This window comes from Tauraco erythrolophus, chromosome 1 (genome assembly GCF_009769465.1).
Source record: "Tauraco erythrolophus isolate bTauEry1 chromosome 1, bTauEry1.pri, whole genome shotgun sequence".
Lineage (NCBI taxonomy): Eukaryota > Metazoa > Chordata > Aves > Musophagiformes > Musophagidae > Tauraco > Tauraco erythrolophus.
Genome location: NC_141465.1, coordinates 122005147 through 122066094, shown reverse-complemented (window position 1 = coordinate 122066094; position 60948 = coordinate 122005147). Strand labels below are relative to the sequence as shown.

Genomic DNA, 60948 nt, shown 5'->3' with positions numbered 1-60948 from the left:
TGCAGTGACATCTACTTAATCCTGGACAGCTGACTTTGAAAGGATACTTCTGTGAGGCAGATTAGTCAATAAAAAGTGAAATATTCATGAGAAAACGTGGGCAATATTTATTTAAATGCCTCCAAAATCTTGTATTACGCACATGCCCACATGTACCCATGCACACAACGTACTGAAGTAAAAACTTTACACCAGGTTATATCAGAAATTTGACAGCGTGTAATATGTAAGAAAATGTGTAACTGTTGTTAGAAATCTGAAAACTCTATTCATTGTCATTCTTAGGCATATCTAAAAAGCAATCTAGCCAAGTTTACAAAACATTTCTTATGACTGTTGTGATTTTTGCAGTTAAGGAATCAGGAACTCACAATATGTACATCAAGCTTAAATGGCTTGTGTATGTTACAAGTATAAAGCAGTAGGCAGGGTAAGTATGACAAATATACTGAAGTCCTGACATTGCAAAATCTTGACCAAAATAAACAAACAAAAAATGACCCAGAAATCATCTCTATGATAAGAGAAAAGACATTTCACTTTTTGTGAAAGAGAAGAGGTTTCACCATCCCTGCCAGAATCTTGGGTAGCTGGGCAGCAATCACCTCTGACATCATCTCGGGGAATTCAACACTCAGTGCACGGGACTGAAGAAATGTGTTCAGACAGAAGAGATGGAGCTGTTTCACTAGCTGGATTTAATAAAATACAAACATGATAAATCAGGCTAACAGTAATGCAGCCAGATAAACATGCTGTCAATCACTTATCTCACGCATCCGTCACCTGACATCATTATACACCTTCCTCTGTCATTCCTTAAATCAATAATGTGAGTATTTGTCATTCCCTATTAAAATATCCTCCCATGGCAAAAATTCATAAATATAGCTAAATGGTATGTTACGTGAAAACAGTGCCTCACTAATATTATACAGTGTTATCATCCTCATTCATGGCATGTACCATGAACAATGGCAATTACTAAACAAGTATTCAATCTTTCATTCTTATCCTCATGTTTACCACTTGTCCCCATGCCTTGTTTACTGTACGTTATTCCAACACTGTTCTGAGGGACAGCATTTACTATTTCCTTGTGAGCTTTTCCATGGTTCTGATTATGATCATATCTGTGTAAGCTGCAAATGCTGAACTCCATAGGTCCGGTCCCTTGAAATAAACTGCTCAATATATGTGACTCTTTCACCTCTTCTATCTTCTCTGAGAAGTTCCAGTTTTCTATAAGTTTTTCTTAAAGACTTGTGGCCTTTATCTTGTCAAATGTCATACTATTTCTGCTACTCCAGGCTTTAACAACACACAAGTCTCTCCTGTGTGACTGTCTTTTCCTTGTATCTCCCATCACTTTATCAGCCTAAGCTGAAATAGGGACTTGAAGGAAGATACTCTACAGACCAAACACTACCCTAACCATCACCTTGCTGGGTATTTTGCAGCAAGCCTCACTCGATCACTTCCACTAAGACTATTTCACTTTAAGTATTTGAAATTAAGAGATAACTCTACAGCCCAGTACTCGAAAGAGTTATCCTCTGGATGCTGCGACACCCAAATTGCAAATTATTACTATTGGTAAGGCTGGAAGACCTTTTATCCCAAGCAAGACTGATCCAAATACAGGTTCCTTGAGCACAGGGCTACCATGAGTAGTATACTGGCCAGGATTTGTTTCTGGAAGTAAGGGGTGACTGAACTCCAGGAAAGGGTTTAGCACTGACAGTCCTAAGTAACGACTGCAGTCTGACTACCAATAAATACTTGAAGTTAAGCTCCATATCCTCCCTTCAGAACTTTCTGTTGTCTGCTTTCACCTGTAAGGATGCTTTTCATAGTTGTCTCATTCTCCTTTTGGTGGTATCTGAGATTATATAATAGCGAAATGATGAACGTGAGTTCAGTGAATAGCGGAGGCTGATGGAGAGGTTTGTGCAGTGGATCAAAAGACCAGACCACCTGGTGAACCACATAATTATCAATATTGTTACCTCTCTTATGAATGGGATCCTCAAAGGGTTTTTTTTTTCCCCATCAGAAGGGAGAATTAGTGACAATGCAAAGTTCCAGATGAATAAATGAATTTATTCATGGACAATTAAAATAAAATGAAGATTTGATGAGTGCAGAAGAATACTAATATGCGAAGATCCCATCCTTCCCTGAACTCCCTGCGAGCTTCTCACAACTAGCACTGAACTCAAAAGCGCTTTCCTAAACAATCTTAGTGTCCCTTCCCCAGCGCTTGCTAAACCCATCAGGTATGGCCCTGTACCTCCGCTTTTTGCCTCTCTTGCAGAGGTACACAAGTCATTACAAAAGAATACCGACGTGGGCAAAGGTTTATACAAAATGTCACTCCTCATTTTTAATGGATGCTAAGCCAATAGGATACATGCTGGATTCTCAGAGATGTGGAAAGGATTCAGTTGCATCTTTTAAGACATTTCTGAATCTCTACGATATCACCACTAGAGTTCTCAAAGATTACTCAGTTCCCAGATATAGACAGGTACTGAAAAAATGGCAGAGAATATGCACATGAAAGTAGTTGAATTAAGGCTGCAAAACCAATCTTGGTTGTCTTCCTCTAATTCTTAGTAAACTGACTTTGCAACTTGAATTGCCTATTCTTTGCATTATTTAAATACTTCCATAACCATGTACACACACACATATACATGTGCACACCGCTTCCTACCAAAAACCCACAACTGTACCAGCTATGTTGCAGAAATAATGAACCAAATGGTAGCATTTGAATGTATGTTTCTCAAACACTTAAATCTTGTATACCATATAATATAATATGCATACAATATATATCGATGCTGAATATATAGCTATCTGATTACACAAACATACACACTAAAGGAAAAATGTAGGGGTTTTTTTGTTGTTGTTTAGAAGTGTTGACTAGCCACTTTCCATAAAATTCCTTTAAGAAATACTAGTTCCTTTTTACATAAAAAGCAAAACACATTAACAAGTAAACTTACATCATGCATGGAATCCATCAGTTTTGTAAGCTGATAGAAACGTTGCGAGTTGGCCACAACGCCTTTCTGGCGCAAACCAATTGCCTTCACCAGTTCTCTAATGTAACTTGTTCTCATCTCGTCAAATTGGCTTTGACTTCTTAGACCTTCCAAAGGAACTAAAAAGAAAGAAACACTTGTGTTGCAAATTATTCTGAAGGCAATGAGAGAAAATTAAAGTATAGGAACAATTTCTAGTATTTCACACTGTGCAATTCATTATTATATGCCGGACACTTCTTCCCGTTCCACAGTTACTCCAGAAACAGTGACACAATTAGTTAAAAGGATATACCAGCAGCAATCAGCCAATTGTGCTAATTGCTGATGTCTAGTAATAGCCTTAAACTTCAGCTATACCTGTCTGCTGAAATGATGATGGCCAAAAGAACCACTCTCGTCCTTGAGGAAAGATGTTATGGACTGGCTCATGTTTACAGTGCTGAGGGTCGGCCCTCTTCATAGCAGATTTATGTTAGAGAGACTCAATTGGAGTGCTTCAAAATGGAGTCAAGGAATGAACTAACAACTCTTAAGTAGCATAGACAGCAAAGCATCCAGAGCTCAGGCCTCCTGTTTGGATCTCTTTCACTTAACAGAATAGATGCACCATCAGAATCTTAAATGTGAACAGCTTTTAGAGAAATTAGCAAGGAGATGCAAGTGGCTGAACTCACTCTTCTCTTAATGATCAGCCGTGAAAATCAAAATGAGGACACGGAAAGGACACTGAGAAATGAACCTATAAGTGACTGCTAGTGATCAGATCATATTTGATCACTGATGATAAGTGTTGGTAGCACTGTAAGGAAACAGGTGTAAGCTCTAGACTACTTTCCTTGATGTGGCAGAGTGTAACACACAAGTCTTACAATTTATGTTGTCAAAGGCAAATAAGAAATTAAAAACTTGAAGAAATGAAATTTGAAAAAATATTCCCATCTTGCAATCAAATCTAAATCCTTGCTTCGCTATAATAATATGGTCTTGTTTAAAATACGGTCTTGTTTCAATCATACTGTTCTTGAAAGAGCTGTTAAATTTCTTCCCTTTTCCTTTCTCTCTTGCCAATGACATTTCACACTGCAACGTCACATTTAACATGTCATATTCTGACAGCAAGTACGAAGGGAAGGATTCACCTCACCAAACATAAGACATTTTACAGTATAGGCATCTCCATCTGGGCAAGTTGCCACAGCTTGCTGTACTTTTACTGGGAAAACTCAGGCAAGCCTTGGGCACAAGGCATGTTCACTGTTTTAGAAGTAGCTTTAGGAAGAGATTAATTATACTGTAGAGATGCTTATTTTTCTCCATAGATTCTAAAAGAATATCATGGGGACTAGCTCACATAAATTAATTGCATGCTAGTTATCTAGGTATCTAATATGTCTTCCATCTGGTGTCAGACCAAAACTAGTATCAGGCCACAACAGATTTCATCTGTGTTTCTTTAAAAAAAAAAAAAAAAAAAAGCTTGGTTCATAATGACATTGACTTACTCAACACTGTAACACCTAACTTCCAGGTGATTTGTCGCTTTCTGGAATTAAAAAACAAATGTAAGTGTGTGCTGACTCTCTGTACAGTGCACTGTATTGTTAGATATGTAAGAACAGAATTCTTAAAACAGAAGCCACCTAACACACAGACGGCTGCATAGTGGTTGGTCCTGAACCCAGTTCCTGAAAGAGAATTAGGTAGCAAACCCTGCACTGAGAGAAGCACTGCTCTCCATTCGGAAATCATAAACCCTATTCTGAAGTCAATTGCCTCGTTTCCTAGAAGAAGGTAAGGGGGTAGGAGACACTTTTAGGTAAACGAATTAAAATTAAGTGTCTCTCACTTCCAGCCCAGAATGAGATAACAAAGCAGATGTTCAAATCTCTACTCGAGTAAAGCAGAAGTCTCCTGTTTTGTAGGAGACTGCCCAAGAGAGTTTGCCAAGGACGTCTCTTGCTCTGTGTCTCTTCAGACAAGTGAATGTCTGGGGAAGGAGGGAGACACATACAGAAAACAGCAAGTTTACTTTAAAAAGACAAGTGTCTAAGCACTGACATGGCTATGGAAGTCAGGATCTGACTCCTAACTAAACCAGAATTCAAATAAAAATAAAGTTGAGAATAAAAATAGTGACTGCCTCCACAGAAAGCATGTTTATAACACCATATTTAATAATAGTCCAGCTTTTAGGGATGCCATGTTAGATTTCTTTTGGCATCTGGTGGAGATGAAATGTTGGATAAGGTGGACCCTTGGTTTGACTCAGTATCGCCTCTCAAGTCCAGACAAAGGAGGTAAGGGCAAATCCTGCCTGACTGATTTGGTGGGCTACTGTGATGAGGTTACAGCACTGGTGGATAAGGGAAGAGCAACTGACATCGTCTACCTGGACTTGTCCAAAGCGTTTGATACTGTCCCACATGACATCTTTGTCTCTAAATTGGAAAGACATGGATTTGATGGATGGACCACTTGCTGGATAAGCAATTGGCTGAATGGTTGCCTAATGAGAGAACCTAATGAAGTTCAACAAGGCCAAGTGCAAGATCCTGCACATGGGTCAGGGCAATCCCAAACACAAGTACAGGCTGGGCAGAGAATGGATTGAGAGCAGCCCTGAGGAAAAGGACTTGGGAGTGCTGGTGGACGAGAAGCTCAACATGAGCCGGCAATGTGCACTGGCAGCCCAGAAAGCCAACCATGTCCTGGGCTGCATCCAAAGAAGCGTGGCCAGCAGGTTGAGGGAAGTGATTCTGCCCCTCTGCTCAGCTCTCGTTAGACCCCACCTGGAACACTGCATTCAGCTCTGGAGTCCCCAGCACAAGAAGGACATGGAGCTGCTGGAGCGAGTCCAGAGGAGGGCAATGAAGATGATCCGAGAGCTGGAACACCTCTGCTATGAAGACAGGTTGAGAGAGTTGGGGCTGTTCAGCCTGGAGAAGAGAAGGCTCCAGTGCAATCTTATTGCAGCCTTCCAGTACTTAAAGGGGCCTACAGGAAAGCTGGAGAGGGACTTTTTACAAGGGCGCGTAGTCATAGGACAAGGGGCAATGGATTTAAACTGAAAGAGGGCAGATTTAAATTAGATCTAAGGAAGAAATTTTTCACTCTGAGGGTGGTGAGGCACTGGAACAGGTTGCCCAGAGAAGTTGTGGATGCCCCATCCCTGGAAGTGTTCAAGGCCAGGCTGGATGAGGCTTTGGGCAACCTGGTGTAGTAGAGGGTGTCCCTGCCCATGGCAGGGGGGTTGGAACTACATGATCCTTGAGGTCCCTTCCAACCCAAACCATTCTATGATTCTATGATTCTATGATTCTATGATTCTATGCCTGTCACATCTGTGTCAAGAGTCTGAATGAAGGGAAGAGTTCTGTTTTGTGGAAAATGCAATGTGTTTAGGAGTAATACAGGCAGGAATGCTCACAGTGAGGAAAAGTTATGACATGGAAAAAGAATAGCTTAATTCCCAAAGCCCAGATACTTCTGGGTATGTCTAACAGCAGAATTACAGACACTTATGAAATCTTTTTCATATAAAGTGACATTCTGAAGGAATTTAGGGTTAGGCGGATGCTTTCTTTGACTTGTATCTCTAAAACAGCAGTTAAGTCCTTACATTTCCCTTGTGATTTAAGTTAAAAGATCTCTTCCAGCAATTTATGGCCTGTTTCCTAGAATTCTGCAAAAGCACAGTCACATTCTTGTCTAATCACAAAAGTTCCACTAAGCTATTTATCCGAGTGAAGAATTACAATGTCTTACATGCACAAATGCAATTTAAACACAGGTAGCTCAAATACTCTTTGGCCCTGAACATATGTAAAGAATGCGGACGCTTTTATTCAGAGGCAAGAACCCAGTCAAAATCTTATGCAACGAGATTTTGCAATTGCTATAAATCAAATGTCTGGAAAATGTAAGAGCTAGAACTGAACTTGCTATATGCTTATTTCATTCTTTCTTGGCATAGCTCTACTTTCTTAAATCATAGTCTTCCTGAACAATTCACAGTTTCTAGACATATGTGGCCTCTACAAGACGGTGCCCTATTTGGGACTTTCAGAGCACCACTACCACACAGCGTATTATATATAGCAAATAAGGACCTGTAAAACAATTGCACAAAATAAAAATGTTGGTCCACTTTTTGCAAAGACTAATTCTGCTTTCAAGACAGCTTTAAAACTGCCACAAGTACAAAATAAAGAAAATGTGTAAGCCACAGTAAACTCAATGGAAAAACTGTAAAATCAAAAATAATGTTAAAACTTAAGCTGGGGTTTCGATTCAGAGTTAGAAATGTATCGAGACTGACATTTAGTTACGTTTAATACAAATTACTGTTTCTTCAAAATAATATAAAAAGTAAAAACCAGTTCATCTAAATAATAACTCAAACAGAAGACAGAATGAGAGACTAAAAGTTCGGACTTGATTTACTGTTAGTATATGAAAGCTTGAAATGGCCATAGTTTCACATTTGAAGAGGATTAAGATGAATACCATGACTAAAATAAAAGTAGTCTTAAAAAACACTTTATAGCAACAATGAGGTTATATGGGTTTTTGAAAATAGGTTTGTGGAATTATATTTATACAGTACCAAACGTTTACTAAATGTCTCAGCAACAACGGTTAGGTGTGTTCCTTTTCCCAAAGATCTGACAAATTGTTTTTTCCTATAAGACAATAAGTGCAGGAGAGAACAAAAGCAAAACTCATCAGCACAGGTAGAAATACTTTTTTTTTTTTAGATTTATTTCTAGCATACATATGAACATACCATCATAAAGATTAGTTTCTGGGGCCAATGCCATTGATACAGAGTGGTAATTTGATGAATACTGTTAAATTGATGCATTCATACATGAGAGGGATTGGACCATTGCAAAGCCTTTTTTTAATTTGATTTGAACTTTGTGGGACAGAAATGGAGAGCTGGACTATCAAAAATGTATCTAAATTTCATGGAAACTTAAAACTTCCCACTAAGGTTCAGACAGACAAGGGAGTTCATTTCAAGATGAAAACAAGGTGGAAAACATTTAAAATAGGAATATATTCAAATTCCAACAAAGCAACTGGAGTTGTATCAGAGAGAGATTTTTGTCCACATTATTTTTATTGCTTTAGCAGAGTGTATAGTATTTTGCTATTACTTTAGTAATTTTAATGTTCATGTCAGCTAAATTTAATCTTTACTGCTTACGCGCTGCTGAGATCAAGTTTTTTTTAAGTATGAGCTTACACAAATACCAGATAAGCACAGCTTAAGAGAGAATAAATTTTACTTCTCATCTTTTACTGAAACTTTGTACAACCAACAAGCAGGTTATGCAGGATTTACACATCTCTCCTCCAACTCCGTAAGTGTGCAGAGAAACAAACTTCAACATTCTTCCAATTATATTTCTCAGAGGTGCTTATTCTCATTTCTAATAGCACCTGTACCATTTTAAAACTTTCCATTTGTGGATTCATAACTATCAATTATGGCCACAGCAGATGTACGTTTTAGTATTCTAGAAAAGATTTAGCAAGATAATTTCTTCAACTCAACTACCACATTTCACATTTAAAGTGGAATGCAGCTATATGCTGAATTCTTTAAAAGATGTGTATGATTAAAAGTGACCATGGATTTTGTTCTAGAGAAACAAACCAAAGAAAAAAATTTCCATTTGTTTATATTTGTGCTAAACTTGATCTATTTATAAGTATAAAAAACTGAATAAATGTTAGTATTGTTTGCCACATCCACCTCCCAAATTCTTTTGAGTAAGCATGCTTCAAGTTGCTGGCCAAGATAAAGCCCTCAGTCTTGACAATTTATTAAATATTTTTAAATACATTTCTAATGATTGCAAGGTTTTATTTTATCTGTGCATCATCATTTAAACTGAAGAGCTTCCAGGCAGAATTACCGCACGCTTGAGTTGCAAATGTGTAATCCAGTATATCTACATATCAAAAGGGATCCAACATTTCCCCAGTGCCTTTATACAGAATAAAATCAACAATGAAACACAAATTATTTATGCCTTATAAATATTAGAAAAATATTTTTAGGTCCTGGAATATTAACATTCCTCCTAAAGTTTCCATTTGTTAAGCCAGATAGCTTAGTAATTGTCAAGTTAAACAACACGTTTTAAAACTCTTTTATTAGTGGTATGTTACAAAGAAATAAAAGAACCTACTTGTGTTGAGAAGTAACAGTGCTTTCATACATAGGAACTCTTCTTGGCTAACTTGAAGTCTGACAAATTCCTGTGGGAGTTGCCACATGGATAGACACAGGGAATAGAACGATGATTCTTTCATCCTCTGTCTTACACCCAGAAAAGGTAAAAAAAAAAAGTAAAAAACATGAAAATAAAGAAAAGGAATGGGTCCTAATTGCTTGAAGGAAGTGCCTCATTAGCAGTTTAATTACTGCATTACAGAAATTAAAGAAAAAGGTTATACACATAAACAAATTTCTGACTTTTTCATATCTACACTAGTTTTTTTAATAGCAATGAATATGCTATTATTTTGGATGTTTAACCTGTCACTGCTGCCCAGAAAAATAACCTTGGAGACTATCAAAGTTGAATGTTAACCACCAAACAGGAAGGTTTTTTATTAATTAAAAACACCCTAATAATTAATGTGAAGTATCTTCTTTTTCTTTTAGAGGTTGATAGGTTTTTGCATTCTCTGAAAAGATTTCAAAGCATAAAATTGAAGATAAACCTCTATGTTTACAGAAAACTTGTTTTCAGGTTTTGCAAAAATGTCTGCATCAAAATACTTTGTTGCAAGTCTGACATTGTACTGCTAACAGCAAGGATATTATTTTGTAGCATTTTATGTCATTAAAGAAACAGTTAAAAAAGTTAAATGTAAATATGTACAAAAAGTATTTAACTAAACTTAGACATTAACACAGTCTTTTCTAAACTGCGGAAGTAAATAGGACAAATCACATAAGGAAATAAAACTGTTTAGGTTTTTGCAGCATTTCAATCTTTCTTTTCTCTCTGAGATTCTGGTATACTGAGTATATTCTATTGTGTGTATTCATTGGGAAGGCATTTTCAACTGAAATTATTGCAACAATAGCATTTCAAAGTTTGTAAACTAAACTGAATTCGTTGTACATTAACCTGAAGATCCAGTAGTATGGGCTAATTTTACAAAGCTGCATCTTGATCCAGACGAATTAGGTATAATGACAAGATTAAATTTTGTCCATCCTCCTTATGCAGTTCAGATCAGCGTTCCAGCCAGACTACAGGTAGTACCATCAACAACGACAAGATATTTTCCCTTAATAAAAGACTTCTCTCAATGCACAGAGTCTTTTTCTTCTGTTATTTAAAGTTTTACCATTATCTTAAATGAAAATTATTTCAGCTTTGTTCAACATCTGGTGTCTCACAGCAGCTCTTAAATGACTTAAACATAGAAATTTAATCTGTTAGATCTGAAAGGACTGGTTACTTCTATAGTTACTTTAAATTTCCCTTCCTATTCCTTTCTGGTAGTCACTATTCCTAAGTGGTATCTATGAAGGGTGACAGCAGCTTTCAGGGCATGCTTAAATGCTATTCTTAGTCATATTTTCAGACACTGCAGTGTATAAGCAACAGTAAATCCTTGTAGGGTTTTAATACTAGTTCATGAAATCATTGTCAAATTAACATTTCTGGCTTTATTGGTCTGAAATTGATGCTACCAAACAAGTCGTTCCCAAGGAGCACTACAACTCAGTTCACTAAATGACAGACTGGCTGTGAAACAACCTTTGGATTGTGGTTTCATGGTCATTTTGAAACAACTCAAGTGTGTGTTGCCCCTATAGAAGGAATTTCCTTTATTTCTTTCCACCTCTTGGTGTGCACTCCTGCTATTCTGGCATCAGTGCCTGCATGTCCACATGGTGAGTCAGATCAAGGATTACCTCCATCTGCTAACTGATAGCTTTTTCTCAGGTATTTCTCAAGCATATAATTTCCTTATCTGTTTGACAGTGCAGCCAGAGAGTGTTTGTCTGAGCCTAGGCAAAAACATGGAGGTGCTTCACCAGGGCAGAGAGGGAGGTGGAGCTGACTTTTTCGACTATGTTCAGCACTTTTACCTTTGCTTAAAGTGATCATGAAAGTACAACCTTAGACATCATTGTAGACAAGGAAGTTGCTTACATTTAACTGATCTAAAAGTTAACTTATTTTCCAATAAATAGCTGCAGCTATGATTTAGTGTGCCAGTTACTTTCATGTCTGACTCTTTGTTTATAATGTTTCCAATATGACCCCGATGATATGGTCTTGAACCAAGAAAAGAGTATATTGTCAGTTCACCTCTTTCTCTGTGTAGATGGTCTTGAGCTGCAAAGAAGCTGCCTCTGAGCGATTATAATCAGGGTTCATAGATCTCAACCCTATGCTTGAAGAAAGTCTTCACAAGGTGGCAGCAGCAGTCCACACACAGGGTAATACCCCAAGACATGACATTATTGCCTAGAGCCATCTCACTCAGTGTTTCTTTTGAATGCAACCACAAGAAATATAACAGACTATGCTGGGACAGAATAAAGTCAGAAGTTCTCTCAATCTCATCCCTTCAAAGTATTTTGATTTATATAGCATAATTAATACACATGGAAGAGGAAATAATTCATTATTCTATAACCTCACAGTGATTTACAGCCATGCGGAAAAGGTCGGGAGCTACAGGGCCAGCTCCACTGAGTATCTTCTATAAAGAACTTCACAGGTAAGAACCTGCATGTCTACAGATTTTAAATTCAGGTGCCTAGATCTTCTGTAAATCCACCTCTTAATCCTCAAACAGATATGTCTTACAAGAAAACATGTTTAACTTTCATCTCACTTCATAGCAGTTCTTTCAGAATTTTGAGAAAAAATAACTAAGAAAAATGTATTATGGAAAAATAAATAGGGAGACTAAATTATGTTTTACTATTTCTAGAAACCTCCCATGTATTATAACCAAGTATCTAAAATTACAGCTTGGATAATATTAATTTGCAGAGCTGAAAAATTGACAAAGACTGAAATGAAGATTCAAAGTTACTGAACTTTAATATGATCAGAGAACTTTCCTCTGCTGTTAATTTCAAAACAGAACAAGTAATGAATGAAATCTTGGCCTCAATGAAGCCCCATTCTAATTGACACAAATAAGTTCAATATGTCATTCTTACTATGCAACAGCAGAGTCTACTTACTCATTTAGAATCAGATCTGGTGCAAAATATAACATCTGACCACTGACATGTTTGTACGATCTCCATCCCATTGCAAAAACCATTAGACTCATCCAGGAATACTGGATGAGAGTTATCTGATCATCAATATGCAAATTCCGAAATCCTGGAAAAGAAATTAAAAGTTAAAATACTTTATAATTCTCATTTAGACAACAGTTGAGTAGGTGTTCTGAGATGACAACTTTGAGCTGTAAAACTGAGAACACCTAGAAAGACAAGTGCTTTTGGGGATGTAGTTCTCAGAAGTTTGTGAAGTGTGCAGAATGGCTAGCTCACTTTGATAGTTAACCTATTGTCTTTTTGTTTTGATCCAGTATTTTGAAATAATCAAACCAAAATTAACTTCAGTAGTCAGAAGTGACTATTTCAGGAAATAGGAATGCATCTCATTTTCCTTGGGTAAAATGTGACAGTTTGTAGCATGACCACTGTAACCAACTGTTATTTAATACAAATAGTTTGGACTTTAGTGTTCTTAACAAGAGATACAGTTGTAATACAATAAACATCCACATGTGAATATTTTTCTTGCATTTAACTAAAGAGAAGAGTACTCAGCTGTGGTTTTGCCTTTGACAACTTTTGCTTTTTGATAACTTTAAAGATTGCTGTGAAGTATCTAAGTCAATCTAACAGCTTCCTGCCAGTGAAAGCAGCGGTCCTGTTCTTTGTTACCTGGTCCTGTCACCTCCTTCAAGCAAACTCTGGCCCTCATGCCACCCCTCACTGAGCTGGTTCAGAGGGTAAAAAAACAGGTTTGCTTTTTTCTCACTTAATGAGATGAATCAGGTCAACCAGGAGGCCTGACAAGTGTAAACTGCAATGGGGAAGAGCAGTGGCAAGGACTACCCTTTCCTGCAGCAGTGAAGTGTCAAATTGAGCTCACATGGAAGCATATTTCCAGCCTTTCTGGTCAATGTAATGATTTTCATATATTCCAGAATCAGGCCCCTATGACCATACAGCACATGTACATACACAACATGGATTTTTTTTGCAACTCAGTCTTGGATCTTCATAAATTCCATTACTTCTCACTACCAGTCTATTTGTGAGCTGCTTAGTCCTAACTGGTACCATTTATTACCATTTTTCTCTGTTGTTTTCAAAACCTCATTTTAATAAGAATAAAGAATATGCAGAAATATAAACATTTTTTCATACCAAAAGAATGAATAGCAGAGTAGGACAGGTTAAGATGGAAACACCACTATAACGATGACATACAGGAACTCTCTGGGCTTTTAGATGCATTCCTTTAAGAGTGCCCTCCTGTTTAACTGGATTTCATTGGTGCACATATTATCTGATGTGGAAGGTTAATAATTTTAGAATCTGTTAAGAATTAATTAACAAGTAGACAATAATGTTCTCTTCTGACAGCTCATCCTATGATATATTTGCTTAACTAGAATTTACTACATATAAGAAGTGCTATTACCTGGTAGCAATTTAGACCACTTGACTACACAAAGAAGTTGCCTCTCACAAAGATGATTTAGACTGGTCAGCAAGGAACTTGGTGTTTCAGGTTTTGTATTGTCATAACCAGCATAGACAACTTCTGGCTCAATGCCTCGTAGAACGCTTATCATTGGGGGAACAAACTGTATTTCTTGATTTGGAGAAAAGGACAGCCTTTGGGTTAGAGATTGGCTTTCATCTTGAAGGGCTGCTGGCTGCTGGAGTGCAACATCTAATGTCCTCACAACCTTAATTTTGTTAAACTTTTTAAATTTTCGACCTGAAAAAGAAAATTGTTGATCTATTAAAAAAAATAACCAGAAATATTAATATTTTGCAGTAGTGCTGTAATACACTTTCAGTCTACACAAGGAAACTAGAACCATCTTCTGGCTAAATTTTCTATTTTAACTGTCTATAGAATTAATAAATTATCATGGAAAATTCCTAAGAGTTTCAACCTCCATATCCTCCTCCCTTCACTAAGAGTTGAATGGCATCCACCCATTAAAATTATTGCCATGAATTCTAGGTTACAGTAACCTCATAAAATGTTTTCTGGTTCATTTCCCACTGTTCTATCATATGCTGACAGCTGAGCCAGCTGGCTCTACAATCCAGTTTCTATTCGATGTTAATAAAGGATACTTCTTTTTTTCTCCCTAATACTCAGAAACAAAAATGCTAGCAATTAATTACTACACACAGAAATTTCTTCCCTCCAGTTCCAGAAAGTTATTTCAGTCTCATGGCTAAATTATATTTTGATGATCTGTAATGTAATATTTTCCTCCTGTTTACCAGAAAGAAAATAAAATTCAGGGGATGAGTGAAAAGCTGATGAATACTGCAAAACCACACGTTGACACTTAGAAAAATATTCATTTTCTAGAGAATAATTTCTTTCTCAGTATTTGCAATTCTTATCTCCATACTGCAGTGGTTTGAAGAACACTAATACGCACAGATACTCCATCTGGTACGGCTGTGCAAACATACAGAGCTCCAGGTAGCAACTCATCAAATTTCTTTCATGGAAACAGTCTGGAGGTGCACCATACAGACATAGTAAATCACACCTTCAAAGGTTGAAAGACAATAACCCCCAGTAACATCTTATACTACACATTCAATAAAAGGGCAAATCCATGTAGATGTGGCTGCATGGAACACATGTGCTACAAATAGACCCTCAAAAGTGACGAAAACCCTGTTGGATCGTCATATTCCTCAGTTCTACCAAACAAGTTTTGCTTAGTGAAAAAAGGGTGTCACAACAAATAAAAAATACAATAAAGATACCGGTATTTATGGTCTGATTTAGCTTACAGTGGCACAGTAAAAGAACTACAGTGTGACAGCAAACAAAGGGTAAATCATTCTGCCAACAAAGAAAAATAAAAAATTTACATGTTTCAACCTTAGATAAAATAACAGGGAGAAGATTCTGCTCCAAGAAAATGCAGAAATCAAATATTTTTATGTGCTGAGGTGTTGCATGCTTTAACAATAACAGAAAAAGAGAGGCATCAAATTTCACAGGATGAAAATAAAAACCATGCCTATCAAATTGCTGAACCACTGAGAAATTGCATTATAAAATGGGAATATGCAACAATGACTCTATAATAGTAATAGAAGCAAAACATTATGCATCTATTCGGTTGAATTAAAATCAGTTTATAACATGCATATCAAATTGTCTTTTGAAAAACAGTACTTTTATTCACAAGTGAAAAATTAGACAAGGGAACTTATCACACCCTAAAGGAGACAAGGTCTTCTGCATCTCTCATTGCCTTCTTTTCATTTCAGTTAAAAGCAGTGTCGCACTGTCAGAATGCAACCAGTGTACCAAAGCGGCCGTAGGACACTGCAGTAGGGAAACACACCTAAACTTCAACACATGCTCTGGATCATTTCTTAACTGTTTATGGAAGGAATGGAGAGATGCTAGCATAGTCAGACTCATCTATTACTTTCCTCCTTGGAAAGTCCCTGTCTTCCAAACTACAGACTAAAACAGAAAGGTTCGACAAAAATGGCTTTACTTAGGAACATGCCTGTTCCATTTTCTTCAAGTGCTCCTTTATCACAAAAGATAACAAATTTTATGAAAATCCACTGTCTCCATTTTGGAAGACCTAGGATGTACACTTTAGAGAAATGAATTGACCTTTTCAAAATGTTTATTATGGGTAGTGTAACTTCAAGCAAGATTAATATATAAAACATGGCAAGATTTCTTATGTTATTTTGAAACATTTTATACAGAACAAATTCTATTGGTTAAATTAATTATTCTTGATGTACAATGGCATAACTGGAGGCAGAATCAATGCTCTTGCTTGTGAAACAGACAGGACTGCACAGATGAACACAATCTAAACAGCCAAAATCTGCTTTTTAGAAAAATAATTTTGTGTTATCCCACCATAAATACGCATGTTTATGCATTTCACACACACAAAAAAGTTAGTTGCATAAAAAAGTGCAAAACTTCAATTTAAATTAAGGAAGTATTTAAAATCCAATGGGAAAATACTAAACAAAATTTCAAGAAACACACTTTATTGATAGTATAAATATGAGCGATGGGCTCTTCAATAACATCACCCTGTGAGGTCAGGGGTCATACTCCCACTAACTTAACTGTGAATTTCAGCAGCGTAGTATCAAGTGCTCACACAATCTTATGCTCATTTTATCACTTGTGGTAAGAATACAAATATTTCTGATTAGTAACTCCTTAGTAAAGAATGAAACACAAACTCATACCTTATGCTACAACTGAATCAAAAAAAAACCCCACAACCACCCAAAGAATAGACAATATATTATGACCCAGAGCCAATTTCTGTCATAACAAAGCTATACATAGTCCTAAACATGCTGGGAATTTCCAGCTAACTATTGTTCAGACATGAAGGAAAACAGAAGGAACAATGCATTTGATAGTTCATAAATAATGATTTCAGGTATTTTCTGAAATAATGGCTTCAGATACTTTTACAGTTCAGAGAACAAGTAAAGAAAGAAACCAAACAGAGTGCTTATCACATGGAAATGTTAGTAGTTAATAAGTACCCATGTTTCCAAGTGATTAAACGTATCAGAATTAATGTCACACTGGCTTGCAGAATTGCTTGTGTGTTTATTTCCAATTATGTTGCTTAACAGCCACCAGTAAAGCAGCTCCACTTGTTACCTACCTACGGGAGAGGTGACTACTAATAACTCAGAGTAAACTTTCCCATCTACCACAAGGATGCCAAGTCAAATTAACACAAACTCTTAAGGACATACAGAAAACAACAGAGATGTGAAAATAGCTTCGTTTTTCAACTGCAGCTTACAAAAATATCCAGATAATTTTCTGCTGCAAGATAAACAAATGTTTCCACTCAGTCCTATAATGTGTAAAGAATACTGATCTGCTCGGGCAACTATTCTTCTTAATATTAAAACCTGTCTGTGCATATTTAGACAGCATACCTTTTTTTTGTAATATTTTCATTAATTTATTTTAAGATAGCCAATCACTCAAGCAGTTTCTTAGCACTCACAGTTCCCTTATCTTCAACTACTATAAACAGTATGTGTTTAGCATTTGTGTACTACACGTACCTAGAAAACATAAAGGATCTACTTAATCTCATCATCAAATACATTATGATTTTCTCCTTAATACACAATTCTGTATTTTAATCTTCTTTTAACTAGGTATACAGAATCATACTGCCAATCAGACATTACTGATAGTAGACATTTCATATGAAAATGGCTGGTTTTCTAGTAAAGTCTAACATCTCACTATCCTTCTCCATACCCTGTAATCAGGTGAAAAAAGTCAATTATTTATTTTTCTTGACAGAACACTATGACTCTGATGTTAAGGTCACTATGCTCTTATATTTTTTGTAGGAGAACAAGCTGTGCACACCTTAGGAGGGTGCACATGAAATAGAGGAACAAAGCAGCAAAGTAGAAATAATACATCTTGATTTTAATAAACCCTTTGATGCTACCTCAGAAAATATTACCTGGAAAATTAACTCAAATTTGTCTCCATGTAATCATTGCAATATGGACTGAAAGCTGACTGAAACAAAGAAGAAAGCAGTAATTTAGCAATACAGCAGAACAACGAATCTGTGATAGGCAGTCTGGGAAAATTAGATTCACTGATAGGAAATAAAAAAGCTGAGCATTTGTTTATTCCAGGACCTGACACAGCTACTTGCTATCCTATTAGGTAGAAGATTAGAAAAGGCATAGATTAACATGTCCAGTTATGAGATGAAAAAACTCAAAGACAATTAACACTCCTACAGAGAATGATAATTAAGGAATTATGAAATGTATGTTTTTCATTGGTACTTTCTTTGTGTATATATTACAAAAGAAGAAACAGTCCATATAGTGAAATCAGTTACTAAAGCTATTTGTTGCTATCTTAAAACTTACTTACAACTGACTACAAATTATTTTAAAAAATTCAGATTCATTTAATTGCTTCGAAATTAGAGTCAGAAAATGGAACTGTTGACAATATAATATAATATAATATTATTCTCTATCTATATGGTTGCCACTCAGTAACATTCGGTGGAAGATAAGTGCACTCCTCCCAGCAGTAACTTTAATTTAATTACTGTAATAAGAATCTTTAGAATCTTCTAGTTAACATCCTGTAAAATCTTCGATCTTTCTCACTTCGATTAAGCAATCCTATAGCTAACACCCTGTAAAATCATATTCTCACCTTGATTAAGCAATATTGCAAGTCTGCATTTAGCAACTGAAGGCTAGCATTAAGAAACTAAATAGCAGGAGTAAAAGAACAAAAGTGAATCTATGTAAGTTCTGAATAGCAGAAACCAGAAAATGCAGAAAAAATCAAGTATAATAGACTGTAAAGACAGGAAAAGACTTGAAGTATAGACAATTCTGATTCATTAAAAATATTCAAGGATGTATCTAAGTATGTAATTTGTTCCACGAACTGGAAATTTCCTTATGGACACTTACGTCCTGGGGAAAATGACCTATGCTCAGTAGTATCCCATATACGAATCACACTGTGCTATCAGCACAGCGAGTAGGAAATATTGCTCATGTGATACAAAAAAGGAAGTACCACAAATGGCAGAAGAGCAAAAGAAAGATGACAGTAACAGTAGAAAGAATGTTACGGTTAAACAGTCTATTTTCAGTCTTTCTGTTGTTTTGAACTTTAAATCCTCATTTACAAATAATATAATCTCACTCTAGTTTTCTTCGGTTTTTTGCCTATATTTGTCTTTTCCCCTTTCAGTATTCAGCACTCCATTTCAATCTGCACAGAATAATTAGCTTCCTGATCCCCCCAGAACTGTTGACATCACAAAGAGCACCTGAAATACTACACTCGACCTGATGCAGCTAAGAAAAAACTAGAGATGCCACAGTCCTGACTCCATTTGCTATTTCCTTTTTTCCATTGCCTCAATGTTTTCTTCTTCCTATTTGCTGCCAGATCACTTATTTACAGAAGATGGGGTAGGTGGGAATATCAGGGCAGAGACGTGATGAGATCCTATGCCCCTCTAAGAAGTAGAGGAACTAGACTGGAACAGTCTCCTCAAAAAATGGAAGATAGCTTTGATTAAGTATGTTTAGAAAAGGGCTACACAATACAGCAAACTGGCTAGAGAGAACAACCTAGCTCTAAATGTGAAGAAACTACTCACACTTGCTTAGTACTAGCTGAGAAAAACGGTGATCCAAAGAGAAGGAGGAAGTTTTCACTCTCTTCATACACGCAGTTAAAGAACTAAGAGTCAGAGCACCTTTATCCTCAGGTTTTGATATCAAGTATGAGGACATGACATCCTCATGTGAGGACACAATAATGAGGACATACCATCTCATAAATACTGCTAGCAAAAGCATCCAACTTCTTCTGGTTTAGGTACCTACACCCAGAGCAAAATGTATAAATTAAAAAACACTAGGAAAAGCAGTAACCATAAACATATGCAAAATGTAAAACACAGTAAGGCCTTCCCACCACTTTTCCTGTGTAGAATTACTATGCAGAACAATGCTGAAGCAAAAGGACTAGATGATGCTAGTGAGTCATCACACACTCTTCTGCTTGTTGAAACAGTGCTGCTTGTGATGTTAAAGTTCCGTTTAGTTATTACTGTTATCCAGAGTATCATACATGAAAACTCAGATAAGATCATCATAAAATTCTTGGTTGTGCAAAACTCACAGCCAGGAATGAATTTTTGCCTGTATTAATTTACACCAGTTAGAATCATAGAACGGTTTGGGTTGGAAGGCACCTTTAAAGATAATCTAGTCCCTCTCCCCTGCTATCCGCAGGGACACCTTTCATAGACCAAGTTGCTCAAACCTTACAAGACAAGCTTACAAATTGTCCCAAACTTTACAAGACAGACATTAGATCTGCCACCTCCTCCTTTCCCAAGTCTCCATACTTATCACACATTTTCCACAGCCCACTCTGGACCCTTGTCTCCTTGGCTTCCTGCTTTTCCAAACCCAAGGGACTCTTCTGTCACCTGGCCAAACAATCCTTCAGGTTCAGGGTGGAAAGTCTCCCTCTGTAGTAATGCTGTTTCTCTAACGCACTCCTATCCCAGCTCTAAAACACTGCCTCTCTCTGACAAGGAACCAAAGGGCATGTTCTCTTCCTTTTGTCCCTCTTCCCCCAGTCCAGTGCCACCAACATGCTTGTCAGCTCCACTTGTTTTACTGAGAGGCGGCACTGACTGACCAAGGTGCAGGCAGGAGGGAGAGACAGTAACGTCCATTAGATTGATGGCTCTCGTTACTCCATCTCCAGCGCTGTGGGGTGAGAGGGATGCAGTTTGGAGAAGATGACTCAAAGGAGAGGCAGCGCTGAAGGTCTAGGGAGGTTCAGGGCTACAACATAGAACACAGTCCCTACCACAGCATCGCCTCTCTTTCCTCTCATCCCACTGGCTATTCCCTGGAGCTGCAGCACTGTTGCCTATGGAAGATGAAGTACCGAGAGCCAGCAACAGCTCCTCACTGGTTGGGAACTACTGATTTATATCACCCATAAAAGCATAAAATGTAAGAATGACACAATGGCCATGTGTGCAGAATACTCTGACTCCATACAATATTACAGGAGCTGAAAGCATACAGCTGTGCAATCAAAATGTCAGTCTGAAAACACGTTTTATCTTATGAATAAACACACATCAGCAATATAATGAAATTATGCACAGTATATAATGCTAGCTCCTCCTTCAGGGATAAAAAAACAATACATAAAATGCAGAGAGAGATAGAGATGTTTGATGCACTGAAATAAGTTATATTAGAAAGAAATGAGATTTTTGTCCCTTTTTTTTAATTCATTTTGAGAACCTATTCTTTCTATCATCTTTATCTAGCCATTTTCTTATAGTCTTAGCCATGTATTTTCAAGCTTTGTGCTGATTCAAAACTTTACATAGCTAAAGTTCTCATGCAAAATATGAAAAAAAAAAATACAGGAAAAATATGCAGCATTCCTGCATGTTAGCACAGCAAAACTTGCCATGTGACTAATGTGGCTACCTGATCCTACACCATTTTCTCCCTGTAGGTTTTCAAAGGCATAGTGCTCAATTTTGATGAAGGTTACATAAAAAAAGCAAATTTGTTCCAGCAAGAACTAATACAAAGATGGAAATTTCCAGTGTCTAGTATGCAAAGTCTGTAGTGTTGGTGCAACCACTGCCTGCCCTCTTCAGTGGAAAAGAAGAATATAATTCTGTTGACATGTACTTGAAGCAATAATGGAGAGCACAACAGAAAAGAGAAGGGGTAGTACTGGTTCCTGATTTTAGTGTCAATCTCAATTTGCTTCTTTTTTTTTTTTACCTAGATGAAATTTTCTGGTCCAAAATTATTAATAAATGCACACAGAATTCTTGTCCTTGCAAGAAAATGAGTTTTAGGGTACACAGTAGGACAGAGAGAGATTCCTACAGAAAGGTGGTTTTCTGTCAGGATTTCCAGACTCATTAAAGAAAAATTATAAGGCATTTTAAAAGATTAGGTAATTCTTCCAAAATTAACGTTTGTATGTGGTTCTTTCCTTCATAGTATCAAAGTAATGTTTTTTTAAACTAAGCAGATAGAAGGCAGCATTCTCCACTGCCTATTTTTCTGATTCGGATTTGAAAAGCAGCTCACCTCCCAGGACCATACCAGCTTGACAGCACTTCCTCAAGCGACATGCTGGACAGTTCTTCCTACGAATTTTATCGACTATGCAGTCATTTCTTCCAGCACATAAATAATTGTGCTGCCCTGTACGCAAGAGAAAAATAAGGTTAATACTATGTTTTCTAACATGAAAAAATTATTTCTGTGTATAAATGTTCTAAAAATAACAGAGGATTCAAAAAAAGTGTACTAGAACAATTAAAAGACTCTTTCATTTTACACTAACTTTCAAATAATCACATGCTATTATTTTAAATATAATAATTTATTTAACCTGTTTAAGAGTGAAACTCTCCATCTACAAAATTTCAAAATATTTAGCAGACAGTATAAACTGCTTAAACTATTGTACTATCAGTATTTCTTAAGTAAATCAAGCATGAGGACAGACTAATTTTCCTTTTAACTTATCATTCCTGATTTTAAAGAACTTAAGCAAATTTTGCTTGGATTGATGTGGAGTTTCCAACAGAAAACTGAATGAAGAAGTTGGGGCAGTGCAAAAAGAGCCCTTCAAGCTGAGTAAATCACCTCTGATGGAGAAGTTTTGTACTAGACCTGCTGAAATACCAGAAGAACAGATGCAGACAACACAGTCAAAAAGGACAAATAGAAAACCGCTGTAACTTCTTGGTTTAGGTTAGCTCTTAGTTTATTGTTTAATTCTGAAGACTCAGTTAGGAAGAGTCTGTCATTACTGTATTAAAATGGAATCATTTTAATGAAATTAGCCTCCAGGAGAGCAAAAAATTAAATTCAGCTGATATCCTGATATTCTTTTCAACACAAACTTCAATGATACTTCCAAATTTCACTTGAAGACAATAAAAAAGTGTACTTTTATGTTTTAGTATAATATTGATAATTTCTGATTGATTTTAATTTTGAATAAGTAAACAAAGCTAAGTATGTAAGTAAGAATAAATCAAAGCTAATTTTCATATATCCTTTCAAATTAAGCCCAGGCTTACCCTATAAGGTTTAACTTTTAAACCCTGCCTGTTTGTGCACATCATCCTCTATTCATGTCTGTATTTTCAGTTTTTTAGCAGTATCTAGCATGAAAGAATGAAAACAAACAAACGAACAAAAAAAGGATTTATTTTCAAAGCTACAAAACAGATTAAAAAAGTATGGACAAACTATAGAAGTACCAATATCATGTATACTTCCTTCATGGAGCATTGTGGATGTGGACTTCCAAATATAACAGACATCAATACCAAATCTTTTAAATTTTCACTAATTTCTAGATCAGTATTACTCTGAGTTAGCCGTCTGATGCCACAAGTAGCACACAAATGAGATGATTATTCTACTCAGATGCTGTTATTCAACTTTCTTTAAAACCCTCTTCTGTCCTTTCTCTACACATGGTAAAATGAGCTACTGTTCACCAATAACTCTTCTCCACAGAAGACAAACTGAAAACGAATCCCCACATAAAAATGCAAGAGAAAGAAGAACATTCCATTCTAACAAAAGAAAAGAGATAGTGCTAAACCATGTGAAACAATGTATTTGTTTCTATGCTAACATTTTTTTAGATAATTAATTTACTTCTTACCCATACTTTCAAGAACAACTCGTTTGGTTTTAGTGAAAGAAACCTGATTGCCTGAAATTCATTTTTATAATATTTTCTTTTTTTTCGCTCTTGATACCAGTATGTGATTTGTGTACTCAACAGTTCTCAAGTGTGTGCTCTAACTGCTAAAGGAGGCTGAGGAGTTTGGGTGGAAGCAGTAATGGCAACACTGTTCCTGCTGTAACAAGAAATTGCCCGGAAAAACAGAAGTCAATAGCTTGATTTATAGTGATACTCATTTAAATAGCCTGTATTATTTATATAATAGTGTTTAAGTATTAAGCATCTAAGATGAAGCATTACAAATCAAGGGTGCAATACATTGTAGAATTTTAAATTGAGAGTTACACATTTAAGTTTAGCTACAGCTCTTAAAAAACTCTTCATAACTTACAGGTTACCAGTAGATCAGCTTCCACTTCAATTGAAAATGCATGAACTACTTCATCATTACATAACAACTCACAAACTGCTTATCACAAATGCTAGATTGAACAAAATTTTTCACATTTGCAAAATAAATTTTAAATTAATCACAATTATGAAAACTACTCCTTGATGTTCATATGTTCTACAGTTTAAGATTACACAGAACTGAATAATCTCTCTGTCCAGCGCATACCATGTAAGAAATGAAGTCTGTTATTGGAATTTAGGCACAGTTAAGAACTTGCTTTGATCTTCAAAAAGATTATTTCATAAATACTATTTATTTCATAAATTGTATTTACAAATAATGACCAATGACCTAATCTTTATTATCTCTTCACCTAGTTTATTTCTGCCATAAAGCCTCCATGATACTAGCATAAAAAAAAAAAAGAAGTAAGAAAAAGACAAACCCTGCGAAACCCACCCTCCCATGAGATTATGGTGATTATTATTAATATCAGGCACTTCTTGATCCTTACTGTCAACCACTTCCATACTTTCAAGACCATAATAAAGCCACAGCCATACCCTAAGCTTGATTTACACCTTCCTGTGAGTTTTCCACTTTGCTCTCCTCTATCCAATCTTTCCCTAACACCTCCTGTCCCAAAGTGTACTCTATTCATTCCGATTCAGTTGCAACTTATTTGGAAAACACATAAGGTTCAATTATATAGTTTTTTTCATAGTCTTATCTGTCAGGGATTCTTTATTATCTCCATTATCTGATTGGATCTCACATCTACAGATAAATCTGAGTCAATGTTCTCATCTGAAACTGTTTCTACCATTGTGCAGAGATATGAAGGGCAGATTGTGTAAGAAATGGAAAATATGCCAGATATTTGGTTGATTTCAAAATTACAGTTAGATAAAGCTCTTTGGAATGTTTTCATGGGTTGCTAAAACATTTATTTGAAAATACATTTGCTGTGTTTCAGTCTTTACGATCATCTATATTTCAACTGATTGGCTTCAATATGTGAGCATTGCAGTTATATTAAATGCAGGTACTAATGAAGTATTCAAAGACCTCTATCAAGATGAAATTCCTGTTCAGCTGGTAGCTTGTCATTCAGTATCTTTTATATGACTACTGTCATTATAACCAGGAAAAAAAAAACAGAAAAAAAAGGACAGCAGTCTAATCCCTAGAGTGCAGGTCAGAAAGAAAAGACTGATATTTGTATTTCTTACAAAAATATGAAACTGGTAAATTTCTGGCAACTGCTGCTTTCTCAGAAGTCTTCATCCAATGTTGAGTTTCCTACACATATTTAATTTTCATCTCTTTTGGAAAGTGCACATTGTAGCTCACTCTCAACACATCAACATATCAGCTTGTGACCTATATTTGACTGAGAATATGGAGAAATTTCAGAAACAATTTCTTCTGTTACTCATATGCCCAGATTCTTGTAGGACAGTATTTTTCTCAATCTCCATCAAAGTCCATTTCAGTTAGCAAAGGTGGAAGTCCTAATGCAAATAGGCAAATACAATTTTAAGTGCTATAATGACTATTGCTATACTGGCAGGTTTATATCAGAAAGTGGTCAAAACGCCAGTGGTCTTCACATACAAATACGACTGCAGGTTTTGCTACCAGTAAAGCTGCACAGATCATACTCCAGCACTGAGAAATTTTAATCCGAATACTGCTGAAAATAGCATGCACAGTGTCTTTAAAAACCGCAGTATTAACTTAGCTCAGACATGCTGCAAGTCACTTAAAATCACTTGAGTAAACTAACGAGCTGCAGAGATTTTGCAGATGTGCAAAATATGGAAAACATAAGGCTTTATCTGCACCACAGGAATCAGATGCAAGCAATCACTTATTTGTGTAAGTGCATCTGTGCTGAACTGCTGCCATCCTACAGAAAAGCAAAGGACTTGTTTGCAAACTCTCAGTACTTTTTCAAATCTTTTTTCTCTCTCCCATATGTGATTCTGCCTCCCTGTATCACTCTCAACTGACAATGCTTTCTTATGAAATCATCCTATCCCCATCACTGGAGGACTGTTCTTTGCTTTACCTCTTACAATTTTTTTTCAAAAGTACCGACTAAATAAGTTTCAAAACACAACGAAATACTTTCGTAACTAAATTTTGAACTCCTTGTCAGTGGTTCTCATGGAAGCTGATAATAAACATGGTTTCAAATTAAACAAAACGGAAAAAGGTTCACCTGTATACCTATACTAAAGAAAATGCTGCACCTGTAGTTTTTGAGTAAAACTTTGACTTCTGGAAGCTAAGACAATACACTAGGGTAAGGATTAATCTGTATGTGAGGATTAATCTGTATTGGTGACAGCCAACATGGCTTCACTAAGGGCAAATCCTGCCTGACTAATTTGGTGGCCTTCTATGATGAGGTTACAGCATTGGTGGATAGGGGAAGAGCAACTGACATCGTCTACCTGGACTTATCCAAAGCATTTGATACTGTCCGACACGACATCCTTGTCTCTAAACTGGAAGGACGTGGTTTTGATGGATGGGCCACTCGGTGGATAAGGAATTGGCTGAATGGTTGCACTCAAAGAGTTGTGGTCAACGGTTCAATGTCCACATCGAGGCCTGTGACGAGTGGTGTTCCTCAGGGGTCGGTACTGGGACCAGTGCTATGTAACATCTTTGTTGGAGACATGGACAGTGGGATCGAGTGCACCCTCAGCAAGTCTGCAGATGACACCAAGTTGTGTGGTGTTGTGGTGTTTACCTTGCAAAAAAAAGATATTGCTGTCTGTTGATCAAAATACCCAACAGACCACAAACTGCTAAAAAAACATAAAGAGAGGATTCACTTCACTAACTAGATTCTAAAGTGCAGCCAGCCAGCAAAACGAGCAGCATACACTCCCTTCTTGGGACAAAACAGGCACTTCAGGATGCAATTTATCTTGAGTAGATGTCTAAATTTTGGTGCTTTAATAACCTACTGCACGTTTAAATTAATTGGCCAAAATACGGATGTCCACATTGTAAATGCCTACAGCTTGGTGCAACAAATCCCACATAAAATATTGTCTTTCAGAATATGGGAAGATGATATCATAACAATTGGACAAGAATAGGGTAATATTCTCCTGGATCTCAATGCCTGCATGTAACTTTTTCTACACTTTAACTGCAAAAGCTTCCAGGTTGTTGAAATGTGCTCAGATGTTAACTGATATTAAGCAACAGCCACTTGTGAAAATGCAGGAGTTCTGACCAGCTATAACCAGGAAACCTCCGAATTGCAGCCATAAATCACTACACATAATGGCAGGCTGTAACACACAAATGACCATATGTTCAATCTTTTCATTCAGTAGTTTCTAAAGAACCACCTTTTACTAGTACACCATCAGTTCTCTGGAACAGATACACAGCTTCAGGAGATTGACAACATCAAATCTAAAACTATTTTTAGCAGATAAGTCTGACTATAAATACCATATGATTATGTTATATAATTTAGAAGTATTTTAATACTTACAATAAGCATTATTTATGTTATTTTAATATATTTATATGATAACTTTTATGCAATACTTCAAAATAAATAATAAGAAATAAGTATTTTATAAATGTATTATATTTCTTTTATAGACTACATAAATGTATTAGCTACTTTGGTGATATGGGTAGGATTCATTTCACCAAATGCAGACAGTGTACATCCTCACCTGACACTCCTTCATAATCAGTGCTTAGAAACAGTTACTGTTGGAGTACTGTTATTTTCACCCCACATAGATACCTAAAATAAGTCAGTGAATGACTTCCTAGAAGTTCCAGTTTCTTTCCATTCAGCTCAGGTTACTCACATTGTGCACCTCTAAAGTTAGAACAGTGGCCTATCCAGGGACACTATGCAGTCAGTTGCTGGTGCTCTTTAAAGCATGCAGTTTTACACTACCTGAAATAGTTTCTATTCCATCTTACAAGATGTTTAACGTCATATTCAATACTGCTTCTAAAATACTACATAAAGACAAAAATTTTAGTAATTCACATTTCTGCAGCTGACTATGTTCTAAGCCATGTCTATCAGGAAACCAGTGATGAGTCACAGTGAGAGCAGCACGAAGCCCAGCACTAGCACAACAGCCAAAGTACCAGAACAAATGCAGCTCACTCAGTTGTTGTGCCCCATACCAATCAATTCATCAAATTAATGTCTTTCAAATGGCTAAATAACAAACACTTTTGAAGTCAGAAGTATGATGAAGATATACAATTATGTATCGATATCAATTTTCTTCTTTCCCTTTTCATGATGCAAATTCTTTATTCTCACAAAAGTGACACTTCCCACTTGAATTTTAAGACCCTCAGTGAAGTAACTTTGTACATTTGAATTTGGAAATCACTTAGCTTACTGTACATTAACACATTTTGGTCATGTGCAAAATAAAAGAGCTTTAATAATATTAAACGTTATATTAAGTGAAAAGCATTTTCATCTCTCATCTTGCCATATTTATGCTTTGTATGTTTGTTACTTCATGAAATTTTCATCCCTAACGGGTTTACAGTACACGCTGTACCAAATTCTGATCCTAAGATGCCGCTTGGAAAGTTGGATTAAAAATTGGAAATCCCTGCAGAGTTAAGAGAAAAAGGAACTTTTTACATCTGCTTCATCAAGGGTCTCTATAGTATTGCATTTCACCCTGTTTCCAAAAAGGATTGTCTACTAGCAGTTGGCATTTTTTAAATATTTGGTATACTATGCCATTTTACATTCTTAAGCTACTGAAAAGCGTAACTCTAGTCCAGGAATTATCCTTATGCATACTATTTCACTGCTTACATAGTGAATCACACTGCCATCACAACACTGCCTGTACGTAACACAAGTCAGATAAACTTTATCAGAATGCTTGGATGAAGTCATGCTCAGCCTTCTTACTGTGCAGATGTAGCTCATCTTTAATTCCTCCTCTTTCCTCCATGAGTACCTCTCCACATACAGACAGTGAAAACTCTTGTGGAAATCCTACTTTCTGTCAGATCGAGTTTGCCCAATTCTGGTCTCAGAGAGCAGAAAAGTTCCCCCTTTGTCAGTGAAGCGTTAGCTGCTACATACGGTTGAGCTTGTTCCCTTATGCTTTTAACTGTACAGCACTGTTACTCTGAGCTTGAAGCACATAATGAAACTAGACAAACCCACTATATAATCATTAGATCAATTTAGTAATGGGGTTTCAGGTATTTACACAAACCAATAGTTAGTTTCTGACCCATCTGCTGTAGTATCATGTATTTATGTTGGCCTCAAACTCTTCAGGTTTGGGCAACTACTTTTCATTAGAGGTCAATAATAAAAACAAAGAGCAAAGAAAGGCAAATGCTCTATATAAATATAGAACAGAAATTAGAGGTGGGACTTCATATAGGAAACACAGCACTTGACATTTTTTCCAGGATTTAGGTGGTTTTAATTTTTCATTAATAAAACTACTGAAAAGACGATGCTTTCAACAAAAGCGCACGAATGCAGGCCACCACGTGTGAGCAACGGTCGAACTCCAGAATCCCTAAACTCCACACTGGGTTCCTGTTCAGGACAGAAATTTTACCATGGTGTTACACAGGCACTGTGATCGTGGTTGCCCCACACGGTTTTATATGAAGGTATCTTTATATGACATCATTAATGACCGTTTGGCAATTTAGTGCTGAAAAAGCAAGGGTTCATTTCTTAATCTTCATTCTCCTAAAGCCTCGTGAGAAATATTATACCTAATGTTTGCTACCATGAACCAGATAGATCGGTAGCATGTAAAAAATGCCTTATCATCCACAGCAAATTATTTTGCAAATATAGTAATTCTACATATCTGAAAGCATTTTAAACATTATTTCTGAAGTTCTGTTTTGATTGGTAACTCCAAACTGTTTTGATTGCCTGTCACTCCAAGGTCACTGACGGGAACGGCTCTACCCCATAGCATACTGAATCCAATTTTGTCTTTACAAACTTCTTAATGGAATATAAGTTACAGTAACTTTTGTTATTTTCATTATACCCACAGGAGCTTTTTAAAGCAGTTTTTAAAAGTCTTGTAATTTGTTTGTTCAATAAGCAAAACAATGAACTAGTAAATCTTTTCTTTGTAAGGGACAAACGGAAAACGTACCACCTCCAAATGCAAATAAATGTTTCTAAAAAAGAAAAATCAGGTTTTTTGTCCCTTAGCTACATTTTCTCTTCCCTACCTCCAGCACTAACTTTTTTTGCATCTGCAATACTAGACTTCTCCCAAAAAAGGATCTGGATTTTTGGCTAACCTACTTCAGGATTCTGCTTATAGTAAAATATGCTTCTTGCATTAACACCATCGTTTTCTTTACATATATAAGCACATATGCAGAGCCAAGAATCCAAAAGACAAAAAATATCTACCAAATCATATATATTTAAAATTCATTGCCAATGAACATTCTAAAATAATTTAGTTCTAAATCTAAACTTTCATCTCAGCGATCCTCACACAGTTCTGACCCCCCGTTAAACTCTGTGTATCTGTTAGTTATATTCAAATGTATGATTAAATTGCACTTACTGTAGAAACATTTCTAGGTTCACCCATACAATTTTAAATGATTCTTCAGTCTGAGTATTTTAAACAAGCTCTGGTTTTATTTCAAAAAGATTAAAGATGAAAAATGGAGTTTTCTGGATAATGTAACGGTCCATTTTATCCCAAAGGAAGCATTTAACTAATACAGTATTTTCCACACAATAGGGGAGAGTAAAATAAATCGTGAATGAATAGGGCAATTTCTGTGAAAAAAATTACATAGGCTGTTAGATTTGAACCAGCCAACATATCTGAGATTACAGAAATAATTAAAATAGAAAATAGACATTTTCCAACAAATTTAATGCCACTGCCCTTGTTATCTACACACTTGAAAACCTCATAACATATGAAAAAGATCTTGAAATATAGAAAATCCAAGAAGTAGCAAAAGCCAGCTATTTCCAGTCATGTTTTAATTTTTCATAGTGATCAGTATGTATGGAAAGTATATGAAAAGTGGAGTTTTGATCATGAATTCTCACTCACAAAGTTTAATACCTTATTTGCGTGAATTATTATTAAGAAAAAAAAAAACAACGCAGGTCTGTAGTAGTACTAAAAATTTACAAAGGCAAATTTCCTGTCAAAGAAGTGATGGACAGGGGGACATTTTATATAAGAAAAATGTCTCAAATTTATTCAATTGCCACTGTAAATTTTTAAACACTACTTTTAATTACATTTACAATAAAAATATTCTGCTTCTTTTTACAGAGGAGTAATTTGTCACCTTTACTTCTGATAAGAAACAGAAAAGTACTTTGAGTCTAAATGAAATCAAGTATCTATCCGTAAGAGGGATTATTTCAATGCTAGTAATCATATCCGATGCTTCTATTAGAAAAAGAATTCCATCTCTTTGAGGAACTCTCTATAAACTTGCACATTCTACACAAAAACAGGTAATTGAATTTGTCCATCTTGCTCATGCCCACACTGCTCATGCCTGTCATTCTTCACTGTAAGACTCATTAACCTGTATTTTTTCTTATTATAGCCAGGTAGTCTGAGGCAGTTGTCCATTCTTTCAATATTCTTGCTGAAAAACCCAAACACGCTTCCTCATCAAACTCTCAGTCTTTGGAATCATTTAAAAATGGAAAGTATGAAGTTGCTATGTAAAACACAAGCATTGCATTTTGTTTGTGTAATTGTGTTGACCTCTTATTTCTCTATATGTCTATATTTTTAATCTGCTAAGATTCTGCAAATACAGACTTTGATTAAATAATCAGTGAAAACATCCTTGAGATATTCCTACTACCAATTTATATGCCTTCTTAACATTTAGCATTAAAATATCTATGCTGAACAGCAGTAGGATATGCTTTTGAGTAGGTTCATCTACTGCACAAACACAACGGGATATTAGTTTAAGAGAGAGATTAATTTCAAGTGATGGAATCAAATTCAAATAAAAAATAACAGTATTACCATACAGGTGAAAAGTGAATAATAAAAGTTATTTTAAAATATGGCACTCATAAATTGCACTACACTCATTCTTAAAAATTCAGCTCCCTGTCTTTTAAAAAAGTATATGGCCAATGTGCCACAATAACCAAAGTAAAAAAAGTGAAGCCAAACCAAGAGACCAGTTAATACAGTCACTGACTCTTAAATGGATTTCTTTTAAGTGACTTTTTCTTTGCAACGTAACACATGTTTCTAATGGCTTTCTCATGAATGTCATTAAATACATTAGAAAAAACGAGGCACTAGCTCAAAACTTCATTCAGCCCACCTAGTCCAGTGTTATCACTTGGCAAGTACCTACTATATTCAAGGAAGAACAACAGCATACACTGAGAGTGGAAAGTAACAGCACACTGAAACAACTACATTATTTTCCTAAGCTTTTAATTTTCCAGTATTTCCCTTCTCACTCTGAAGAGCAATAAACTCTATAAAGTTGAATAAACTATGTATTACAAGAAAATACATGATGTAATTCTTTATTTTAAGGAATCTTATATATGGTAAAAATAATTTTTTTTTAAGTATATGGAGCAGAAATTTGAATATCCTGACAGGATCAGATAAAAATCAGAAAAAAAGACAAAACATAAAACGTAGAAGGATTTGTTTCGCCTCTTCATCAGTTGAACTATATATAAAGGAAGCTGCTCTTGTGCTCATATTGAAAGGCCCAGTGGGTGTTTATGGACAAGGCATATAATATAATCTAAAAAGAAAAAATAAACATAGGGATTGCTACTGATTTATTAAACCTGCAGCTTCACTTTGTAATTTAGTGAGTATTTGGAACAAAAGTCAAATTCATTTATTATTATTATGACCTGAAATAGTTCAGTGAAACTTGAAATATTTCCATAAATCTCAGGAAGCCAAATTCTGCATCTTGCAAGCAATAAAACATTCCACGACTTCGAAAACAAAATGAAGCCAAAATAAATTCTTATCTGCATATCATTAGTTCATACTCATGAAATCTTTCTTTGAATACCATTTACACTTCTTAAAACACATTGTGTAATAGACAGAATTGTCATGAAACTACTTACTCGTCAAGACTAACTGATAAATAATAAATAGTAAATATTGAAAGTAGAACAAAAAATACTAGCAAAATCAACTAAGAAAGAATTTAGTTAGTATTCACTGTAATATTTAAACAGAGTTGCCAAAACAAAAGGCATTACTACAGTGGTAACATTTTTAAACATCAGCAATAAATAAAAGGTATGTCCTTAGCAGTGCCTAAAAAGATATATTTCACATAATTAGGAACAATGGCATCATATACTACCTTCCATTGCCCTTTTAAAGAAGACTTTACAACTTCCACAGGTAAGTACTCCATAGTGGCAACCAGAAGCCTCATCACCGCAGATGAGACAAATCTTCTGGGGTAGCGACTCAAAACCATATTGAGAACTTTGGCTGGTTTCTGCATCTGGCCTTCAAAAGAAAAAAAGATGGAGAGAAATGAAATACCCAGTTTTGCAACAATTGACTACTTACCTGTATTAATTTGGTTTATGCTAAAAAATTTAAATTTGTAATCGAGCTGCAGAAAGATAAGGAAAATATAAAGTAGGACAGCCTCTCTGCTTAAGGGCTTGTCTCTCCGAGGGTAAAAGGCACGTTTGTAACGTCTGCCCAGCCATTAAACAGAGAAGTAGGGGGCAAAACGCACAGTAGTATTTTAATCCGTTTTGGCTGAAAAAGATACAATCTAGGAACTCTTCGTTAAAATGCTCATCTTCCTCAGACCAACAGCTCTTTTGAGTAAAGTCACGCTGACTGATACTCTTTTTTTTCCTGCGCATAGAATTTACAGAGACAGAATCAAAGTGAAGTCAATTGAATTTCAAAAGCCCCTTTCGGACGGGAAAGTTTCACACTAAGTTTCATCTCGGCTAGAAAAATCTTTAATATTTGTCGCTTCCCACTCAGCTGCAGCATTCTCATCAACAACTAGGATTGGAACATTGAGGAAACTGGAAAGTGCTTCCGAACTTGCCTCCAACAAGAGAAACAGACTAACCTACCTAATCGTTAGGCTTACAAAAATCAAGGATTTCCGTTGAAACCGAAGCACTGTATACGCGTGTTTTTGCACGCATTTCTGGGTAATGCACAACATCTCGGCATCACAGTAAAACACTTCATTCCAACAAATCCATATACAAGGCTTTCAGTTCTCTTTGTCGTGTGAAATTAACTGGGCCTTTTTCCCACTCGGGGATAATATTTTGGACAATATTTGGGTATTTACGAATATTGTCTGGCTGCCAGTGAGGACAGTCTGGAGAACACTCTGCTCCCCCGTCCGGAGCCGGTCAGACATCAGCTCTGACATCAGAGCGGTACCAACGGAGCTTCTCCCGCGCGCCACGGAGCCGAGCGGACCCGAGCGGTGCCGGGGGCAGAGCCAGCGCCGTGCGGGCCCCGCACACACCCGGACCGCCCCGCCGCGCACGGACGGCACCGAAAATGGACACGTGGCTGCGGCTGCTGTCTAACAACTCACACGAGGCTTCGCCGAGCCAAACGCCGCCCGTCTTTCTCTGGGCGCCCTCCAAGCGCCCCGCGGAGCGGCCGCCCTTCCCGAGCAGAAAGCGCGGCGCGACCCCTCGGGCCACCCCCGCAGCGAGCGCGCCCGCGCCGAAGCACCCGCCGCCTCCCGCCGCTCTGCCTTACCGGACGTAGCCGAGGTAGGGCGGGCACAGCTGCGGCAAGCCTTCCTTCAGCACCGCCGCGGGGAAGCCCAGGGGCTGGTGCCCGTTGAGACCCAAGGGCGGGTAGAGGCCCGGCGGCGCAGCCGAGGTGGAGGGCAGGCTGTCTGGCGGCGCCGCCGCCGCCGCCGGCCCGTAGGCGCCGGCCAGCAGGGCGGGTTCCGTCTTGTAGAGGACGCACTCCAGCGAGGGCTCCTGCCCGGCCCGCGGGGGCTGCGGGTAGTCGGCGCAGCCCGCCGCGGGGGTGGCCCTGCCGCCCGGGTAAGGGGTGGGGAGGCCGAGACCCTCCTCCTTGATCTTCAGAGCGGGCTGGAAGTCGCCGTAAGCGAAGTGCCCCTCCTTGGTCTCCGCCGGCGGGTAGACGTAGCCCGCCAGCTCCGGGCCGGGGGGCGAGGAGCGCGGCCCCGCGCCGCCGCCGCCGCCGTCGTACTCCGCCCCGTCCAGCAGCTGCCGCGTGCGCGAGGCCAGGTACGCGGAGTTGAGCGGCAGCAGCGGCACGTGCAGGTATTCCTGCCCCGGCTCCGCCGCCGCCTCCGGCCGGGCCCCGCCGCCGGCGAAGCCGCGCTCCCCGCCGGGCAGCGCCGCCAACCCGGGGGCCTCGCCTTTGGGTGCCGCGGCGGGACCCTCCGCACCGCTCGCCGCCCCCGCCGGCCGCGGTTTGGCGGCGGCGGTCAGGGCGTCGCCGGCTGGCCACAGCGGGGCGGGCCGCGGCGGGGGCTGCGGGGGGCCGGGCGGCAGCGGGACGGGTTCGGCCGCCTTCTGCGAGGGGCCGCGGCTCATCGGGGCGTCGGGCGCCTCCGCGGCCTCCGCCCCGAAGAAGGACCAGGGCGCCGCGGCCACGGCGGCGCTGGCATGAGCCGCGGGCGCCAGGAAGGTGTCCAGGACGGTGTCCAGGGAGTCCTTGTCCGAGAGGGAGTCGCTGCCCGGCCGGTAGGAGAGGGCGTCCCGGTCCTCCTCCTCTTCCCCCGGCAGCTGGTGCTGCCGCGGCTCTTCCCCCTCCTCCTCCTCCTCCTCCTCGTCCTCCTCCTCGTCGCTGCTCTTGGGGTACAGCAGCCCCTCCAGGGAGATGTCGATGGCCTCCACTTCCCTGCGGAAGGGGTCTCGACCGGGCTGGCCCTGCAGCAGGACCGCCCCGTCTCTGGCAGGCGGAGGCACTCGGGGCTCCTTGGCCTTCACCTCGGTCATGCTGGCCCGGGGCAGGGCTGGACGCCGGTGAGTCTCCGACCCGGGGGGCGGCCGGGCGGCGGCAGGTGACAGGCGGCCGGGCGGCTCCTCACATCCTGGACGTGCCCGCTGAGGTGGCGGCGCGGGTCCCGCTCACATGGCGCTGCTTTCCGGGGCGGGGGGGAACGGCTCAGCCCCGGCCCCCGCCGGCGGGAGGAGGGTGAAGGGCGGCCGGGGGCGGTGCAGCCTAGAGCGGGGAAACGATCGGAGCGTGTGCGGGAGGCGGAGGAGCGGCGGGCGGGAGAGCGGGGTCCCCGCCAGGTTCCGGCGGCGGGCGGGCTGTGCCCCTCTGCCCCGCGGCTCCCCGCTCTGCTTTTCCCTCGTCTGCTTCCCGCCGTCGCCGCTCGGACTGGGCGGTCTGGCCGCCGCCTCCACGCCCCCTTCGCCCGCCCCTCCCCGCCGCCTCACCGAGGGGCTGCGCTGCCGCCGCGGGGCACGGGCTCGCCCCTCCCGGCCCCCCTGCTCTCCTCCTGCCGCCGCGGGCCGCCCGCCCGCCGCTCCGCTCTGCCTCCGCGGGGCAGCCGGCCCCGGGCACCGCGGCCGCCCCAGCGGTTTTTCCACCGGCTCCTCCTCCGCTCCGCCTGTCCCTGCCCGTCCCTCCCATCGCTCGCCGTGCCCGCATCCCCATCCCTCTTCCTTGGCGTCCGTCTCCGTGTCTCAAGTCTGTGCTTTCTGGCCTCTCCCCGCCGCCTGCCTTTCTCCCTGCCTTCTCATCCCTTTCCCCCATCTCTTCTGCAGGTGTCCCGTCCTTAACGCTTCACCATCCCGAGAAGTGTAACTCTGGATTGGACACAGGCTACAAGCAGTTGAGTAGGTGGCTGTTTTGGAGAGCAGAGAGCAAGATCAGCTTTACTTATTTGCAGCGACAGCAGTATAACCTTCCTTTTGGCTGTTTTTCACTGTCTCCTTCAAATTTTCACTGTAATTTTTCAGGACTAAGCTCTGGCCCAATTTCTCTCCTGATGCAACATCCATTTTCCAATAGCAAAGCAACCAAGGCATTGTAAAGTCCTTTAAATTACATTCAAGAACCTCAAAGCATCCGCTACAACAAGAAAGCACAACATTTTTTTTCTCCAAAATGTTTGGAAAAATGAGCATTCTTTGTTTCTAATACTTCATTTACTTTGTCAAGGTGAATAAGAGGACGTTTCAAATGGACCTGGTTTACAGGAGCTGGCTGACCAGCCTACATGTAACAAGTTATAATCCAGCTCAAGTTAGTTCTGACCAAGAAGCTGGCACCAGCTAATTGCTGCCTGGCATTTTGTGTAAAATGCTGGCTTTGTGGCAGAAACCATTCAGCTCAACAGGACAGTTACTAATTGGAAAAAAAAAACCCACAACCCTTAATATAATTTGCGTTATATGGCAGTGTCAGAAAAGAAACTTCTGATGAAAGGTAGAAAGAATAAATTAGTGTAGGAATAGTCCTCGTGACTTTGAATAGAATCAGTGTGGTTTCGATTCATAGAGAGATGCATGCTGTTACGTGCTTGTTTATGTTCTGTAAGTGTAACATGCTTTTCCGAAAAGACATGTTTCAAAAACTCTGATCACGGTGAAATAGTTGCTTTTGTTACTTTACTTTCAAAATATTTTCTTCTTGGGGAGAAAAACATAACTTTTTGAAATTATTTCAGTGTTCTGAAAGCTAACATCAGAAATACTATAGGGCAAGTTTATAGAAGCAGTGGCTTCACAAAAACCTTATTCAATGTGGTGTGTATTTGCTACATTATACTTGGCAAAACACTGCTGGCTTATAGACTGCTTTGGGAGTCTGCCTTTTCTTCCTTTAAGAAGTAAAAGAAAATCTTAATTTTTTTCATTTTTTGAAAAGAATTATGGCATCGTGATAATAGCTGATATTTTAAAATTTAGATGTCATGCAGGCACCTCTATATACATTCAGGAGGTTCAGTAGAATGATATACATCAAAGTATACTTGTTATGTATAGGAATATTTCTTGAACAGCAGTGTCTCACACTGTTGATGTTGCAGGGGAAAGAACCGTTTGACCAGCAAGTAGCAAGAATTGAAGATGTCTTCATAAAACCTATTAACGGATGTTAAAAGCATGCTTACGAAAGGTACTATCCAGTTCTGTTATGACATGACATTGAAACAAATGATCTGAAGTGCTTCTCTGGCTACTGAGTTTCTGGTTTTCATACTGTGACATTTCTCCCTTCTCCCAGGCCTTCCTTTTCTCAGAAGAGACAGAAGTTATCTCCACCCCTATTCATCTCCATGGTCATTTTGGTTTTCCCCTAATGTTTACATGCTCAGTCAGCTAGTTGTCATTCCTGTTTATTGCCACTGTCTTGCTTTCTGGTTTCCACTTCCTCAAATGCACATAGTATTCATGACCTGCATCTTTACAGAAATGTGCTCCAAAGTCTTGTTTCCTTACACTGACTTGCCTCCTTACTGCTGCTTCAGGACTAGGAGGGGTAAAGAGCCACGGATGGCAGGAGTGGGAGGGATCCTGAAAGGAAAGCAGCCCTGAGTAGTTTCCACAAGACCAACACACTGCTGCTAGTGACTTGTCTGCTAAAATTCTACACTGACAAGACCATGTGACTGTAAATACCTATAAATTCACCAGAAATATAAATGTTTACTACTTGCATTATTTGTTTAAATGTTAGCAGTTAAATATTGTCCAGATTTTCTGTTGTCCTTCCCAATTTCATTTTTTTGATCTGCCAAATACACTCAGTTCTTTAATGGTAAGTGTGCTGAATTGTCATTGTTTAAGGAAAACATTTTGAGTTCTTTACGACTTATATTGGACTTTGATTTACATTGGCTTCACATGATTTCTATGAACTTTCACTATGAACTTTTGCTATTTTCTTCATCTTTTTTCTGTCCATAAGCTTCATGCCCCATCCCTAGAAGTGTTCAAGGCCAGGTTGGATGAGGCTTTGAGCAAGCTAACCTAGTGGAAGGTGTCCCTGCCCACGGCAGGGGGATTGGAACTAGATGATCTTTAAAGATCCTGTCCAACCCGAACCATTCTATGATTCTGTGATTTGTTTGTTTCCTTTTGCTGTCAGATTTTCTCACATCTTTTGGATGCTTTCCCTGATATTGCTATATCACAAGTTTTTCAATCAGAACATTTCAAAGTATGCCTTATCAAATGTATTGACATTCTGGTGTTGTCATTTATTCATTTTGATTACTACATTTTGTTGTTGTGGCAATCACCATTAGAGAAAAACAGGTTTTCTTATGGTATTTCCCCAGTTAATTTTCATTTACAAGCCATTAAAATTGAAACCAACATTTTCAATTCAGATCTAAAAATTACTTTATATTCTGTAAACTTCTACCTATTATAAAAATTTCAAGAAGCAAACAGTATGAATAGATATGTACTTGGGAACAGACTTATTTTGAATGAAACAGTAAAACATTAGAGAGGTTGATTGACACTGTTGCATTTTTTTAAATTTAATCAGAACTTGCAAATACAATATTTGAAAGCTCAAGTTCTTTTTATGTCTGTTTCCTTGCTCTGTTCAAAAATTGTGGATGAGTAAAAGCTGAACTTAACACTACAACAGATTGATTACACTAGAAAACCTGAATTACTGTCTTAATCCATATAAACCTTTCTTATAGTGACCACAACATTATTCTGAAAAAAAAAAAAAAAGCAGTTTGCATAAGGAGAGGCTTAGAGGCTTTTGCTAATATCACAGAAATAACATTTTTTTAAAAAAAATAGACATCTGTAACTGCATTTTGCAATTCCTACACTACGAAAACCCCTCACATTTTCAGCATGTAGTGTAGAAAATAAAAAAAATTTAGTGTCGTGCAAATAATAGCACATTCTTGGTGTGTAAAAGTTCTTGGAGATATGTGCTTCTGTGCTTGCATCCCTATTCTGTAAATATTTAGACTCCTACTTAGCATGCTAAATCTCACTTAAATTAGGATGCCAGCAGACGTTAAATGTGCACCTCTTGGAGATCATCATTTTGAAGTATCAGCTAAGTCCTGAAAGCACTTAGCACTAGGGATGTGGTCTGATCATGAATGTTCACATCGGAGCCAGGTGATTAGGCTTCTGTAGCCAGGTAGAGTCATAGTTGTCTGTGAGGACAGTTCAATTCTTCTTCTGGAGCTCTTCAGAGACACTTCATGCCTTCTCATTAAAGATATAAAGGACTTCTGTGATCTGAAGCACTCTGATTAAGAGCCATGATTTTTTGGCAGTGCAACGTCTAAGATTGATGCCTAAAGTAAGAGGTCCGAATAGAGTCCTAAATCCTTAAAACACAGTATCACTGTGCTCTGCTACAATGATTAAAAACATTACGAGAATCATAGTTTTGGAAACTGCACTGTGGGCATACTTTTTTCCCCCCTAAGTAAGGGCATGCCACAGCATAATTAATCTCTGTGGTCTGTTATCAGGTGTTTTGTTAGCTTAAGGTAAACCAGAAGATTAAATAAAAAGCTATCAAAATTGCTGGCTTACTAAATACAAGGGTATCTGGAAACATATGTAAATGCAAAAGGGATCTGCAAACAGCAAGGTATGCGGCAAAGAAAGTCAGCAATAGACTAATGAAAGGAGATGAGGGAAAGGAAGCTAGTCACAGTGCACGTTAACATTATTTCTTGCTCTCAGGTGCTAAAGTTGCCACAGGGATAATATCAGTACGGGAGGTGAAGTGGGCTCTGAGACACTTTTATCTTTATAAATTGTCCAAAGGGGAGAAATAGATGGGTATTGAGTTATATTCACGAAAGTGATAGCTGCTCCTGGGACAGAAGTCATATATTTTATTTATTGTTCTTTGTCTGTTTATACTTTGGCCAACACTCACTGAACTGCAGAACATAACACGCTTGAAGCTGAGAAAATAAGGAGGACGAGAAATGAGATAAAAAGAGGAGGAGAGAGATGCTTTCTGGTTTCATCCTCTACAGAAAATGTCTGCTTTCTGGATGAGATCCTCAAAAACTTGAATGTTTTGACCTGTGACATTCAATGAATGCATCACCTCGAGGCATCAAAGCGCACATGCTATGCATCCCTCAAGGCCTAGCTGGGACACCTTTACCCAAACCCACCATCTTCCTCAAAGTGGCTTTGTTGCTATGTTGTCTGGCCTCAAGACAAAGAAATAAAAGTAGCTTATATAAAATACGACATTCAATTATCTGTATGTATGAAAAACATATTTCATATCAGTATGTAAAGTGGATGTATATAGACAGTTGAACCCAGTGCTGCTAGGTGGAATGAGATCGCTCCCAGCAGTTTAACATTCACAATAGTCAATGTATCGCAACAAGTCTTTTTTTCTGGCTGGAGAGTAAGAAGTTGCAACCAGTGATACTAAACAGATGTTTGTATCTCTGAAATTCAGAAAGAAGTAGTCATTAATTCTTCGGAAGCATTACAACTAATATCCTGATTAAATTGTGGGTACTAAATAATCATAGGAAAGAAGATAAAAATTGGATAGAACCTCAGGAAATTTAAAGGAAATTTGGAGATCCAAATTGATGTGAAAATGCTATTCAACACAAAAATAAAACAAGGTTGAACCTAACTATGATGCGTTCTGAAGAGTTCATAAGCTAGATCAAGTAGAGCTGACCTTGGAGTTGAGCCACACCGTAAGTGGAAGTAGGCATGATTTTCTTTTACTTTTGCATAGCCTTTGCTGCTGACTTTGATTTCATAAGAAACATCCTTCTTATGCACATTCAGATTGTCTTAGCAAGGGTTAATCTTGCACCTACTTATTTTATTCCCAAGCTTTTCTTCCTGTTTCTACTTACAGTCTAATTTCCCGTCAGGAATTTGGTTGTCCCCCGGAGTCTCAAAGTTGACTCTTCAGCCTTAGAGTATTCACAAACTCCTCTGAATTACCAGTTTTTCTTCATAAGGTGAGGTTAAAGGCATAGATTCATTTTTGTACGAAATACAATATTAATCAGTTGCGTCATACTTAGCTATTCCAAAATTAACTGGAAATGGCTAAATGGCATCATACCAAGCATATAAAAAACAATCTCAGTTTGTCACCTTACTGTGTCCCATCACTGCTAGGTAAAGACTAAAACATTGTCTACTGTATAACAAATTTCCAGAGAGTTTTGATTCTCATGGGGTTCCAGGTAATTTTATTTACTCTTCCTCTCTTGTCCTATATGTTGTTCTGGGTCCAGCTCTGTCTACCTCTGCCTGACAAACCACGCAACTTTGCACAGATGTAATCTAGGGAAGCAGAGAAGCCACATGCTTCTTGCACAAGCATTTCTGCAACAGGAGGCAGGGAATAGTCAACTTTCTGTCTCAAAACAGCAGCACAAGCAGGGTTAGGTTACACTCCAGAGTAGGCTGGTCGAAGCACTTGAGTGCCACATTTGCCTGATTCAGCCTTAGCTGGAATTTAAGTGGTCTGGGTGCCCAGGTGTGGGCACATTGTGTTTTCACATTTCTGTAGATGAACTGGCTTCAATTAGATCACACTTGGGTGACAAAAGAGGGATCAAAACCAAAAGCTCTGTTAAACTTTTATGTTAGAAAAATCATGTGAAGTCAATAACCATAATACTACTTGTAGCAAAAAGCGCAATGCTTTGCATTTATTTCACTTGACATTCAAATCTTGCTTTTCCTTCTTTTGGGGTTGTTTTTGTTTGTTTGGTTTTTTTTATCAGAAAGTTCTTGGGTTATTCCTTTATTTACATCCTTTATAATTTTATTTCCTAATTAGACCTCAGCAATAGAATTATTCTAAGCTTCCAAAATATAACTTTACTTTTCCAAAATACATATGCTCCCTTGGCATGGTGTAACCTATATAATCAATGTAATAGAACAAATCTCAAAAATTGTTCTAGCATTCTGCAAAAGCCAATTTAGTAATAAAATAATAATCTATTACATAATCTGGGAAAGAGAGAAGCACAGATATGTCTTTCAAGGCATTCTTTGTGTGTTCAGTTACACCATATTAGACCTCTGCTGTGAAACTTTGTTGCATGAGATACAAGCCTGCTCAGCCTCCTCAATAAGTGACAGGTTCTACATGAATATTTACTTTTTAAAATGGTGAAAATATTTTCCATCTCTGCTCACGTTTAACAGCTCCTATACCAAAATTGCTTACTTTAAAAAAATCACGGTTTTTTTGTTGGTTGTCCTGCCTACCTAAAGGTCAGACCAAACTGCTTTCTGTACACAAATGAGGTGCATTAATAAAACTTCTGCTTTGAGAACATGAGGCTACATTGACATCAGAAGTCAGACTCGCAGCCCTGCATTGCACATGTCATACTTGCTGTGTATGTAGGCTCTCCGTAGCACACATCAGATCTCAATATGGTGCTTATTTAAACTTCCTGTTGTGACACTAATCTCCATTTAGCTTTTATTTGCTTTTTCTAGGTCTTACTGTTATCTTAAATTTGATCCCAGAATGTAAGGACTGACTCTTAATTCTTGCTGAATTATTCATCATCATTAAATTTTTTAAATTCACAAATTATCCAGTTTTTCTTCATGGCTCCTTCACAAACAGATGCGGGTTTCTCATGATATTTTCTTTGATGAAGTCACCAATTTCCTTAGTTAAAGTACACTAAATTAAATAGCTGCTAAATCAAATTGTGCTATAGTTACTCATTACTATGAGAACTTAAATTTGTTAAGATAGAATATAAGGAATTTGTATTGTGTGATAGTTAATATCTTATCCATGCATGGGTGATTTGCTTGTTGAAAACAGGTATGTCTGTGAAAAATCCATTTTCCTAAACATTTATAAAAAACTGTGCATGTGCAAATATGGAACCTCTTATGGTGGACAGTAATTTTCTAGTTTCAACCAGAAATATAACTTTACATTGCTACCAAGCTTTCATCTAAACATCCTTTTGGGCTTTTTATGTCATCATAAAATATATTACTGTAGCAAAATAGTTTTTCAATTTTTTGTCGGTGTTGAAACAATCATTATCTTTCCCTCTGCTGTGTGTTGACATTCTTGGCTGGGCTTTGCAGATCATGTTTTAGAGTGTTCTGTGTCTTTATATTAAATGGATCCAATTTTCTCACTGTGTGGGATAATTTTAAATAACAACTTTTGATTTAAACAGTGCTATTTGGGGAAAACAGTTATCAAGAGGAAGATTTACTTGCTTGTTTTCTAATTTTAAGAATTTTAGGCAAAACAGTGTTTGTCTTCAATTAATATTTCCAGAAATTAAATTTGTTTATTAATGATTAAACTCTCCTCAATCTTCATCACTGATTGTGTGGAATAAGGGGAATCTGAGGAGGAAGGCAGGAGGCCTGCACTATTGCTGCACAGTAGAGTGTAGTGAACACACAGTAGTGTGTCAAGTGTACTCTTGAAAATGGCTGAGTTACTTGGTGAAATTAAAAGCTAATTATTATCTCATGGTGTGGCAAGGTAGCATTTTTCCATAATTTGTAGAGAACAAGACAGATATGTGTGTGACAAATGTAGCTGCATGGTGAAGAATGGGGTGCAATGTATGAGGGTTAGCTATGAAGGTGCCCATGGGTAAGGCAGTTCTGCAGTAGAAATGCTAAGATGTGAAGGAAGGTGCCCTGCCATGTTAAAATAAAGCAAAGACCAAAGTAGAAGTCCTTCACCTCTTGAGAGGTGCATTATATCCAGATGGTGTATAACAGTAAAATCTACTCAAAGTATTGTCAATTTTTTCTGAATTGGCCAAGTATTAAAGAACTCAAATATTAGATTCTGCATTTTGCATCAGATACTCAAATACCATAAACCAGCACAACTGCATTAGATCCAGTGAAGGAATTCAACTGAAAAACTGTCAAGGGACCAATATTCCTTCATTCTCCCAGTTCTAAAGTTCCCTTAAAGTGTGTCATTTCAGGATAATAAATGCCAGGTCATTGTTTCCCAAGAAGCCCAGAAAACTCTTACATTTGTACCTTTGGGTCTGGATACTTGTCTAAATAGTAAACTTCTCTCAAGATGTCAGGCAAAACCAGCGTTTCACATTTGGCTCATTGAAAAGGGCTAAGTTATTCCAAATTCTTGGGAAAGAGAGCATGGCTCCGAGCTAAGAGCAGTAAAAAGATGATCCAGGAACCCAGGAGTGGAGATTTGCTATGTAAACACTCAATTTAAACCTCAGCGGATTTTATTACTCAATATTCGATAAAAAAAGAGCCGGAGTTAAGCCACAAGCCTGCTAGGCACTGATTTGGGCATGGGATACTAAACAACAGAAAGTGAAGGGAAGATACACCCCTGAGACATGATGGTTACTCAGCTTCTTAACTGAGTCAGAGCAAATTAAATTTAATCACTGAAATTTAACATTACTACATGCCCTTTATAAATTAAATCAATAGTGAAACTTGTATGGAATATGAAAAATAGGAGATCACCACTTAAATTAAATGGGATCTTCTGAAAGATGAGAAGGCTGTCTAAAATAAACTGATATAAATTTTGGGCTGTTTAAGAGGTTGAGAAAACATTATTTTCTACAGAGTAAAACCTTCAAGTTACAAAAACTATTTTTAAGTTCACCTGAAATGACGATTTGAAGATGAGTCCTCCCTTAACTAGACACAGAAAGGCGTAAAAGAGCTGGTTCCTTATGCTTTATACTAACTCCAAGGAAGCAAATTCATTCATGTCAGTAAAGAGCACAGACTTTCTAGTCCTTGATTATGAGAAACTCTGGCTAAAATATTCCTTTGTCAAATAGCCTTGATAGTTCTGTTATTAGTTGTAGCCGCTGGTTTTCATCCCTAGAGGTCTGTGTCATTGCTCAGAGCCCCCAGTTCTATGTTAAGTATTTAACAAAAAGTGTTCTGAAAACTTCTTGTATAAAAAGAGATTCAGTTAATCTCATATAAAACAAAAGATAAATGTTAAGATGATGGTGTAGTGTGTTGTAAAAATATAGATATATGTGAGGAAGATGTTCATTTAATAGCAACCTCAGAAGTCTGCTACAGCTGTTAATCACTTTGCCCTAAAATTAATCTCCAGATATGCTGGCTTTGAAATTCCATCCATAAAGCATCTTTGCAGGGATATTGTAGGGAGTTGTTTTCTCATGACTTCTTCTGTCTTAGGCTAAAAAATAATGGCTACATTTTCACTTTGAGGGGACAGTGCACTCATAGGGAAATGTAAAGGCAAAAAAAAATGCATAGTGAGGTGCTATCTGTAGTGCAGTTTGCCATAAAATTAAAAAAAGATTATCACTGGACATGGTAAAATAGATTAATGAGATAGGATCTAGGTTACCAGAGGTAACCCTGGAGTGGTCACAGCGGGTGGCAGGAGGCATGAAGGAAGTGATGAATAGAAAGGAGAAGGCCTGGCAGTGACACCAATGCCGTGGTTACATTTTGGGCACCGGTGGGAGCCTCAGCTGCAGAGGCAGAAGCCTGGCTGGCTTTGCTTTGTCGTAGTCTTTGTCCTATTCTTCATCATTTATTCACAACAAGTCTTGTGTTAAGCCAGAACTGCTAGATTTCTGTAACATTTCCAATATATAGACCACCAAAAATCTGCTGACCTTAGTGTATGATTCTGAATAAACAGATCAGATATAAACTCTGCCTGAGATAGGGTGTAAGCTTGATTCCTAGTAGAATAAAATTGATAAATGAATAGGCCACTTGTTCGGAGCCATTGGAAGTCAACAGAAAAAAGTAGAGGGGGATAAATAATTTTAATATAAAAATATTCTTAAATTTTACATATTTTTAGAAATTATATATTATAGAAACATGTCTATTATTTAATTGCATATAAAATTTTCTATAAATTATATAAATTTATTAACCCCCCAAAAATTGTTACTTTGCTTCCGAGGAATGTTACTACTCCTCAGACTCTACCCAGTTACATCCAAACTGTATCATTCCTCTCTGAGCTAGGAGAAAGTTTCCCTCCTAGTCCTGAATCCCAAATTCAGAATACATGAGCAATATACACCTATTGACTACATTAAAATCTGCTCACAAAACAGGGAACATTTAAGGTTAAAAAATATAAACCAAGCTTTTCTTATTCGATTTCACATGTATTCTTATAGTTGTACATTTTCCTATCAGTAAATGGCATCTTTTCCTTTAGTCATTGACCCTGGGCTATAGTGCATGACCATTCTGCCAGGAGTTATATTTGCTCAATCTTTTTAGCACTGAGCTCACTCCTCTTTCTCTGGTCTTCTGCAATACAAAGTTCAGTCCTGATTTTTAAGTAAAATGAAAAGTGATCAACAGTGAATTTGTGTGAATGTGCTCTATCACAATGGACAGAAAATAAAAAGCATGATGAGAAGCTGATGTGTTTGATGTGACAGTCATCAAAAAGTCATCTATATTCTGGAAAATGAAGTGCTGCAATTTGCAGGGTAATATATGATGTTGTTTACGAGACACTTTAATTATCATGTGTCTAGTTATATTCCCTCTTTTACAAGCAAATGGGAAAATGAACATGACCAAAGACACCGTGTCTGATCCAAAAGGAAATCTGAACTGAAGCCACAGCTCTGTGCTTTGGGCATCGTTATGAAATCAAAACAAAAGCAGGTTTTGAGTAAACAAAGCATAAATACAAAATCAATCCTAAAGTAGGAAATTATACTGACTTACGTTTAGATGCTTCTTGTAGACTAAGACATTTAACATGCTTACTGTTACTAACGCAGGACTTTGCTTGTCAGAAAAAATTTCTGTCTCTGATATAAACCTCAGTCAGTACATGTTCCAAAGCATTAGCAGACATTCAGAAAGGATATGAAGAATGTTCCATTTCACCAGAACATTAAAACGCTTTCAAAGAGTACAGAATGCAATTACCCAAATAAGAACCAGGTCACAGGACTAGAACTGCTGTCCTGACCCACGCAAAAGCAGCAGTTGTGTTTTTTTTAAACGGTGACTTATATTAGAGATGTGACACAGTGACTCAGTACACTCGTGTACGCTGTGCAGGAGGGAGTTGGAGAAGACGATCAAAAGTCATTTTTAAGGAGAAAATTAAAAATATGAATTAAGGCTTGCCGTTGTTTTTTAATATAAATCTCAGGCCCTGTACAATCAATAATGTAAGAATTATGAAGACAAGGAGTAAGTAATCAAGAGGTAATTTAGTCTATCATAACAGTAAGGAAATGCAACAAAGAGAACAGACTTAAAGTTTTCCCTTGTTTTCCTTTCAGTCTGGTGATGGCTCAGTGTAGACCATAGTCTGAGTTTTGCATTTGTGACAGTCTGTGGCAACTGTGAAGTGACAATAGTTTTTTCTTAGGCTGACCTTGTTGTTTTAAAAAGACAATAAATTCACCTCACTAGAAACTGCACTTTCTTATCGAAGGTAATTGTCTCAAAGTTAATCTGAAAAAACCCACCTAAATCTTTGTTGGAGGCTGTAGTTTCCTTTTCATTTTAAGTGTTTCATGTTGTAAAGCCTTTGTTGCAGCTAATCCACTTTGAGATGTGGGAAAGCAGCCTGCTGGTTATGGAACCGTAACTCGTAGACCAGTGATGATGCAGCTGGGGTCACAATACACGTTGAAAAAATACAGTTACTGTAATGGCCATTATTTTTCTTTCTTTTTGAGTGGTTGTCTGAGTGGATTATTCTAATCATAAAGATTCCCATATGTTTTATTCATCATGAGAAAAAAAGAGAAGAAATAGGGATAAATATTTGATGAAAAAACCAAGATGCATTAATTAAAACCAAACCCAAAGCTACCTCATTAAAAAAACTGTGAATGACATTGTCCTCATGGGAGTTGTTGCCCATTAAGCAAATAAGGCCAACATCATCTTGGGCTGTGTGAGAGTGTAGCCAGCAGGTATAAGGAAATGACCCTTCCCCTTGCCCTGGTGAGACACATCTGGAGTGCCGTGTCCAGTTCTGGCCTCGCTAGTACCAGTAAGACATGGACATGCTGGAATGAGTCTGGTGGAGGTCATCAAACTGGTCAGGGGTCTGGAGCAGATAACATACAAGAAGAGACTGAACAAGCTGGGTTTGTTCAGCCTGGAAAAGAGAAAACAAAGGGGAAACCTTATTGCTGTCTACAACTACCTGATCAGAGGATAGCAAGAAGACAGAGTTAGACTTTTTTTGGAGGTGCATAGCAATTAGGAAGAGAGGCTATGGACACAAACTAGAACACGAAAAATTCCAGGTTTTTTTTTTTTTTTTTTCATACCGGAACAGTTTACTCTGAGAGGCTGTAGGTTCCCCATTCTTGGAGATGTTCAAAACTCAACTGGATAAGTTGAAGGGCTTGGATTAGGTGGCCTCCAGATGTGCCTTCCAACCTGAATTATTCTATGATTCTGTGGTTCTGTGCCTGCCCTAGCACCTAACAGGTGGGGATGACTGCTGGATGCACTTGAATGGAGATAAAACAAAGCTTATGTTTCTTTAAAGAGGTTATACTATGTGTATGTATACCATATTTAGACAGCTTATATTTGTGAACATATAATATGTATATTTAGGCTACATATACAGATATATATATATCCTAGGGTAGTTAGAATTACAATACATTACAAAAGCAATCACCACAGTGTCACTCTGATGGAGAATTTCTTGCTCTGTGCTATGTAAAGTGAGTCTTAATACCGTCAGATTTCTGTTATTTCAGCTGAAGCGTTTCTGTGTCAAGTCCACTGCATAGAGTACAGCATCCCAGTTACCAGGTAGGGGGAAATGTGTCAGGCTATGATGAAAGGTTGATCAGCTGATCAGCCAAGAAACACCTAACCTGTGGGGTCCAGAATAATCTTACAGGTTCTTTTGTGCACTCTAAATACATCCTGAGTCCATGTCAGGATGAGACTGTACCATGACTCACCTGTACTCTTTTTTATATCGGAAAGAAACAGGAATGTGGGCAGAGAGGGAGCCAAAGTATGATTCAGAAACTAGGACTGGGAGGCATACCATGGCACGTTTCGATACAGTGCAGGGAACATGAGTACAAGTGCCAGAAATGCCAGGTCTAAATTGGCACTGATAGATTTTTCTCACTAACATCATGCCTGGGCTTCCTGATGATTTTGGGATTTAAGGATATTGTGAGAAGATGTAAAATAACCCCAGAAACTTGATTTCACTTCAAAGTTTTTTTAGGGTTTCTTATGTTAGGTTTAGTAATGGGACAGAGTTCTAATGTAGAAATCTATTCTCAGTTTTTTTATATTTTCACATTAGTATCTGCTGGTCCAGCCTCATTATTTGCCATTCTGTGTGTCCTGAATTAGCCTAGTGCCTCCTTCACTAATCTGTAGTCAATGATTCTCAGCTGGGCATCTCTCAAAAATATGCCACAGCGTTTACATACATTCATAAATGCTAATTTGTTGTTTGCTTTTGTGTCTTTGAAACTAGCCAGTGGCTATAGGAGTTTTTGACTCCTTTGATTGTCTCACCCTTGAAAAAGTAAGAAATACTGAGTGCTGCTTTTCATTTTAAAAACATCTCCAAGTAAAAAACTGAATCAGATATCCGTTTTCAACAATACATGTTGTATACAGTTTGCTAGAAAAAGCAATATTCTATTTTCTGTCCAGAATCAAAACATAGGGATAGAGGTCTATTTAATAGAGGAACACAAAGATGAGGGAAGATAGAACTCAAATGTCAAAGGGAAATAATTCTATCAATGCAAACCAGAAAGATCCTGTTCTTTCTGACATCCAAATGAGTGGTGCTCAGTCAAATTCTGCTGGCTGTGTCTGGTTATTCAGGTGAAATGCAGTGGTCTGGTTCCACTCTATTGTTCAGAATCTGTGAGCCATCCAGATGTTGAACATTCTTGTTCTGGGAGAATTAGGCCTAATGATAATATTAGTGGAGCTGGTTTTTCCTGCCTTGTTGAATAAGAAAAGGATCAACAACTTTTGACATGGACTAGGAGGAAAGTTCACACCTCTTCCCTTTTCCAGAATGGAAAAGTGCAGGGAAAGTAAGAAATTAAAATTCTGTAATTAAGCTCCTGGGAAGAATTGAGCCACCAAATTAATTAACAACAGTTGTGACTGATGAACCTGGGAGTTTACAGAATTATTTATTACTATAAATCATACAGGATGCTCTTCCTCATATTAATATTTCATTATCGTTTTTCTTTTTAAAAAGCTACACAGAAAATTTGAAGAGGAATCCACTAAAAAGGTCTTTTAAATACTAGATTTAGATATTAGATTGAGAAATAGATGTTTGGGTAAAGAATTGAATACTATTGCTAAATAATAAGCCTTTTTCAGAAATAAGTTCACTGACTTTTTAATGATTATTGCCTTTTTCATTTGATTCTTATAAGTTACTTCCCAAAGTGAAGAAATATTTTATGCATCTTTTGCTTTTTAATGCTTGTATTACAGAGCCTTTTGTGGCTTAACAGGCAGTTTAGTTCTCTTTTCCCTTCTTTTGCCAAAGGAAATAATTGGAATTTTTTTCTTCTTTTGCTTCTTCTTTATACAGATGACCTGGTTTTGCTGTTGCACACTTCTCTAAGTCAAACTGTGCATTAGAGAACTAAAATTCTTTTAGCTTGCAAAAGCACATGGTAGAAGCCACCAGAAAAAACTTTTTCACTGACTGAGACTACACATATAGAAGATCAGTAGACGTATTACCAAACAGGATGTGTTTTCCCCTTTATAAGATCTTGAGTTACCTTTAAGGATTTAAATGCTGACAGTAAAGAAAAGTTCAGAGGAGTATTAAGTTTTATGCAAACTGCTTCACTTCCATCACATGATGTGTCGGTAGACAGCTTAGTTCTGAGAACTACTGTCTGTACCTCAGCTCCCTGTAGCCAAAAAGATCTTTTATTGCTAGACATTTGCAGAAAATATACTCTAAAGTAATGTACCAAATTCTGTCTGCTCTTCAAGATTCCAGAATATGCAATATCAGCTGGTACACATCATCTTCCAAAATTCCTTGGTTGCATATTCATCTTGTGAACTGTAAGATGTTCCAAAGCTTAGAGATGAAATGCTTTTGCAATCTGCTATTTCCTTCATTCTGTTAGCCACTTCAAAAATAACCTGGTTAGAACTGTAGGCACAAATAATAAAACAAATAAACTAAACTATGCTCACAGTAGAAGCTGTGGAGGTCATCAGTTCAACAAATGCTAACCATAGCTGTTTTTGCAGTCTGTCTGCATGTGTGTAATTATGGGAAATATGTAGGTGTTTTGAACACTGAGAAGATAAAACGAGCCTGTTAAGTTTTCCAGTTTTGAATCTAAGAAAGGTACGTTGGGAGTCATTAAAAGTTATTATTTTTTTCCATTTGTACTTCTGACCAAATTAAGGATCTGCTGCTTTCAGCATCTTTTCCGTAAGTCTCGTCTGACTCATATCCTCTCATCTGATAACTGACACAATCCTGGTTAGTAGATCTCTTATTACATGGGCTCAAACCTTAAAAAGACTGCTGTGTGGCAAAACAGTTATATGTGTTCTTGCCCTCATCTCTTGTTAGTCATGAAAGTAAGACTCAAGTATGCCAAAGACTCACTTTTTATGATCGAAATTATATACCCCTGCTTTATTTCCTTTTCTTTATATTGATTTAAGTTTATTATTTAAGGTTGATCTTATACTTTCACTTGATTTTTAAATACGTCATTAGTCTTTTCATATTGTGCAGTGTGCTGCGAGTGTGCTAAAATGTTATACATCCATCCGTCAGATCTTCTAAGGATGGGATGTTCAGCTCGCTTGTTATCCATGGGCAAGGGCAGAGGTTCAATACCGAGCCAGTGAAATTCTCTGCTTCCTGGAGCAGCGTGGTTCTGCAGGAGTACCACCAGTTCTGTCAGCATGAAGGCCAAGGTCATAAGCCCTCCCAGGACTTACCTGGCCCCACACAGGAATTACAGTTTTGGCAACCGAGTAGAAAAAATATGAAACTATCAGAGCCAAGGGAAGGGGACTTAAGGTTTCAGGACATGTAGACATCCCTCTCTCCTGGGTGTCAGTGGCATTAGCTAGAAGGGCTCTGGCCTGTCTGCTCCCATGTTTTAATCCCTCAGACCACTACCAGGCTGTGTGTGAGCCTACACAGCAATTAGTACCACACTGTAAAAAAAAAACAGGCTCCATCTAGTTCTCTTGAGTGTAAACAACATACAAACATTGTAGTAAGCGTATTCAACAGCACCTAGTAACTAACCTTGACTGTCTTGGCAGCCGTCACCCTCTTGTCTTCAGTATTCTTGGCACAAGCTGGATGGGTTGTGCTATTTTGATGAGACCTGCGTAAGCTGTAGTGATACCACCATAAGCATATACACAGTCATATACACAAAGCATAGATAGATGTCCTTGTTCACTTTCACCAACCAGAAAAACAATATCCCCTTGACTCATTCATTTATATGAGGGGAAATAAATGTTTGATTATGTTTAAGTTTACAGTTTGGAGAGCTTGGCAGGCTATATTTTGTGATTTTGGAGACTGGGCTTTGCTGGGGAACCCTTATTCAGTGAAATGTGTGAGGTACTTCTTAAGTTTAAAGATGTGTGTTTTCAACTGCTGTATTAGAGCTGCTGTTTTCACTGTTTCTGATGGTAACTTAGTCTACCAAACTCTTTGGATCTGATAACACTTAATGAGATATTGAATAAGACAGCTAGGTAGGAAATGAAGTTATAAAGTTTTACAACGTACATATTTGCTAGTAAGAGCAATGCTGACTGCTTTGGAGAGGGGTAAGCAATACCCATACAATGAAGCATTCTATTTTCTTAATGGAGCATTGCACAGATAGAAATCAAATCACCCATCCCCACTTTATTATTTTTGCACCAATCATTCCAGGTCACTTACATTTTCACTCCGTTTTGAGAAGCAGAATGAAACAATATGATTGCTGTTAACAAGGTCATGCTTTCATCTGTGTCTACCAGCACATCAGTATTGTTCTGATGCTCTTCTCAGACCTGTGTGATCAAAATCATAGAATCATAAAATCGTTCAGGTCGAAAAAGAGCTTGAAGATCATCAAGTCCAACCATTAACCTAACACTGCCAAGTCCACCATTAAACCATATCCCTAAGTGGCACGTCCACACATCTTTTAAGTACCTTCAGGAATGATGACTCAACCACTTCCCTGGGCAGCCTGTTCCAGTGCTTGACAACCCTTTTGGTGAAGAAAGTTTTCCTGATACCCAATCTAAGCCTCCCCAATCTAAGAGGCCATTTCCTCTTGTCCTATTGCTTGTTACTTCATGGAAGAAACCAACCCCACCTCACTACAACATCCTTTTGAGTAGTTGTACCGAGCGATAAGGTCTTCTCTCAGCCTCCTTTTCTCCAGGCTAAACAATCCCAGTCTCCTCAGCCACTCCTGATAAGACTTGTGCTCTAGACCTTTCACCAGTTTCATTGCTCTACTTTGAACATGCTCCAGCACCTCAAGGTCTTTTATGTAGTGAGAGTCTGAAAATTGAACACAGTATTTGAGGAGTGGCCTCATCAGTGCTGAGTACAGGGAGACAATCACTTCCCTAGATTATTGCTGATACAAGCCAGGAAGCTATTGACCACACTGCTGGCTCATGTTCAGCCAGATGTTGACCAGCACCTCCAGATTTTTTTCTGCTGGACAGCTGTCCAGCCACTCTTCCCCAAGCCTGTAGCATTGCCTGGGGTTGTTGTGACCCAAGTGCAGGACCCGGCACTGAGCTTTGTTGAAACCCATACAATTCGTGTCAGCCCATCGATCCAGCCTGTCCAGATCCCTCTTTAGAGCCTTCCTACCCTCAAGCAGATCAACGCTCCCGCCCAACTTGGTATGGTCTGCAAACTTACTAAGGGTGCACTTGATCCCCTTGTCCAGATCATTGATAAAGATGCTAAACAGAACTGTCCCCCGTGAAGAGCCCTGGAGAACACCACTGGTGACTGGCCACCAACTGAATTTAAGAATACACCTGTCCATGCCATGAGCAGCCAGTTTCTCCAGGAGAATGCTGTGGGAAATGGTGTCAAAGGCTTTACTAATGTCTGGGTAGACAATGTCTACAGCCTTTCTCTCTGACCCTCTACTAAGAGGGTCAACTTCGCATAGAAGGAGATCAGGTTAGTCAAGCAGGACCTCCATTTCATAAACCCATGCTGACTAGTCCTGATTGCCTGATTATCCTGTAGGTGCTGTGTGATGGCACTCAAGATGATCTGCTCTATAACCTTCCTATATATAAATATATATAAATATTTAGTATCATCAAAATATATATCAATATATTTCTCAAATCTAACTAGTGCTTTTATCTGAAAGAGTCCCCAAAAGCATACTAAAAGCTCAAATATCTACAAATGTGCTTAAGTCCATGTACAGACTCCATTATCACATACTGATTTGCAACATCCTCCTTTTGTGAACATCTCCATATCAGAGTGCCCCCATAATTCCCACCACATTTGCTTGTTTATTTAAGAGTTGCCCTAATATCCCGATTTGAGATGTTGGAGTGTCTTGTACTTGTTTTCTTTTCTTTACGGTGTTGGCCTGAGCAGGGGATCTGATCCTGAGAGGGATCAGATTGTCTGTGCTTATAATGGATTAGGCCTCATTTAAGACAAATTTGCCTTCAGGTATCTCTTTGAAATTGAGAAGAGCTTCCTCATATTACTTTTTTTACTTCACACAGTGCATTTGTTTTTGTGTGTATTGTTTTCTGGTGACAAGTCAGTCCTATGCCATCTGCCATCTCTCGTGGACAAACAATTGTATTCTATTTATTGTTATTCATTCTTTATTTCACTGTTCAATCTTTCTGTGACCTTAGAAAAAGTTCTTCCCTCCTCATTAACTGCTCTAATAAAAATACTGCTTCTATAAAGAACAGTAACAAGTAGCACTTTTACATATTAGTTTTCGTAAACTGATATTTCACATTTGAAAAATGTGAAAATGTGCCCAGATTTTGTAGAAAGGAAAATAGGGACAGGAGAGATTTGCGAGTAGCTTTTTGCCACTAATAGTAGTACCTGCCAAAGGCATAAAAATTCTGCTATAGGCAAGTTTATTGTGGTCACTATACTTTTTGCCTGCTGCTGCCTTCTTCTGAGTGGGTGAAAAGTCTTTTTTTCCTTTCCTTCTTTCTCTTTGACCTGACCTGGCTGGTGCTTTTCCCACCCAGTCAGTCAGCCCTTTGCAGCAGCAATTAGCAGCTGTCCCTGACTGCCTTTGGATTCAGTGGAATTTTTCAGGCACTAATAGTGATTTCCAAAACCTCAGGTATTCTGAGCAGGAAATGATAAGGAAAGTATGTGGGAAGAGAAAAGTATTTGAGAAGGTGGATCATAAATCTGACTGAGCTCTGGATTCTCTTACAGACAGGGAACATACTTTTTTTTATTTTATTTTTCCCATAGAGAAATGAAAGAGAAATGGTGGGAACCAAGGTAAAAACTGCAAGGTTTATGTTGCCTATTATTGGTAAGTACTTTGCTATCTGCCTCTTCTAGATACTTTTTCCCTTTCAGGTCAGTCCTTGGCATACGGCCTTTTGAGGTTGTGTCTGCATGTAAACATGAGGATTATACACACAGCTCACACTTAACGATTTTCTCCATTTCGTAACTGTGATCACATATTATTCCAACTAGTGTTGTGACATAAGCAGACAGTGGCAGCATGGATGTTACTTCTTAACGTGGAATCACAGGATCATAGAATCATAGAACAGTTTAGGTTGGAAGAGACATTTCAAGGTCCTCTAGTCCAACTCTCTTGCAGTGCGCAGGGACATCTTTCACTAGATCAGGTTGCTCAGAGCCCCATCCACCTGACCTTTAATGTCTTCAGGAATGGGGCATCTACCACCTCTCTGGTTAACCTGTTCCAGTGTTTCACTACCCTCATCGTAAAAAATTTCTTCCTTACATGTAGCCTGAACATATGTATTATTTTATCAATAATATTAAAGGAAGTGTCACGTAAAGGACCTCTCTACTGCTGGCTCCTACGATGAATGAGATTGTCTTTATGTACACACACACCGGAGCACAGCAAGCTAAGTGTGGCCTGGCTCCTGGCACCTGCCAGGAACGGAGGAAAAGCTGACAACTGTTACCACATATATAGCACAAAAAAATCAGATCACTTTTTACAGAAAAAAAATATTATTCTAAGCAGTCTTTTGCCACTTTTTGACATCCTCCTTGTCCACAGCTCAGTGGTAACAGGCATCTTGCAACGCACTAAATATAAACCATTCATTTTTGGTGCCATCCAGGTGATATCTTTTGCCTAGCTGATGCTGTCATTTTTCAGAGGGTGAGGGAATTCCAAAACAACTCCCAGAGTAAAGATAAATGCAAACTCTATGCTGATACTATCCTCATGGCCAGCAGTACTCTGCTGTCTGCTCAGAAACCGGAATATAACATTCGGTCTCTATCACTTGTGTACCTTTTCACTTGGCAGAGTGAGCTCAATCACTGGCCAAGTTGGCTTTGTTTCATCTGTGGTCTTGTTTATGCAACAGCAACATTGATAATGTCAACACGGCTTTAAGAATAGTGTTTGCTAACTTGTTCTAGCTCTGAAACAACAGAATATAAAATACTGTTGTGTTTTCATAAGCTTGTATTTCCTCGTTCAGAGATAGAGCAGGTATAGTGCTAACGTTTTAAAAACAAGATGACACTCCTCACTAACCATAGCAGTGTTGAAAAAAGCTTGATTAATTGTCAAAATGAGGATCGATTTGCATCTTTGAATGTGTAACTAGCTTATATATTGATTATTTTTGTGAGTTAGGTCTAGCTGCACAACTTTTGGTCACTCATTCCAGAATGCAAAAAATACCAGCCCAAAAAGAACTGCTTTTTGGTAGGAGAAATGTATATTTATCAATTGCAAGAGTTTGTGGGAAAAGGTGTTATTGAATTGAATTATATTGTTATTATTTAATTGTTATTTGTGAAAAGAGTCAAGATATAATCAAGTTAGAATCATAGAATCATAGAATGGTTTCGGTTGGAAGGGACCTCAAAGATCATCTAGTTCCAACCCCCCTGCCATGGGCAGAGACACCCTTCACTACACCTGGTAGCCCAACACCTCATCCAACCTGGCCTTGAACACTTCCAGGGATGGGGCATCTACAGCTTCTCTGGGCAACCTGTTCCAGTGCCTCACCACCCTCAGAGTGAAGAATTTCTTCCTTATATCTAATCTAAATTTCCCCTCTTTCAGTTTAAAGTCATTTCCCTTTGTCCTGTCACTACACACCCTTGTAAAAAGTCCCTCTCCAGCTTTCTTGTAGGCCCCCTTTAAGTACTGGAAGGCTGTAATAAGATCACCCCGGAGCCTTCTCTTCTCTTCTCTTCTCTTCTCTTCTCTTCTCTTCTCTTCTCTTCTCTTCTCTTCTCTTCTCTTCTCTTCTCTTCTCTTCTCTTCTCTTCTCTTCTCTTCTCTTCTCTTCTCTTCGCTTCGCTTCGCTTCGCTTCGCTTCACTTCTCCAGCCCCAACTCTCTCAGCCTGTCTTCATAGCAGAGGTGCTCCAGCCCTCAGATCATCTAGGCCTCGTGATAGTTAGGCCTCTTGATAGTCTTATTGTTTATGTTTTCACAGGACAATAACATTTGCATACCTATTTCATTATCTTGACCTTGACAATATATTACATATGTAATAACAGTGTAGTAAAACAGTTTTCAGCCAGAAAAGTAGGGAAGCATTCTGTAAATTTAGGCACGCAAAACATCACTAAAATCGGTTTTCCTATTTTTTTCCATTACCAAACTAAAGCAGGACCCTAGGAAGAATTCATAATATCCTAATTTTTGTTGTTGTTGTTGTTTTAAAGTTTTAAGTGTTCTACATTTACGCAGTCGTTTTATGTGCTTTGCCTTTCAATGATTGTACATACATGTCATAAAACACATCAAATGTCCTGATCAGTTTTGCGAATCAACAGCATGAATTAAACCAAAAGACGATGTTACTTGTATAATGCAAAGAAGATCTTAAGGCTAAATGCAGATTTCAAGAGTGTCAAGAGTGTTCAAAACTGCCAATTCCTTTTTGTTATTCTTTCTGTTTAATATCCTGGAGTTTTGGTATGATTTATAAGTAAGGAAAAAAAAAAGAAAAAAAAAAAGAGAAGGACATGCCTTGATTTTTTGGGGAAAAACACCTAGTCAATTTAAAACATTTTGTTGTTTAAGTGTCACCAGCCTATTTAAAGTGGACATTTTGACGTGGAGTCTGATTAACAGAGGCTGTGGGAAATTTTGTCTAAGCACGTATGCTCTGCATAAATTCTTAATGGCTAATGTGTATTTGTTCAAGTGGGAACATGATGAGCTAGTGGAAGAGAATCTGTAAAATAATTTCATAATTTTACTCTAATTTTTTCATCTAATAGAGCTATAGAGATTCTAAGAAACCTTTTGAAAAGGTAAATTTTTAGATGGACAGTAATTTATGGGTGCATTCACTTTAACTGAGCAGTCACTGCTCTGTGTATGTTAATTTTCTCATATGTCTGAGAAAATGAGGTGTTAGGATGTGTCTGCCACACTCAACACAAGCAAGTGCAAATGCTTCATTTCTGTGATAGTATGAGTATTCAGAATTTCTTCTTTCACAGTAATGTAGTTTGTAACCCTCCAATATTCAGTATTGGGTCTTTGAGCACTATTACCAATCAGTATTTTAATAAATCAAAAAGAAGTGACAGCCTGTACTTCTGTACAGTACTCCGAATAAGAGTCCACAAACTCTCCACACAGAAGCGTAAATCACTGCACTCCTGCTCTAGGTTGTTACAAGAAGAAGTCAGTAAAACAGCTGGGAGAGTGGTGTGGACAGAGGTGGTGATGGCGCCCGCGAGCTGGGTGAGCCATGGCCTGAAGGCATCTGAGGGGTGTCCCAGTCTTGTAGGAAGGGACCTGGTGGTGGGGACAGCCTAGTGCAGTGGGGAAGGTGCCATGTCAGGTTTTCATTTGCTGTTTGACCTGCTCTTAGGGAGTGCAGCAACCTGTGGAGCTGCAAACAGGGACCTGGCAGACAGTGTGGCAGTTCACATGGCTGGGCATGTGCGGGGGGTCTGAGACACTGCTTGGGCTGCCATCTGCTGTTGGAGCTTGTAGTTTCCTCAGCAATCAGGGCACTGCTTCTAGATCTTCCTGGTCTTCTGAGAAATTTGGAGAACTTCTGGGAACAGTTCTAGGAACTTTAGGGTGTTGAGAGGAGGCTATGGAGATGGTGGGGCTGGAGCATCTGCTCCTTGAGGAGACATTGGGGAAGATAAGCTTGGTCAGCCTGGAGCAGAGATGGCTTTGGGGACACCTGACAGCAGCCTGACAATACCAAAGAAGAGATTACGAAGACCAAGCCAGCCTCTTTACTCAGATCCACAGTGGGGGAACAAGAGACAATGTTCTTAACGCAGACAGGAGAGGTACAGACTGGACGTAAAGAAACCTTTCACAATGAGAATAGCTAAGCACTGGAACAGTGTGATTGTGCAGTCTGCATCCTCAAACGTTTTCAAGACCTGAGTAGAAAAAGCCCTGAGCAGCCTGGTTTGAACAGAGTGTTAAACCAGCTTGGAGCAGGAGCTCAGACTAGAGCCCTCCTAAGGCCCTTTCCAACTTGAATTATCCTTATGGTCCTAAGAGCATATCTCTTTTGAAATCTCACCAATACTGTTACAGTTTTTCATGTATACGTGGACATAGTCATATTTCAAATGAGGTGGTACCACACCTGGTGTCTTCTAGCCTGAGATCGGGGTGGGGTGGGGAAATGAAGTGAC

General features: G+C 38.5%; 1 protein-coding gene across 1 annotated transcript; it reads right to left on the bottom strand.

The window, feature by feature from the left end:
- Window positions 1-536: 536 nt before the first annotated feature.
- PGR (progesterone receptor) lies at window positions 537-36057 on the bottom strand. The gene is made up of 8 exons (XM_086613874.1): window positions 34838-36057; window positions 33441-33592; window positions 22030-22146; window positions 13784-14086; window positions 12301-12445; window positions 9263-9393; window positions 3018-3175; window positions 537-692 (listed from the first exon to the last, which is right to left on the bottom strand). The coding sequence occupies exons 1-8, from the start codon at window positions 36055-36057 to the stop codon at window positions 537-539; spliced, it is 2382 nt and encodes a 793-aa protein (XP_086470000.1).
- Window positions 36058-60948: the final 24891 nt, after the last annotated feature.

Bases quoted from the DNA above. Each gene is read 5' to 3' on its own strand.
- PGR (XM_086613874.1), bottom strand. From the start codon at position 36,057: ATGACCGAGGTGAAGGCCAAGGAGCCCCGAGTGCCTCCGCCTGCCAGA. The intron at 3,176-9,262 runs GTAGGTTCTTTT...CTTTCTTTTTAG, and splicing joins ACTGTTACTTCTCAACACAA to TTCCTTTGGAAGGTCTAAGA. The intron at 693-3,017 runs GTAAGTTTACTT...TATTAAATCCAG, and splicing joins TGATGGATTCCATGCATGAT to CTAGTGAAACAGCTCCATCT.